This window comes from Arachis ipaensis, chromosome B9, assembly GCF_059453495.1.
Source record: "Arachis ipaensis isolate K30076 ecotype BB chromosome B9, ASM5945349v1, whole genome shotgun sequence".
In the NCBI taxonomy this organism is placed as follows: Eukaryota; Viridiplantae; Streptophyta; class Magnoliopsida; order Fabales; family Fabaceae; genus Arachis; species Arachis ipaensis.
This window is the reverse complement of record NC_142444.1, coordinates 140,231,774-140,303,862: the sequence shown is the minus strand read 5'-3', so window position 1 is coordinate 140,303,862 and position 72,089 is coordinate 140,231,774. Positions and strand designations below refer to the sequence as shown.

Sequence of the window (72,089 nt, the reverse complement as noted above, 5' to 3'; positions counted from 1 at the left end):
CTTCCGCTGCGTGTTATGAACACATGGTAATCCTACAATTGTTATTAGGGATCGGGTTCAAGAAGGCAATAGTGACAAGTTCTTATGCTTAATCAACAACAAAAATAAAGGTTAGGATAGTTAGGTATTGATTTGTGGCTGTGTTTGAAGATGTTTGAGGATGCTGATTTCTGTTAGTTATGCAATTTGATGATGACGAGGTATGCTTGAAAATTCTGTTGGAAGTTGATGAACTATTATGAATATGTATGTATAAATTTGTGAATTATTGATTTCAAGTTCTTGGGGATAGCGGATGTACTACTGATTCTAACAACTTTGCTTAATTAAATATAAGTTGGAATTGTGACTTTGGATGAGTCCTAAGCTTAGATACAAAATTTGGGGTGTAAGGTTGTTAAATTGTTTAACGTAGAATTTTTGCATGTTTGGCAGCAACTTGTAATAGATATGGGAACAATTTAGATCACCACTTTGGATGAAACTTTTTTTTTCATGAAACCTTGGTGTGTCTTGAATGTCACATAAAAATTTCAGAATTTATTGTTGATTAGGTTGAGAGAAATGAAGTTTTGAAAATTGTTGGATTCTACAAAAAGTTATGTTATCTTGTTGCAGAAGCATCAACTTTCAACCTACTTAACTTTTAATTATGATAAGTAATTAAGTTGGGACTAGTGAAAATTTAAAGTTTTGTACGTCTATTATACTTAGTTTAAATTTCAAATCTATTCCATGTTTAACAAAATAGTTAAACATGTGGAAAGGTAACTAGTTCACAGCCTTCTACAAACAACTTCTAAAATAGGGTCATATTTCCAGCTACATAACTTTTTGGTGTGATATGGTATTGAACTAAAATTTGATTTGTTTGAAAGCTAGGCGAGTCTTATTTAAGGTCACCAATTTTAAAGGACAATTGGGTATAAATGATTTTTTTACGAATTTACTAAAACTACTACTCTCTGTTGTTTTCTATATGTTCTCAAAGTAATGATAGAATTTTGAAATTTCTTATAAAATTCAATTCTTATTAGAATATCTCAAAATCATTTTTACATTAAAGCTTTGAATCTGCAAAATTACCTTATATAAGTAAAGATTTTGTACTTAAGCTTTTCACAACATATATGTACTTTAGAAGGTCAATAGTTGCTGAGTCAAAAATCTGTATATAGCAGTCACCATTATTTTTTTGAATACTCTTGGGTTCGAGAATTAAAACCATGCTTAAATGGCATTATCATAAACTTCAGCCCGTTGCGGATGCGTGAATATATAATTTGTGTGAATTTGAGTTCATTTGTTATATTAATTATTTAAATAGAAAACTGGTCGCCAAGGAGGTATTAGGCTAAAACAAATTAAGGAAATGAATAACAGTGTAAGTTGTTAGTGAAGTAATTATATTAAAGTACTGGAAGTAAAGATTAACCCCGTGAGGTTAAGGAAGCCTAAGATGCCTTATACCCTAGTAAAAAGAAACGTATTAACCGGACAGAGACCCCAGTTAGAAAAAACGTACTATTTGGACAGAGTTGCTAATTAGGGACACTCACTGGCAAGTGGTATCTGACTGATATGGGTTCACCCATATGGTATCCTGTTTCTCACTGAACGCACATATGCTATAACAATTATATGATGATGATTTTAGCTTGACTGACATGGGTAAGCCTGTGTGGCTTTAGTATCTGACTGACATGGGGACACCCATGTGATACTCGTGCTGACTGATTCAGTGAAAAAACCACATTCAGAATCTGTTCTGGGTAACGTCGGGCTGTAGATAGACAACCGATGCGTGAGTTCATGATCTGTGCTAAGAACAGGCATGCATCATGTTGTTTGCGCATGTGAATTTCTTGTGATTGTTTACTGCAATTTTCTAACTATCTATGACTAATTCTGTTTACCTACTATATATTTATATTCTGTTATTTCTATGTGGCGAGTTTTTATTTAACGAGAATTTAGAGACAAAGATCCTAGAATCCCTTTTTTTTCCTTCCATTTTACCATGCTAGAAACCTTAGGTTCTTACCCCCTTCTTCCCACATCCGCAGATGGAGACAGACTTGGCAGCTAATGACCTAAGTTCAGAGGTTCCCGAAGGAGTTACTGAGGAATCTTCAGAGGATCACTTTTGACTTGATGATAGGCACCTTTTATCTAAATCTATACGACCTTGTTCTTTAGAAATACATTTTCCTCTCTTTTGATAATGTTTTGAGGGATAGATTCTTTTAGTAAGTCGATTTGATTCTAGTTTAGGGACCCGTGTGAAGGTTAGGACTGTTTTCATATCTTGTTATGTATATATTAGATGTAAATACTCTCGACTTATGTATTTGACTTTATCCTTTTATGTCTATCTTGTGATATTACTATAACTTTTATTATGTGTTTGTGAAAAATCTAGTTCTATGCTTTATCTCATCGTAAATATTAAAGGTTTTATTAATCATGCTAATCCGACAAAGGATTTTAGTAATACCTGATAATGAAATTCTGAGTCTAGAGTCAATTAGGTCCGTACGACAAGTAACACCTAAATGTTTGACATTAGTCATTGTTGGAGATAAGTGTGTATGTCTAATAAAATATTATCATGAATTATTATTATTATTATTATTATTATTATTATTATTATTATTATAAGAATAAACTTTTATAATTTATGATAGTATCCTTAATTAAAATTAGAAACAAATAATTATGATAGGGATCGTAATAATGAGATATATGTTTTTTGAGAACTTTTAATTTAAATTGTTCTTAATCGTAGAATCACTAATATATATATATATATATAAAATAGTCTTCATTGGATGAAGATTAATAGATCTCATTTATTAAATTATATATATAAATGTTATATATAGAGATACGACCATTGAATTGACTCACTTTGAAAATTCTTAATTGTTATAGTTAGCGTATATTTGTCAATAGGATATTCTTATGATGAACATAATATTATAAGTTTTCTTTGACCTGTGACTATTATAGTAATTCACAATGTATTTATTATACTTTGATTCCAGACACTTAATACCCTACGGTGCTAGTTGAATGGACATTGTGTATAATTTAAATACTTGTAGAATTAATGATTAGTCAATCTGGAATCCATCAACTATAGTAATGAGTTTGAACTCTACGTTTATAATGAATGAAATAAACAATACCTTGACCAAAGGGTTTGAATGAATTAAGAAATGAGTTTCTTAAGTCATTCATAATTCATTATAATAATGGTAACAAGTTAGAGTTTGACAATCATACCGTATTCTAAAAGTTAGTAAGAGTTGAAAAGATGGAATGAGTTATATTTTTTGTTCATACTGGGTTCTTAGTAAAAATATTATTATTTCATACTATCGGGTCGTCAAGGAGTGTTGCTAGACGCCAACCTTGATTAGTAAATTTAGTATGACTAATTTACTACCTGCTTAGTATTGAATCTATGGGGTCACACACTAACGAGTGTTCTAATCCTTGGTAAATAATTATTTAATTATTATTTTGATTTGATTAAATAAATAATTATATTAATTCAAATAGAATATTATTATATTATTTGTTAGTACTATGAATATAATAATATGATAATTGAGAATATTAAATAATTAATTATTTATTCTATGATGAGTTTTAAATATGGATAAGATCCTAACTGATTCTGTTTCAAATTAAGTTGTAACTTGATTAATAAGATTTGATCCTAAAATCAGTTATTAATCTCATAATATATATAGATGTATGTGATAAAAGAAAAACACACAACTTTTTTCTTCTACCTCCACATACACAAATATAAGAAATTTCTCAGTTAAATCCATTGGTGAAGGAGTTGACAACAAGAATACATATAATATCTTCGTACCATTGAAGGAGACATTATTCACTAGGGTACTCGGGTATTGACATTTAACCTATTTTATTTCAGTCATGACGTATCAAAAGTTGGGTCGTTATTGTTACAATTTACAACTACCCTCACTAAAACCTAACCCTGACACACACACATCACACTCTCCAGCCTCTAAATTTTTCACACTCCTTACGCTCCTACCAGAGGCTCACCACTTTTTGCCGGCTCCCATCAGAGGCTCACCATTTTCTGCCGGCACGCGGATTCCATAATAGTCGCACCTCCATCCAGTCCACAACGCCGTCGTGCATTTTGTTCTGCGTCTCTCCTTTTCTAGTGCCGTCGTAGTCTCCATCTAACATCTTCGCCATCTCTCTAATTTCAGCCTTGTTATTTATGGCATTTTACCGTCTAGCATCTCTCACCTCAACGGCTCAACCAAAAAAATATCATTAATTAGTTTAGAATTTTCTTTAGTAATATTTTTTAATCACTATTACGGGGATTTTTTTTTACCATGTATTTACCAACCCTCTCGAATTATAACATTATGTTCAAAATAAAAATGTATGAACTGAAAACACTCCCGGGGAAAAAAGAAAAATGTATGCGAACATAAAAAACAAAAACTACATATATTAATAATTTTTAATTTGGAGAAATAGCAATCAAAATTATTAGACCATTGTTCTGATATGCTACGTGTACAAAAACATATCTATATAAAAATTATGTTAAAATATAAATAATATATTTATATTTATATATATAATATAATATGATTGATTTTTTATTTGTGGATATATAGTATTTTGAGTAGATAGCTATTTATGATATTTAAATATTTAATTATTAACAAAACTAATTATAAAAAAAATAAATTGACATTATATTCATATAAAATTAATACATTTGACAAAAATATTCAATCATTAAATTTAAAATTAACTCCGTTATAAATTTTGTAAAATTTCTAAAATCACTCATTTGAATTAACTCAAATATACACTTATAAAGCAACTCACCATTTCGCGTCAAACCAATGCCACAACTTTTCATATTCTCCTTTCTATCAAAAAAGTAAATATCTAACTTGATATCCATGAATTTGACTCCATTCTCTCTCGCATCAAAGGCAATAACAGATAGAACGAAGAAGTCCATTGGAATTGGAAGTAATGACTTTTTCTCGTATTCGCAATTAAATAAGACCGTAAAGCAAATAGAAAATAAAATATAAAATAAGATTGGAAAAGAAAAATAAAACTTAAATACTGATACATGAATAACTGCCAAACTTAAAACAATGCTCATAGAGGGACAACTTTCGACCCTAATGAAAGTAGGGTTTTTTTGGTTACAAATGGCGCGAAAAGGTGATAAATTTCCGCAGTAATGGAGACAGACCTCAAGAAACTGGTTGCAAATGGCGTCGGCCATGTCCTTGTCATGTTTCCTCTGCTGGCCTACAATAATAGTGAGATCGGTAATGATGAGGTTCACATTGGAGGTGAGTATGATAACAATAGCCCATACGTCCGAATAATTTCTTTGGTAGAAAAAGCCTTGAGGTAACCTTGATGCGGTTCGTGCGTGATACCATTCGCCATTTGTATTGTAGCTAACGCGTGCAGCAATAGAATTTTAGGTAGCGTTTGGTGGAGAGACAGAGATAGAAAGATTGAGACTGAGAGACTGAGACCGAGAGAAAGAGACTAAGAGACAGAAATTGAAATAAATTTTAGTATTCTGTTTGATACAAAGTGGGAGACAGAAATTAAAACAAGAATGAAACTCTAATTTAATTTGAACAAAGGGTAAAATTGAAATTAATTAATTGAAATGAGGGTATTTTAGGTATAAAATGTTATTAAAGTTTCAGTCTCCACTTTTTGGAGGTACTGAAATACTGAAATTTTGGGGACAGAGACAGAAATTTTAGTACTAGTCTCTGAACTAACATACATGATACTGAGTCTCAGTCTTTCAGTCCCTGTCTCAGTACCTCAAAACAAACGCTACTTTAGAGAACTTTTAACTTTGACAAAAGAGAACTGAAGTTATATCGAATTGAGAGAAGATGAGATGTAAATGTGATTGTGGCTTCTAAATAATTATTTATAGAATTTTAAGTCTTTGTCATTCAATACTCTATGTTGTTGCTGTGCGCGTCAAGTCAGCTTACCTTCGAATCTCCATAAACATTTTCTAAAATAAAAAAAAAAATGAATCCTAAAAAATGAAAATAGATTAATTTTTTTGTAGAGCTAAATTTTTTATTTTATTAAAAAAAAATTAGATGGGGTAATGTAGTGGCCAGTGGGTGAAGTTAGGTATTGAACGTGAGTAGTGAACTGGTGATAGAAGAATGAAATGAAAAAAAATAAAAGAAATGAAATAGAATAAAGATGATGATAAATGATAATAATAGATTAGTATTTTTTTAAAATTTAACTATTAATTGGATAAATAAATTATTGACTAAATCTTTGAATCACTTTATCAAATGAATTATATTTTTAAAATATTTTACCAAAAACAAATTTTTATAAAAATTTGTTTTGTCAAAACTCAAAACTTCAAATATTTTAGATGCTTTAATAACTATTTGGTATAGAATCTACATATGGTCATCTAGTGTACAAATCAAATTTTATACAAATTTATAAATATTTTTTTTTGGTTGCATCTTTTTTTTGACGCGTGTTGCGTTCTTTTGCATAATGGTGCAGGAGATTCAGATATCTGACTATAACCCAAACAGAAAAAAGTTATGAAAAATAGAGTATTCTCAGATTGAAGCTTTTTTTGGTTTTGCTTTATGATGTTTTAAAATTTTTTAAAAAAAATCTGATATTTTTTCTATTAATTACTTAAAATACTATTTTATATAAATTATGTGTCTTGTTAATTATATTTTATTTAAAATAATTAATTTATACAAAATATAACATTTTTAAATAAAAATATAAAAAAATTATATTATATCATATATTAATATGTGTATAACTAAATTCTTTAAGAAATATAAAAAAATAAAAAAAAAGTAATTTTACATTTTTCACTCAATTAAAAAGTTTATTTTTGTTATAATATTTATGACATAAAAAACAAACTTATTTTTTTGTCTCCCTTCTTTTAGAAAAATTAACTTTTATTTTTGTTATAATATTGATTTTTTTTTTATTGAGAAGTGTTAGGGGTTAGTAACTTTTATGTTTTATAATTATCAATTGACCATTAATAATATTTTTATGGCCAATGAATAATAACTCAAATGGCATAATCATCCCATACTCAATTAAAAAATTGGAATTCGAGTCTCATATTTTGGTTAAAAAAAAATATTTTTTGGTATAAAATTAAATATAATAATATAGAATCATTCAATTTTTTTATATAATTAAATATTAGCCGACTTTTAAAAAAATTGCCCCAAGAGTCCAAGACTTTCCCTTTCTGATTAACTGCTCATATATATATATATATACACTCCTCCCCCTGTTCCAAATCCTTACGCCCAGACCTTCTCTTTGTCTGCCCAGACGCCCTTCCGCCGCCGTTTGTTTGCCGTTCACGTTCGCCTCTTCGTTCAGCCGTCGTCTTCCTTCGCGTTCTTCGCCGTTCACGTTCGCTCGGCCTTCACCGTTCTCGTTCACTCGCCGTTCACCGTTCGAGTTCGCATTCGCGTTCGTCTGGAAGCCACGTTGCTCTGCTTCAAACTCTGCGACCAACCCGCGCGCTCCACCTAGCCGTCGAACTGCTCTCCTTTGTCGCCGCCGTGAGTTCCCTAAACCCGCCACCAATACTCTACTTCAAACTCTGCAACTTCTGATTTCTATTACAATAAGTAACTATTTGATTTGGTAGTGGTTTGGATTTTTTTTCCATAGATTATACAATTGTTATGTTCTCTTCTCTATCACATTGATATTAAGTTTTGAATTCTCTTATTTCGTTTTAATTTTACCGCACTCAACATGTTTGATGAAATGCTTTTACCATAATTCTGGTTGGTTTTATAATTTCTAGCTTTTAGAAACTTAGTAAGTTGATTGCATTTGAAATTAAGAATAATTGGATCTTAGTAATAAGGAAATTTTAGGTGCACAAATAGCATCTTTGCAGAAAACATATTAGCATGATGATTCACTTGCATTAGTGTTCTTCTGTTAAATTTTAACTGTTATTGTGAACTTGTTAATTTGCTAATTGTTCTTGTGTTGTTGTTCTGTTGTTCTTCTGTTATCTTTAATTTTTTTTTTGTTTTTGTTGTGATTTTCTGTTCTTGGTTTAAGCTGTTCTTTGGTTTGGGTATTCTTCACTTTCCTGTAAGCTTAGCTTTTAATTCTGAGCATACACGTATCAAATCATTGTTTTCAGCAATGGTGATTTTTAGATATTTTTCGGGTTGCTTCGTTTTTAAATGTTCCTGTTGTGTTTTTGCTGTGATTTAAATGTTCTTTTGATTTTTTTTCCTAATTCCCAATCAGTGCTTGGTTGATTGGTTTTGCTCCCTGATTGTATTTGATGATAAATTTTAAATTGATAACTCTATTACTGCTTTACTGTCTGTTTCTATAGTTAAATTTTATTAAAGTTTCTTGGATTTGCACTGCCTATGTTACTGATTCACTGTTCCTTCATTGCTTTTTTTTGTTGTTAATCATTGTCATGAGCTTTGTTAAAATTGGGTTGAAAACTGTTAATCTTTCTTCATTTTTCACTGTTCTAACTTCTATTCTTATTAAAAAATTTGCAATTGGTGATCTTTTGATTTATTATATGCTTTATGTTTTCATTGTTCTGTTCTTATGAAGAAAAAATGTGCGATTAGTGATTGTATGATTCATGTTTTGATTACCGGTCCGGTTTTCAGAACCTTAATAAATAGTTATTTAGAGGCCACAGTCCTGTTTACATCTCATCCAATCTCATCTTCTCTCAATTCAATATAACTCCAGTTCTCCTTCGTCAAGGTTAAAAGTTCTCTAAAATTCTATTGCGCACCCATCAGCTACAATACAAATGGCGAATGGTATCACGCACGAGCCTTCTCCTTCCATGCTCGTGTACCGGTTTAACGCCTTACTTCCAAAGCGCCAAGGCTACCTCAAGGCTTTCTCTACCGAAGAAATTGTTCGGACGTATGGGCTATTGTTGTCAGAACTCACCTCCACTGTGAATCCCATCATTACCGATCTCACTATCATTGCCGGCCAGCAGACGAAACACGCCAAGGGCATCGCCGATGCCATTTGCAACCGGATTCTTGAGGTCTGTCTCCATTGCTGCAGAAAGTTATCACCTTTTCGCGCTATTTGTAACAAAAAAAACTCTACTTTTATCCCTCTATGGGCGTTGTTTCAATTTTGGCAGTTACCCATATATCAGCATTTAAGTTTTATTTTTCTTTTCCAATCTTAATTTATATTTTATTTTTTATTTGCTTTACGGGCTTATTTGTCCCATTTGTCCTTACTTTCAATTCCAACGGGCTTTATCGTTCCATTTGTCCTTGCCTTTGATTATTTGCGTGGGTTTTCCGCGAGAGAGAATGGATTCTAAATCATTAATTATTATTATTATTATTCAACTAAGAACAGAGAATTTTAGGATAACATAACTTCCCGCATAACTAGCAATTGGCACATGAATCCCGTAGAAAGGACGAAACTGAGTTTAAGACCCAAGAATAAAACAATGCATTTCAGGTCTTGACTGAACTGGAACGAAATTCGAAGCATACATGTGAAGTTGGGGCACGCCCTAGCTTTATCTCATATATTGATCTCAGGGGCAGAGTAATTAAGAACATGTGTTAAGGTTTAAGGTTTATCTTGTTAAGGTTGATTTTCAAGGATCACTTTCCCTACCGCCACATAAAAAAAAAAGGCATGATGAGAATTGTCTGTAAAGAAATTGTAAAGAATGGCTTTTTAAATGTTACTTTTGCTCCTGAGTTCTGATTTAGCAAACAACGATGCTGATATTTTTGCAGTAGAAAATTAATAAAGCTAAGCTATAATATTATTTAAGTCTCAGTTGTTTATATGGTTCCTCAATGGTTTAAATCTATCCTCTGCCAGGTGCCTGCTGATAAAAAACTTCCTTCTCTCTATCTTCTGGACAGTATTGTGAAGAATTTTGGCCAGGAATATGTTAAACACTTCTCTTTACGTCTACCTCAAGTAGGTTAATTAGAGCATGCTTATTTCTACTTATATTTCATTTTTATTTTATTCTGTTATTGAAAGATTGAAACAATTCTATTGTGTGCCAAGGTTTACTGCGAAGCATACAGGCAGGTCCAGCCCAATCTGCATTCTGTTCTGCAACGTCTCTTTGGTACCTGGTCAAAGATCTTCCCTCCCTCTGTCCTAAGCAATATTGAAGCTCAATTGCAATCTTCACCAGCAGTTAATAATCAACAACCCTTTGCTAATCACCTTGGGGCATATGATTTTCGTAGACCGATTCTTGGGGCACATGTTATTAAACCACAATCCTTGCAGCAGATGGAACACTCTAGTTCAATTATGGATAATGTAAGCTTTTGTGTGAAATATGTGTTGTATGCAAAAATATCAGTGATTTTGTTGATACATTAAGGCTGTTTGTCATGATTGATGAAAATAAAATATATATTGTGTGTCTCAACCTGAATGATGTGGCCTCCAAATTTTTGATAGAAAGGTGTCTGTTTATACCTGTTAATAGAAAGAGAGATCCTGCAGACAGATAAGCTGCATTCTGACAGTGTGTTGGTTTTCATCCTCACAGGTTGGTGGTGATAGGTTGGACTCAACGGGAACTGTAGGTAATACAAGAGAAGGAGGGTTGGATGAATGGCAGCAAAAGAGATTTTCTAGTGATGGTTGGAACATATTTCAAACTTCTAAGACTTGTAATCTCAATGATGAACAACAACGTCAAAGTCCAAGAGCTCTTATTGAGGCATATGGTTGTGACAAAGGCCATGAAATTCCTAGTACTAAGCTTTTGTTGGTGGAGCAGCATCCTGGCAGAAATGGTTTAGGGAGCAAGTTTCCATTGGCATCATGGCAGGACACTGAAGAAGAGGAGTTTGATTGGAAAGATATGAATCCAGGATTAGTAGACTGTAGTAGAAACAGCAGTTCTATGCAATCAAGTGTTAGATTCTCCAGGAAAAGGAAGTTATCTAATGATCTATCTAATTCTTCACAGTACCCCTTCAATATGGGGGCTGCTCCCCCTGCTTTCAATGCTCATGCTACTCGTCCTTCCGGCTTGAATCCAGCATTTCCATTGCAAAAACGTCCTAGGAGTCTGTTTGAACCAATAAACGTTAATAATAACACCAATGTGGGTCATGGTCCAAATAGAACTCTGTTTATGCATGACCAGTTGCCTAATCAACCTGGACCAATTTCCTCTAACCTGCAAAATCATGGACAAGCACCTCAACTACAGTTTCTTCCACCTCAAGTTCCATCTTCAACACAAATTAGTCATGGGAGCTCTTTGCAAGGACATGGTGCCTCAATAAGTATGCCCATCTCAAATCCATTACCTGATATGCAGGGCCAAAGTTTGCATTTACATGGGGGAACCTTGCCACCTTTACGTCCAAGCCTCCCAACTGCTCCATCACAAATAATGTCTCATCCCCATGGCGATGATTCGGTGACAAGTCAACCACCACCTGCATATCTTGATTTGATTAGTTCACTAGTGAACCACGGTGTGATCTCGGTAACCAATCCACCCACCGGACTGGTAACTATACTTTCATTAGTTTCCCTCCCTTTTTAGTTTGTTGATTTGAGATAGTAATTTAAATGAACTCGTGTTTTAGGATTCCATTGGGACGGAGTTCGATCCAGATATCTTGAAGGTTCGTCATGAAGGTGTAATCAGTGCCTTATACGGTGATCTTCCTAGACAATGCACGAGCTGCGGTCTCCGATTCAAAAGGCAAGATGAACACAGTAGACATATGGATTGGCATGTGACTAGGAACCGAATGTCAAAAAGCCGGAAGCAGAAGGGGTCTCAAAAGTGGTTTGCAAGTGGGAGCCTGTGGCTAAGTGGTGCAGAGGCTTCGGGAAAGGAATCGATTCCGGGGTCGTTGGTTCCCGAGGAGACAGGGGAAATGAAAGACGACGAAGAGTTAGGCGTTCCTGCTGAAGAGGATCAGAGTAGATGTGCACTGTGTGGAGAGGGATTCGATGAGTTTTACAGCCACGAAATGGATGAGTGGATGTATAGAGGAGCCACATACCTTAAGGCACCCATGGGAACAACATTGGCCACCATGGACAGACATCAACTAGGGCCCATTGTTCATTCCAAATGCAGATCTGACTCTGACTCTACTATGCCTTCAACCAACAGGTATTTGCTTCTTATATACCATCTTAGTTACATTATATTAGCTTCCTACTACTATTATTTACTCTTCTTCCTTGTTTCGTTTGTGTATGCAGTGAAGCTACCAAGAGAGTAGTAAGAGAAAAAGAATGCGGGTCGACCAAACATCAGTTTTGTGCACCCTTAATTAGGACTTACTAATACTTTTTAGGGTATAGTTGCGCTAGTAGTGTTCCCAATTTCTTGCCGTCAAATACTGTTAGTTGCTGTTGCTAGTTCTCTATTATTGTTCCGGTGGGAGACCCCGCTGTAGATTTCATTTATCAGTAAAATCACATTCACATTACATTACTGTATCATTTAATTCATTGAATTTAATAAAACCCTGCGTTCCAACAATTTTTATTAGTTTCGCTACTCATTTCGTTCTCAATTTGTATTTTTCTAGTTATCTACGATCCCAGTTCATACAAAATCGTGATTTTGTTTAATAGGTATATATAAAAAATAAAAAATATAGAAAAAACATAGACATTCAATAAAGTAAAAGCATATTATGTGTTGCTATATAAGAAAATGTTTTGATTTAGTAGCTTAACCATTCAAAAGTCTTGTTCGTTTGATTGGATTAAAAAAATAAGGCTACTTAACTGTAATAGAAAATTATGAGTTATGGCTAAAGTCACAGTTTTTATTATGAACATGGAAGATAATAAGAAATTATGGCAGGCATTGGTTCTTTTTATTTGTTTCTATTTTTCATTTCATTAAAAGGGAAGGTAATCTCTGTGTATTTTGGATGGGGTAGCAAAGAAAGGGGATCCAACTTATTTGTTTCTATTTTTCATTTCGTTAAAAGGGAAGGTAATCTTTGTGTATTTTGGATGGGTAGCGAAAAAAGGGGATCCAACGAGTGATAATTTGGAAGAATTTTTTTTATAAAGAAAAGAAAAAAGAAAAAGATGTAACGTACGTGTATTTAACATTTAAGCAATGTTATAATTTATTAATTTTTCAGATATCCAAATATAGGTTATTATTATGAAATAAAAATAGGGAGTGAATTCGATTATTAAGTGTGTGTTTGGATTACGGGAGTTTACATAAAATTAATTTTGTAAACTTAGATTTTGATGAAAAGTAAGTTTGTGTTAAGGTGATTTATTTTTGGCAATCTTTATATCAAAATGAATTATAGTAAAATAAATGTTGTTTGAATTACACTACTCAAAATCATTTTTAGATAAAAAATTACTAAAATAGACATCAACTTAAATAATTTTTGTATATGAATAATATCTAATATATCAATTATTTTTTTTACGGGAATAATGTATACTTTATTGAGTATTGATTTATTGTCCAAGTTTTTTTTATAAACTTTGTAGTATGTAAAAATAGTGATCTTATTTTTTATTATTATTTAAAAATTATTTATAATTTTTATTATATAATTAACTTAATTAATAATTTTTATTATTATTTTTCTACTAAAAAATATTAATTTATATTATTTATATATTTTTTTAATACTAATAAATAAGTAGGTATTTGCATTATTATATTTATTATCCTAGATAATGAGTTAAGTTACTTATTTTATATGTTAAATAATATAAATAATATCTTGTATCTTAAATTCATTAATATTAAGAGAAAAAAATTATTCAATAAATAATATAAATAGTTTTACAAAAAATAAAAAACTATTTATCATATATAATAATATTGATATATGTAGTGTTATGTATATATTAAGATTATTTATTTTACTTATGTGAGTGATTATTGTTATTTTTACTTTTTTTTTCATTATATTAATAAATAATATTTAAAACCAAAAGAGAGAAAAAACTATTAATTTTTTTCTTAATTTAAATTAAAAATATCTTATAAATATATCTAACTTTACATATATTGAATGTTATAATATTTAATAATATAATATTTATTATAACAATAACTCAAAATACTAATCTAAGATATATTTGGGTTTTTTAAGATTTTGAAGCAAGTAAGATTAACCTAGACTCATTGTTAAGGTACCAAATTCGACTTAGGTTCATTACGTTAAGACCCAATACAAATAAAATACATGTATCTCATTTCAAATAGGCTCAGATTGAATTTTTGTTTCTAGTTAGGTATGGTAATAGATACTTAGGAGAATGTGACAGACCCCTTTTCCGTCCGTCAATCCCGTTTAAAAAAAAAAAAGTCCCGTCTCCTCTCCATCTTCGCAAGTCCCTGTTATATTATCCCTTTAGAAAACGTAAATTCTCTCGGATATCTACGAATATTCTTTAAATTTTTTTGAGAACAATTAACAAAAAAATACATAATGTAATAATCATAAAATAATCAATTCAATATAATTCAACATAATTCACAACATATTTATTATGAAAAATAATATTTTTAAAAAAATGTAAAAATATATTCCAACATAATAACATAACATAATTTTTGGGACAATACTGAATAACATAGTGATAAACTTGAGAGAAGAGAAAATGAGTGAGAGACAGAGAGAGAAAAAATTGAGCTTGATAATAAGTTGGGAAGAAAAAGAAAGAATTTGAATTGGAGATAGAAATTAGGGTTACTAAATTTAAGAAATGAATTTATGTATATCTAAATTAGAATAAATCAGTAATCTTATATTCGTGTAGATTTAATGAATCCCATGGAGTGAGTACCTATGTCCTCGTCTCCATCCATTTTATATGGACGGGTTGTAATGATTTCACGAATCATGGGTTCCCATCTAACCCCAAATCGCGAGTAATCCCGGCAAATATCCATTTCAATTGGTTTTTTCATCATCTCTATTGCTAGCATTTGTTGGTTCGTGACATGGAGCTATTCCAGTCACTTAGTAAATTCTCAGATAACCAAAATCTAGGTTATGTCATTCTCGTAAAGTCACATGTATCATTATTACAACAATATTAATCTAAAACAAATGGATAAACACTAAATAAGTCACATTTTTCATATATATAACAATAACTAATATCATATATTATAATTTGTAAAATCATAATACTTTGAGAAGTGACGTATAGATAACTTAAATGTTGATCATTCTAAAAAATTTTAAAAACAATAAAAAATTAAAAAATTGTATATTGATCTATAATATTTTTTTTAGAAATTTATCCATAATCTATGATTAATAACTTTGGACATATATGTTATTTATCTTATATATTTTTTATTTTATAGAGATTTGTAATTTTTTTATCGACGATGATAGTTGCTATAGAGAGACTTTTATCTTTAAATGAATTATAGAAAAATTAAAAACAAAATTGGTTGATATTTTTTTGACAATTCATTCAGTTTTTAGTTTAAATTAAAATTAAATTATATATTTAATTTATATTTGTTTGTTTATCCTAATGATTATATATAATAGATAATATATTTAAGCATGTTTTCAAAGAAACTATTTAATTGTATATAATTAAAAGATAACCATAAAATTGAGACTAAGATAAAGTGAAACACAATAAACATATGAGGAGTAAAAATAAAATAAATAATTAAATATAAGGTAAAAAAATAATTAAAAAATATAGAAGAAGACAAAAAAGATAATACATGTAGTTGATAAAAAATACACTATAAAAAAAATTTAGTATAATCAACAAATATAAAATATGAAAGACAAAAATTAAGTTATGTTTTTATTAAAATTTTTGAAGAAAAACATTATGAAAAAAAATCTATTAATCAAATTTTGTGAAAATATTATAGAAAATTTTAAATATTAGTAAATAAAATAATAACTTCTTTAAGAACTAATAATCAAAATACATAAAAGCACATTCTCATTCATATATATAGAAAATAATAAGAGAATAATTTAAACTAAATTTATTTATTTTATTTTATTTATTTTTTATTTAATATTTATTAAATAATTTAATATTTATATTGGTCAAATAAAATAATTAATATAATTAATTATAATTAATGAATTTATCCTAGTGATATAACTGAAATATATTAAAACATTAAGAGTAAAATTAAAACTAAATGTTAAGAATAAAATTAAAATAAAATAATATTTGCTATTTTATAAAAATTTTTGTAATAAAAATCTCATTTATACACCTTTAAAATACATCACTTATTCATTTTAATAGTTGAATACAATGATATTTTTTATTAAAAATAAAAATTATGGTAAATATCACATATATTTGTTATTAAATTATATATAAATATTTTTTGAAGTATATCATTTTTATTATATAAAAATAACTTAGATACCTTTAAATATGATTATGATAATTAACTAAATATTATATATTTTTTAATAATTTATATTTAATAATTTACTTCTAATAATATATTTAATAATGTAACACTTAGTTTGTTGTATTTGTAAAATTTTTAATTATAATAAAAATATAAGATATGATGCAGAAAAAAATTAAAGTGACATAATTTTTTTATTAAAAAATATTTTTTGTTCATTTTTTATACATCTATCTATTTTTTAAAGTCATAAATTTTAATTGATATAAACTAATGACAGTTAAGTATACCAAAAAATAGTAACAATCAATAAAAAAAAATAAAATTTAAGTAAAACAAACATGTTCTAAAAAAATTGAAATAAAATAAAAGTCTCTAATCATGATCATTAATCATAACCATAATCATATATATTTATTTTAAAATGTATACTTAAAAAATTCAGAGTATTAATATCATGTATCTTTTATTTTTTTAATTTTAGATTATCACAAAGATTAGTTATTCTCTAATAATAACAATCTTTTTAAAAATAAACATAATTCAATGATCCTAAAAATATATAATAATTTTTAAAATAATAAAATAATATACAATTACCTAAAATATAATATTTATGTGACAACTGAAATTTAATTGCTAATATAAAAGTTATATATAATATCTTATCATAATCAAATAAGTGTTTAATAAAAGAATTTAATATTTATATAATATAATAAATAAATTAAAATTTGAACTTAATCGTAGTAAGTTTTCAAGTTTAGATTTTCATAAATTAAATTTTATTCTATTTTGTCAAAGTAAATGATGTAATAAAAAATTTATAAGGACATTATTGATGTTCAAATAATAAAAATAAAATCATATTAATTATATTTATACAATAATCTAAAATTATAAGGTTAAATATTCATCATATATATATATATATATATAAAAGTAGAAAATAATCTATTCATAAATAAAAAAATTTATTATTAAAAGTTAAATATGCAGATAAAAAATCAAATTATAACAATTATCTCTAAAATTTATTACTTAAATAATAAAAGTCATGTATTTATAATTCTATATAAATTAAATTATATTAAATTGTAAAATATTTAAATATCTAATTAATTAATTAATTAATTAATTATAATTAATTTGATTTAATAATTTAAAAATAAATTAAATAACACTTAGAAGTATGTCAATTTAAATAATTTAGATTGAAAATAAAAAAAACTAAATTATATAATATAACATAATATTTCTATAAGTTTTTTATAGATTTAATACCAAGATATTTATCATTATCTGTGGAATAATCTAATCTCACAAGAAAATTTTTTAAACTTAAAACTTTGTTTTTGTGAAAAAAATCACAATATTTATTTTAAAAAAAAAGGCATAAAAAATTTACTCACTATTATAATTTAGGATAAAATATATTTTTTGTCTTTAAAATTTGTCAAAAGTTTCAAAATATCCTTAAGTTTTATTTTGTTTTAATTTTATCCAAAAAATTTTTAATTTGCATAAAATATACTCCCAACAACTAAATTTTAAAAAAATTAATTAATATCAATATAACAATAATGCATGAAAATTATGCTTGATTTGCTTGTGTTGAGGTTGTTTTTATGAAATTGTTGTTAAATTGATCTTAATTTTTTTTTAAAATTAGCCACCATGGGTATATTTGATGCAAATCAAAAAATTTTCAGAAAAAATTTAAAAAAATATAAAATTTAGGAATATTTTTAAAACTTTTGTCAAACTTTAGGAACAAAAAATATACTTTATCCTATACTTTAAATAAAATATAAAATAGATATTAAACTAATTTTTTTAATAATTACTTAGTCACAAATACCCATGAGGCAGATGGAGTTTAAAAGCATACAAAGCAAATATAACATTTACACTTCTTACACTTTAGTATTGAGAAAATTTTAACTATTTATTTTTTTTATTAGCTATCTTTTTATCCATTCTGCACTTCATCTACAAATATGCCAAGTGCCAAATACATGCTTAAGCATTTTAAAATTTCATATATTCTTGTCGATTACAATATTATTCTATGTCCTCCAACAAAAACATCCATAATTTTTTTTATAAAAATTACTGAATAGAAGAACCGTTGATATAAAAAAAAAGATTTTTTTTAGCATATATGACCTTTTATGAAGACAAAATAAAAATGAAAGGTATGGAATAATATTATGTATATTTAAGTTAATTTTAATTTTTTTAATAATCAGATTTATTACGATATAACCAATAAATAATGATAGTTGATACGGATTTAATATGTTTCGAGTATAATATACGTTTTACTATGTTTTATGAAACAATATTAATTTTAATTTATATATTTTTTATTATTGGGTATTAAAAATAAATAATATTTGTATTATTAATATTTTTTTATCTTTCCTCAATTTCAACCATGATTAGGCCCAAAAACTCATCCACCTCGTTAAAAACAAATGTAATATAATTTTTGAAAAAATATAATCTCATAGTGTTATACATTGGCATAATTATAAGAAAATTAACTTTAGCGAGTTAATGATATGGTGTTTGGTCATCATAGAAGTATTTTTACACAGATTTATCAATAAATTATATATGACTTTTGATGAGAATAATATATTCAACATGGATGTTATTTGTTAGGTAAAAGATAACAGATTGACAAAGAAAATTCATTTTAATTGGTGTATATCATTTTAACAAATATTCTTCTATCTAATACTATAAAAATATACATTGATAACAGTAGAATGCTTAAATTGGGATATTTTTGGATTATAGTATTCGTCAAACAACACCATCAATAAAACATTCATCCATGTTTTTTTTATTTTGAGTAGATTTATGCATAAAAGAAATTACACATAAAAAAAAAAAGAGTTAAAATAGTAAGAGTGATAATCATTTTGTTTGGCCATCTATATATAAAAGACTAGAAAATTATGATTATCTAACAAAATTAATTTGTATTTATTGCATTCAATTTGAATAAATAAAAAATCATCTTATTTTATCCTTAATTCACATGATTTGAATTTGACTCAATACATATAATTTGATTTGATTTAATTATTAGTTAAAAATATCTCAGTTGTCTATTTTATTCATAAATCTATTATTTTAATGACTAATAAATTAGTCAAATCAATTAATTAATATACATAATTAGTATAATTAATTTTGTTTAAAAAATTAAAAGAAATAAATTAAATAATACTATCAGAACATTAAAAGAAATAAATTAAAAAATATTACGAAAACAAATTGATATAAATGATAATAAATCATGTGATATTTGAATATATAATTAAATCAATTAATTGATATAATTAATTGATTATAATAAATTGTATTTAACGAACTAAAAGAAATAAATCAAAAAATACTTTTAGAAGCATGTTACGTCAGTTCTATCATTAAGTGTAAAAATATTTATATAGATAAAATAAATATCTATTGAACTAGTGTAAAAATAATCCTAAGAAAAAAATAATAGTAAAAATTAGTTTTCAATGACTTTAAAAAAAAAAATTTAAGTATTAAAATTTTTTTTTTACTTATTTTAAAAATAAAATATTGTTGGTTTTAAAAAAAAAAATATTTTTTAATAAATATACTTTTAGAAAAATATATTTAAACATATTTAAAATTGAATAAATTCACTCAAAAAAGTAAAAAACCATTCCAAAGAAACACGAAGTAATTTGACATGTGTTGAAGAGTTTCATGTAATACAAAATTTTGATGGTAAAAATAAGAGCAAGGTGACTGACCCAAGTTCTTAGATCTAAGCTCCACACTATTCAAACCCCTTTCTCCTTCATTTCTCTTCCCATTTTGGATCTGAACTTGTTCTTCTTCCCTCTTCTCTCCACGCATGCATTAGCCCTAACCTCATCTCAGGTAACTAACTCCTACTCTCCCTTCCCCTCAACTCTTCAATTCTTCAATTTCCACTTTCACTACATACTTCGCTCGATCGATCCATCGCTTCGATTTCATTTGACGGTGTTTCCTCGCAGAGGAGATCGCTAGTTTCCATTGGAGAAGATGCTGACTAAGTTCGAGACGAAGAGTAACAGAGTGAAGGGCCTCAGCTTCCACCCCAAGAGGCCATGGATCCTCGCCAGTCTTCACAGTGGAGTTATCCAGCTATGGGATTACCGCATGGGAACCCTAATTGACAAGTTCGACGAGCACGATGGTCCTGTTCGAGGGGTTCATTTCCACTACTCTCAGCCTCTATTCGTTTCCGGAGGTTGCTCATAACCCTTGATTCATTACGATTTCCTTGTTCTAGATTACTTTCCATGCTCTGTTTTTTCTGCTTTTTCATCTGCATCTGTGTTCCATTGAGTTTTTGTGGATCTGTGATTGTTTAATGCCATATTGTTTGTTCTTTTGTCCTACCGTAGATCCATTTAAATGGGTCGGGAGAGTAAGAGAGGGAGGGTTGTGAAAAAGATTGGCTTTTGATAGAATACTAGTTTCATCCTTTTTTTTTTAATACTGTTTGATGGTTGTTGTGTTTTGTGTGTCGAGGCATGAAGAGGAAGAAGTTTATGTAGTCTATCTCTTTGGATCTGATACTTGGTAATATACTAATATGTTGCACCAATACAAATATGATTATTAAATGATATAAGTTTGTTTAAGTGTAGAACACAAATACAGAGATATAAATTAAATATGTATGTATACATTTCTAAACAACAAAAAATTCAAATAGAGTACAAAAATATTTAAAGATGAAACTTCGTTAGGTATACAAGAGAAAAGGTATCGTCACAATGTTGATGTGTTTTTTGCTTTCAACTATAGAATGTGCTATGATAGTATAGATCGTATCTTGTTCTAATCATTGGGGTTTTCGTGTGATTCTATTTCCGACAGTCTTCTTTCTGTTTTTTTTTTTTTTTTTAATTTCCCCATTGGGCAGGTGATGATTACAAGATTAAGGTTTGGAATTACAAGCTGCATAGGTGTTTGTTCACTCTTCTAGGACACCTTGATTATATTCGTACGGTGCAATTTCATCATGAGAACCCATGGATTGTGAGTGCGAGTGATGATCAGACCATTCGCGTTTGGAACTGGCAGTCACGTACCTGTATATCTGTTTTAACTGGCCATAATCATTATGTTATGTGTGCCTTGTTCCATCCAAAGGAGGACCTTGTTGTGTCGGCCTCTCTGGATCAGACTGTTCGTGTTTGGGATATTTCTTCTCTCAAGAGAAAAAATGCGTCTCCTGCTGATGACCTACTGCGGCTGAGTCAGATGAACACAGATCTTTTTGGCGGTATTGATGCAGTTGTTAAGTATGTGTTGGAAGGTCATGACCGGGGAGTCAATTGGGCTTCATTTCATCCTACACTGCCTCTTATTGTTTCGGGAGCAGATGATCGGCAAGTAAAGCTTTGGAGGATGAATGGTAAAATATGAAACCACTTGGTCTTAGTTACACTGAGGATATCCCTGTCTTTCCATATCTTATTTTAAATATTGAGCTGATCTGAATTCCTTATAATATCATTGCTTTTCTAATAATTGTGCAGAGGAACATAGATATATTTATTTTGAGCTAAATTTTATGTCTAGCCTCGGTTGATGGATGCTTGAAATATTGTAGACTATGCTGTATAGGGAAAAAGAAACTTGATACCATTTAAATTTATGCTACTTATAAAATATTTCTCTCTTTTCAGACACAAAGGCATGGGAAGTGGACACTTTGAGAGGACACATGAATAATGTTTCATGTGTAATGTTCCATGCAAAACAGGATATTATAGTCTCAAATTCTGAAGATAAAAGTATTCGTATATGGGATGCAACAAAGCGAACGGGAGTTCAAACATTCCGCCGAGAGCATGACCGGTTTTGGATTCTGGCAGCCCATCCTGAAATGAACCTGTTGGCAGCTGGTCATGACAGTGGCATGATTGTTTTCAAGCTGGAGAGAGAAAGGCCAGCATTTGTAGTCAGTGGGGATACGTTGTTCTACACAAAAGAACGGTTCTTGTGTTCTTATGAATTCTCCACTCAAAGAGACACACAAATCCTTCCATTTCGAAGACCAGGCTCCCTAAGCTTGAATCAAAGTCCTAAGACTCTTTCCTACAGCCCAACTGACAATGCATTTCTTCTGTGTTCAGATGTGGATGGTGGATCTTATGAGTTATATTGCATAACAAAGGACAGCTATGGTAGGGGTGATTTGCAGGATGCTAAAAAAGGTCATGGAGGATCAGCAGTCTTTGTGTCCCGGAATCGGTTTGCCGTGCTTGAGAAGAGCAACAATCAAGTCCTTATAAAAAATTCAAAGAATGAGACTGTTAAAAAAAGTGCCCTTCCAATTGCCACTGATGCAATATTCTATGCAGGAACTGGGAACGTACTGTGTAGATCAGAGGATAGGGTTGTAATATTTGATCTTCAGCAGAGGATTGTTCTTGGTGAACTTCAGACCCCATTCATCAAATATGTTGTCTGGTCCAATGACATGGAACATGTTGCTTTGCTCAGCAAACATGCCATTATAATTGCCAGCAAGAAACTTGTGCACCAATGTACACTCCACGAGACAATCCGTGTAAAAAGTGGAGCCTGGGATGATAATGGAGTTTTCATTTATACAACACTGAACCACATTAAATACTGTCTTCCCAATGGAGATAGTGGGATAATAAAAACACTGGACATTCCGATTTATATCACAAAGGTTTCTGGAAACACAATCTTTTGCTTGGATCGTGATGGAAAAAGCAGAGCAATAATTATTGATGCAACCGAGTATATTTTTAAGCTTTCCCTCTTGAAGAAGAGATATGATCATGTCATGAACATGATAAGGAACTCACAGCTCTGTGGACAAGCCGTGATTGCTTATCTCCAACAGAAGGGCTTTCCCGAGGTTGCACTCCATTTTGTGAAAGATGAGAGGATTCGTTTCAATTTGGCTTTAGAGAGTGGGAACATTCAAACTGCAGTTGCATCAGCTACAGCAATTGATGAGAAAGATCACTGGTATCGTTTGGGGGTTGAGGCTCTTCGCCAAGGCAATGCTGGCATAGTAGAGTATGCTTACCAGAGGACAAAAAATTTTGAGCGATTATCTTTCTTGTATCTTGTCACTGGTAACTTGGAGAAACTCTCAAAGATGTTGAAAATAGCTGAAGTTAAGAATGATGTGATGGGCCAGTTTCACAATGCTTTATATTTGGGTGATGTTCGAGAACGTGTTAAGATCTTGGAGAATGTAAGCCATTTGCCCCTTGCTTACATCACTGCATCAGTCCATGGCCTGCATGATGTTGCTGAGCGGCTTGCGGCTGAACTGGGAGATGATGTTCCATCTTTGCCGGAGGGAAAAGTTCCATCTCTCTTGATGCCGCCATCACCTGTCATGTGTGGAAGTGATTGGCCCCTCCTTAGGGTCATGCGAGGCATGTTTGATGGTGCATTTGACAATGCAGGTAGGGGAGTTGCTGATGAAGAAGAGTATGAAGCTGCTGATGCAGATTGGGGCGAGGAGCTTGACATTGTTGATGTGGATGGCGTACAGAATGGAGATGTTGCTGCTATCCTGGAGGATGGAGAAGTAGCTGAAGAAAATGATGAAGAAGGTGGATGGGAGATGGAAGATTTAGGTCTGGGCCCTGAAGAGGACACCCCAAGAGCTGCTAATAGCGCTTCTTCCGTTTTTGTGACTCCGACACCTGGTATGCCAGTAAGCCAGATATGGATTCAGAAATCATCTCTTGCTGCTGATCACGCAGCTGCTGGAAATTTTGAGACTGCAATGAGGTTATTGAACCGGCAGCTTGGAATAAGAAATTTTACCCCCTTGAGATCTATGTTTATTGATCTCCATAGTGGCAGTCATTCGTATCTGCGTGCATTTTCTTCTGCTCCAGTCATATCACTTGCTATTGAAAGAGGCTGGACCGAGTCAGCCAGTGCTAATGTGAGGGGCCCACCAGCACTTCCTTTCAAATTCTCTCAACTTGATGAAAAGCTTAGAGCTGGTTATAAGTTAACTACTGCTGGAAAATTCACCGAGGCTCTTCGGACATTTGTTAATATTCTTCATACAATTCCTTTAGTGGTCGTTGAGTCAAGGAGGGAAGTGGATGAGGTGAAGGAACTGATTATCATAGTCAAAGAATATGTTTTGGGTCTGCAGATGGAACTGAAGAGAAGGGAAATCAGGGACAATCCCGCAAGACAGCAGGAACTTGCAGCTTATTTCACTCACTGCAACCTTCAGACACCTCACTTGAGGTTAGCCTTGCAGAATGCCATGACCGTCTGTGTCAAGGCAAAGAACCTTGCAACAGCTTATAACTTTGCCAGGAGGCTACTTGAAACAAATCCCACTGTTGAAAGCCAAACAAAGGCAGCAAGGCAAGTGATTGCAGTTGCAGAAAGAAGTATGACTGATACAACAGAGTTGAACTATGATTTCAGAAACCCATTCGTAATTTGCGGTGCAACCTATGTGCCAATCTATCGCGGACAGAAGGATGTCTCTTGCCCATATTGTACTTCCCGATTTGTGCCAAGCCAGAAGGGGGAGCTGTGTACTGTTTGTGATCTTGCGGTGGTAGGGGAAGATGCTTCTGGACTGCTTTGTTCGCCTTCCCAGATACGTTGATTTGAGCTGTATGACCAGGAACATTTTTCTCAAATCTCGTTTCAGGTAAATTTACAGCACTAGATAGGTCCTCTTTAATAGATCTATATTTCTCATGGCACTGTTGTAGAAGCTAGAAATTGTCAGGAGGAAGTAATTCACTTTTTTGCATTCCCTTGTGCTTAGTTTAGTTGCCAGTTATTTTCATTGTAATAAATACATTTCGTATCCTGAGGGGTGGTTTTAAGTTTTTTCATACACAAAGTGAAAGGTTGTACTTAGATTAAGATTTGCAATTTGTAGTTCTATCTAGTAAGGTGGTACATATTAATTTGCGCTTTGGGGTTCACTAAGAAAAAAGAAATGTTGTTACCACTTCGTTTGAGCTTTTGTTTGATTGTGTATTGACTTGTGGCTCTGCATATTTTCTTGTGTTGCAGTTAATTCTTTGTGGATTTTGTCAACTAATGTCCTTGTTATTTTTTTTTTCCCTTTCAATAAATAAGTTTTGACAGTAAGCACCCTAACAAGTACGGCGTTTGTCCTAATCCTGTTCTTTAACGTCGTGTGTTTTGACCTATGATGCATGTAGGGGTGGCAATATGTATCCTAACCGCGGGTACCCAATCCGATCCCACCCGTTCGGGTAAGGTTGCCAACTCGATCCGCAACGGGTAGGGTAGAGTGCGGGTAGGATTCTCGTGCGGGTCGGGTAGGGTGCGAGTTGAGCTCAACCCAACCCGACCAACTCGCACTCTATATATGTTTATATTATATACTTATATAAAAATATGTTTTAAGTGAATGTTGAATCAAAGACCTCTTACTAAATGCGAAAGATCCTTAGTCACTAAAAGAAAATCATTAATTGATAATTTAATATTTTTTTTTACATAAAAATCAGTTCTATTTTAAATTATCATCAAGTTATATAATAATGTTGTATATTTTTTGTAATCCGCGGGTAGAATCGGGTACCCGCGGGTTAAGAGCGGATAGGGTTAGGGTTGGGATATTCTCAACCCGCGAGTAGGGTTAGGGGTGGATCCAAATCCTATCCTATCCTATCCTACCCATTGCCACCCTTAGATGCATGGACAGGGATATGCGAACATGTGAATTTAAATTATAATTTAAATTATAAGACACATGAGAACATGTGAATTTAAATTATAATTTAAATTATAAGACACATGAGTACGGTATATATATATAAAATATTTTTTTAGATAAATTGTAATAATATTTTAATATTCTATTGATATTAAAATATAAATTAAATTTTTAATTATTTTTAATATTTTTTAATTATATAAAATATTTAAATATTTTTTGTTTTAATAATATATATTATTTTTAAATTTATTTTATGAATACATATTAAGAATAAGGTTAGATATGTTGACATGTGATGATATTTAGATATGTTCAAATATGTTTGGAGAATAATTTTTACTTTTTTATCAAGACATAGTTTAGACACAGAAGATACGCGTGTCGGACGAGTGTCGATGAATGTTGTGTTTAAAATGTATTCGTGCACACGAATACGATAAATCTGAGAAGGATCCGAACTTCATAGGGACGAGTATTTCTAACTTAATTGTTCTGTTACGGCTTCCTTTGAAATTGTTCTATAGTTCAAATGTAAAGTTAATATATATATATATATATATATACCATTTTAATTTTGAAGTGAACCATTTTAATTTTGAAGTTATGCACGAAACCTCAATTAGGTAATGATTTATTCGATTCTTCTTGGGCTTTCTATTAACAGAAGATGGTCTTAGTCTCTCTCATGTATGATTCAACACATTAACTAACTTGGGTTGGTCGAACGGTCAGCTCACTCGTCTGTTTAAGCAAGTGTCGAAGGTTCGAATTCAGCTTTGTGCATGCAGCAATTCATTGGCCAGCAGCTGGTCTGGAATTTAAAGTCCACAAACTAACCGGCAAGTGCACCGAGTCGTACTAAATAGTACCTCAAGTGAATGAGGGTCGGTCCCACGAGGATTGATGGACTAAGCAACAATGATTGCGTAATTTACTTAGTTAGACAAAAAAAATGGTGTTATAAGAGTTCAAAAGCATTAACAGTAAATTCAGAATATCAGAAAGCAAACAGTAAATTGGTGTGAATAATATGGGCGAAAATAGTTAAGGTTTCAGAGATATTTATCTTTCGGATTAACTTTTCTTACCAACTATTTTAATCATGCAAGATTCAATTCATGTCAAACTATATGTGACTAAACCCTAATTCCTTAGACCTTTTTAATCTCCTCTATCTTTCCTCAACTGCTAATTCCTTGGTCGCTTGATTTCAATTAGAGGGTTAAGTTGAATTCTAGTTTATATGCCACAGAAATCCTAATTATCCAAATATAAGATGATTATATGTCACGTATCCCGTTAAGTTCGGATAATTAGAAATTTAGGAGAAATTGTTTTCAAGCTGTTGTTCAAGTAAAGAGTTTTTTCAAGTTTTACAAGAACTCAATTAGAACAAGTGTCATACTTCCGTTCCACCCAGATTCATAAGATAAAGAACGAAAACAATTCTTGAAATTGAAATCAATACATGAATTAAAATAGAACAGTAATAGTATTAATCTATAGAATAAACAGAACTCCTAACCTTAACAGTGGAGGTTTAATTGCTCGTGGTTTAGAGAGAAAACTAGGGTTCTAAAAAACTGTAAAGTGCGGAATGAGGTATAAGAGAAGAGAGGAGCTCGAAGGGCTGATTCTTTTTCTTTTTATATCTAATCCTACTTAATGTAAAATATATTTTTTAAAATTAAATAATATCTTTTCCTAATTATAATTAGAATAAATGTTTGAGCTCTTCGTGTAGGCCATGATGAATGAGTGGGGACCATTGCCTTTCATAGGAGTGGCGCCTAACTTGAGATGATAGAGTTGGACTTGGAGGAGGCAGCTAGGATTGGGCGTGCATTGCTTGACCTGGCGCCTAACTTGGGAGGGTGTAGTGCCTAACTTGAGGCTGGCCGAACCCAATTGAATGCTTATGATTGTCCTGGCGCCACCTTGGCAGTGTGCAAGTGAGGCCTTTCTCTTGTTCGCCACCTATACAGCATGCACTTAACGTGTAGAGTTTGTCTTGGTGCCTAACTTGGAGAATCCCAAGTTAGGCGCCACTCTTGCCGAATTGCTGGAGAAGAAGTGTAGACTATTATACATCGTTGGAAAGCTCTGGAAGTTACTTTTTCAATGCCACTGAAATCACGTTAATTGGACTTCTGTAGATCGAGTTATTTGTGTTAGAGTGTATGGAGGTCAGGGTTGACAACATCATTCGTTTCCTTCTCTTTTTCTACAGAAATTTCATCAAATCCATCCGAATGCTTCCTAAAATAAACAAAATTGTACATGAATCAAAGTAGCATCCATAGTGGCTAAAAGATATTTAAATCTTGATTAAAATCAACAATTTGAATGCAAATTCACTAGAAAAAGATAGGAAAGATGCTCACGCATCAGTGGCAGACCCTTAAATGGAGCTCAGATCCACGACGGATTAGTCTTTAACTTGTCGGGTTGAGGGATACCGTGGAAAACAAAAAAAAAAAAAACATCGATCATGAAATCTCATGTGTTTTCTCCTTCATCTTAGTTCAACAATTTTGTAGCAACAACAAAATTCTCTACACATCTCAAATTTTTTTTTGTGACTAAGGACAAAAGTAACACACATAAAACAAACTAAGAGAAAAGGGACATATTCTTTGCTACTTAACCAAATCTTGCTGGGACAACAACCACTCCGTATAAAAAATATTGGAACGCACGGCAGTTTTCGCTAAGTAATCCACTGCCGCGTTCACAATTCATTGGATTAGAGCCAAATCCACAGTGCAGGACTTGTTACACAGTTTTTGGATCTTGACGGTGAGATTAAGATGAACACCCAAAGAGCTCTGAACAATAGCATGATACACATTGATGCAATCTGTCTCACAAATGACCTCTTTAAACCCACAATTCTAAGCCAAACAGAGACCACACAATATGGCAAAAAGCTTACTTCTAACAACATTGACCTCAGGAAAAATACCTGAATCATCCTTAATCCAATTATCCAAGTGATCCCTAAGAATGCACCCAAAACCAGCCACATCCCGAGAAACCAAAATACGAGCATCACAATTCAACTTAATCACCGAATTAGGAGGAATCCAAGAAAAGGAAGGAGAATTTGGGTTTGCGTTCCCTACAAAAACAAACATGATACCAAAATCTTTAGCTACATTTTTAATTAGAAGAATTACCTTAAAAGTACTCCAGGCATTATCATCCTTGAAAATATCATTGTTACGATCACATCAAATCCACCAAATTGCCACGAAGAACAAGCACTCGCTAGCATGAAAGTTACGCTTGACCCAACTATGGAAATTCCTGCCAATATCATCTATGTTTCGTCCAATCCCCAAGATATGCCAAACATCTTGGGCTTTAATGCAATCTCTGAAGTAATGCAATACATCTTCTTTCACCAGGTTGCATCGAGGGCAGATCGCAGAGACACTAAGCCTTTGCAGCAACAGAATCGACTGGTTGGCACGACATTTTGAATCTCGAGCCACAGGAGTAGCTTAATCTTTTTCGGAATTTGCATCCATTAAAGCCAGAGTAAATTAATAGCAGGATCCCAAAAAGTCTCATGACTCAGCAACCAATCATATCCGCACCTAACCGAACAAACCTTAGAGTTAGAACTACTCCACAACCAATCAAGATCAAGATCACCATACAAACCTGGTCGAATAGAAGTCAACCTGATTTTAAAGTCATTAGCAATGGAAGTGAACAACACTCTCCAATTCCAGTGATCGTGGGACCAAACATCCTCTACCCTCAAAGCTGTGTTCGTGATATGAACAAAAGGAACAAAAGCAGCAAGACAACAATCCGAGTGCCACTTTTCAAACTAAAAAGATTGAGAAAGGCTACTGGTATTCCAAGAAAACCCCTTGATGAATCCATATTTGATGATATATTTTGGCTATAATTGGATGGATTTCATCACATAAACTCACACTTATTCACCAAAATAGCATACTTTTGTGTTTGATCCCTAAATTGAGCCTAAATGTGAAAACATGCGTTTTTTTGCTTAAATTGAGCAATTTAATCTCACTTTTATTCCATTCGATGTCGTGATATGTTTGTTGAGTGATTTCAGGTCCTAGAGGCAAGAATGATTTGGTAGAAGTGGAAGAAAGCATGCAGAAAGGGAGAACATATGAAGAAAACAAAGAAGAAAAGCATTTCAGCCTGTGCCCACACACAGGGGTCAAAATCAGGACCTGTGCGTCCGCACACCTTCTGTGCCCACGCACAGGGGTCAAAGTTAGGACCTGTGCCCCACACAGGCTGTACCCATACTCAGGGCAGAATGGAAATCAGGACCTGTGCATCCGCACAGGAGGAAAATCAGCAAGTGTGCTTATGCACAGACCTGTGCATCCGCATAGGTACCAGCGCGTGCCTCCATTAAAATTGCATGTGGACTCGCGTTTTAGGGGCTTTTTGGCCCATTTTTGAAGGCTTTGAAGCATATTTGAAGGGGGAAGCAACCATATATCATACCATACACTACCATAGAAGAGTTTTTAGGAGTAGTTTTAAGGTAGTTAGCTTAGGTTTTCTCTCAATTTCATTAGGGTTTTAATTAGGTTTTCAATGTAGAATTTTATAGTTCAAGTTTTGCTTTTGGATTTTGCTATCTCAATGTAAGTATTTCTTTAATTTCCTCTTTTATTATACTCCTTGTTCTACACTTGCTCCTATTTCGATTCCTCTTGTCTATAGATGCATAGTTTTGCAATTTTGAGTTTTGGTTTATGAATTTGATGTTTGATGCTTATTTTATGTTTGTTGAGTTGCTTTTGTTGCTTGTTATCATTTATGCTTCATAGCTTTCATGATTTTTCCAATTTTGCCATATTTTATGTTTATGCCCTCTATGTGTTTGATGAAATGCCAATTTTGATTATGGGGTAGATTTCCATCCCTTGGCTTGGGGAATTGAGTTTATGGATTACTAGAGCCCTAATGTCCAATATTTAGTGATAATTCTTGGGTTGTTGGTTGTTATTATTTCCACTAACACTAGCTTTTCACTAAGCTAATTAGTAAGTTAGCTAGGAATTGTGGATTAATAATAATCATGCTCACTTAACTTATCCTTCGATGTTAAGGGTTGACTTGGTGAGATTAATCTATCATAATTATCGTAGTTGTGGTTATGGCAAGAAAGGGATTCCATGACTCATCCCAAGTCAAGGTTTCATTTATGTTTTAAACCACTTTTTCAATCAATTTTGAATCTTACTTGTTTATATTCCATACATAGTTCTTTTATTCATTTATTAGTTTATTAATTGCAATTTTGGCTTGTTCCTTTATCTCTTTATTTTGTTTGCTTTCATCATTGAAAACACCCCTTGTTTTCCACAACTAAAATTGTGTGCACTCTTTGGCATTAGTTCCTAGGGAGAACGACCCGAGAGTCTAAATACTATCGGTTAATTTGATTTGAAGTGTGACGATCTTTAGAATAATAATTTGATGGATGATCAATTGTTGGGTTTGGACTATACTTGTAACGGACAAATTCTATTTTTAGTGTGAAAATCCAAACCTATACTTTTGGTCATTACCAAATTTTTGGCGCCGTTGCCGGGGAGTTGTCATGGTGCTTGTTATTGGCTATTGTAAATATGTTAATATGTAAATAGTTGGTTTTGATTGATTGCTTGTTTTTGCTAAGTCTTAGGAGTTTATTTTATTGTTCTTATTACCTTTGGTTTTTATTTTCTTTTTATCCTATGAATTCTCACCCATGGCATTGTGAGTTTTGTTGTTATTGTGTTGTAGGAATTGGGAATTTCAAATGCTTGTTACCTAGATGGAATGAAAGGAATTCACAACAAGATTTGGGTACATAAGCTTTGGAATCTCAAAAGCCTTGGAGAAAACAAGCTTGGGTGGGATTTCAAGGAGGTTTGATGAGAGCTCTCCATAAGTCCAACTTAAGGACACTAAACCAAAGTGCTAGGTGGGAGACACCCCACCATGGTAACATTGTTCTTACCCTTTTTCTTGTATATAATTTTGGTTTATTGCATTTTTGCTTATTTTGGTTTGCTTAGGATTAGTTTAATTTTGAGTTTAGTAGGTAAATTTGCATGTGGGTCATGAAATTTTGGATGTTTGAATGTTTTTAGGGTTGAGCTTTTATTGAACTAAGGCTTGGTACCTTAGAATTTTGGAGAAAAATTTTTGCGAAACAGGGCATCTGTGCGTGCGCACCATTCTGTGCGAACGCACAAAACTGCATTTTTTGCCACCTGTGCGGCCGCACAAGCTTGTGCGTTCGCACACTCCTTGACATGCCCTCTGGTCGCAGCACCAGCACAGCCCGTGCGTGCGCGCTGCCCTATTTTTCTTGACCTGTGCGTGCGCACCAAGCTGTGCATTCGCACGCGTCTCCCTTCTTACGTTATCTGTGCGGGCGCACAGACGTGTGTGTCCGCACACAATTTGATAGCCTCTCTGGTGGGAGCGAGGGAACGGCCTGTGCGCATGAACCCTTGCCCTCTTTTGCTTCTATACGCGCGCACAGACCCGTGTGCGCGCGCACATATGATCCTTCATGCCAAAAAAAAGAGTCTTCTGTGCGTGCGCACGATCTTGTGCGTGCGCACGATCTTGTGCGCACGCACACTTCTTCATCCCTCTTCTGCCAGGAGCGCTCGCATAGAGTGTGCGAGCGCACACCTTCCTTTTCCCTCATAGTGTGCATACGCACACGTGTCTGTGCGTACGCACACCCCCTGTTTTCTCACTATTATGCTTCCTTTCCCTTCTTCTTCCTCTACACTTCTTCTCTTCTTTTCTCATCCATCCCTCTCTTCTCTTTCTTTTACCTTATTTTCTACTTGTTTTACTTCGTTTTCATTGCATCTAATTTTTGTTTTAGTAATTATATTTATTTTGCTTTAAGTTGTTTGTTAGGTAAATAAACTGCAAGTGTTTGCTTGTTGATTGATTGGGTTGTTTGTTGATTGAATTTCATCAATGCACTTATACTTTGCCTTCAATTCCTATCACCTAATTGAATTTACACATTTACATTTTGTTGCATATTAGGTGAAACTTTTATGAGTGTACATGGAATTTAGTGAATTGAATTGAGTTGCTTGTTCACCATGGATTTTAAGTCACTATAATCACATCACAAGGTCCTTTTTTCTTGTTAATGTCTTGCATTTGTTTGAGTTGACTTAACTTGATTCTATCAAGTTGGTCACCTTTCTGTAACAAACACCTTAACTATGTGATTATTTGATTATGCCTAAGGATGAATAAGTAGTTCTTCTTCATCATTGAATTGGTTATTGTTTGTTGTGCTATTATATCAAATTTTACTCTTTCACTTACACAACTTCAATATCCAATAATTTCTACATTCAATTCACTTTTGTTGTAGTTGCCTAAGTTTGTATGTGCTTAAATGTTGCTCATCCATTAGTTGCATCTTAGGCCATTTAATTGAGGAACTCATTCTTACTTTTTGATTGTGTGGATACCATTTTAACCGGCCGTATGTGTATTCTATCCTCATGCACACTTGGAATACACACACGGCTAATCATTTTCATCGTACCACACAACTACGCAAAATTTCTCAATTAGATGTGTGTTTACTCTCTCCTTTACCTTTTGTGTTACTTGCCCTATGATTCTAATTATAATTTATTCATTCTTTTGAGGATGAGACATAAAGACAAGGAGCCAGGAGAGGAGGAGGATACCGAAGAGGGAGATGCCGAGCATGCATTGGACTTGGCAATTTCCTCACAACCCAAGCCCCTGCATCCGCCAACTGATGGTGAAGCTCTTGAGAGACATTCTCCCCGGATTTTGTTCGTGCACGGAGGACCGTGCAACGCTTAAGTGTGGGGAGGATTCGTCATTTTGGGGCGTAAACTTTCTTTTCCGAACACTTTGCACTTTATTTTTGTTTCTTTTTACTTGTAGATATTTAGAGTGCTCTTAACTGTTGCATTGCATTCTCTTTTAGTATATATATATATATATATATATCTTAGCTTAGACTATTGCATTTTGCATTTCTAGTTGGTATATATTTTATATGTTGCATTTTTGCATATTTCACTTAGTATATATTTTATAGATAGAAGTTGTGATTGGATGATGTGAATAGTATAGCACCTAGTTCAATTTTGTCCTAATTGTTCATGTTAGTTTTTGCATTGTTTAAAATTAGGAATAGAACTAGGAAAATTTTTGAAAATTGTATCCATCACGTCATACATACATATAGAAAATAATTTTGGTGAAAAACAACAAAAATTTTTCAAGAATTTTATTTTTAGGGCATTCTATAGAATTGATTTGGAAAATTATTTTTAAACTTGCTTGAATGATATTTTATGTAGCATAGAAGCGGAAAGAACAAAATACCTTGTGAGTTTTTGAGCTTTAATGAGTGGTTACACATTACAACCACAATTTTTGTTCATTGTGTGCTACATCTCTTCTATGATTGTGATCTTGGTTTTGCTTGATTCTTTATTTTCGATGTTTGATGTCTTGAATGCATTTAGCATGATTGAGGCCATTTTTGAATTAAACTCACTCACCCATATGGACTTACCATTCCATCTACCTTTGTTAAACCCCTTTTGAGCCTTTTTAATCCCTTTGTTCTAATTGTTAGCACATCACAACCTTAAACGAAAAAACCATGAATAACCTTGAATTACTTCTTTGATTAGCTTAGGTTGAGGAGTGTGTGTCATTTAAGTGTGGGAGAAAATTTTGGGAAGCATTGGTAGAGAAAAATTTTGTTTTGGGTAATTATTGAAAATTTGGAAAAAATGGGTGCACATTCATGTGTCAATTTGCTTTAACCATATGCATTTGTCATAGACAAAAAAAAGAAATAGAAAAAAAATGAAATGAAAAAAAATAATAAAAGGGGACAAAGGTTACCCGAAAGAAAAGAAAAAATGAATAAGGAATGCATATGTATTTTGAATAGAAACTAAGGCATGAATGTGTGTGAAAAGAAGTAATGCGTGGTTAGAATGCATTTTTTGTGGGTTGATTGATATAGGTTAAATTGGGTACTTGAGCTAATCAAAGATTCAATCCTTTAGTCTACTTAGTCATATACTCATCCTACCCTTACCCCAACCCCATTACAACCCTCTAAAGACCTCATGATACTTGCATATATGCATAAAATACTTGTTGATTGTTAGATGAAAAGCAAATCCTTGAAAGCATGATTAGAGGAGACTTGAGTGATTAAACCCTAAACACCGAGCGTTGAGAGTGTATACATACCTAGTGAGGGTTCAATCACTCAATTCTATGTTTCCACCCTTCTTATCATGCATTCTTGCAAGTTGCTTCTTTTTGATGACTGAATCAATTCTTTAGATTTAGATTGCATTGAGCTACTTCTCTGCTTAGCCCTATACGTCTATACTCTTACTTGAAAATTTGATTGTTTGTTTTCACCAAATCAATAGGACATATAGATACATATATATAGATAGTATATAGCATAGTTGCATGCATGAACGTAGTTGCATTGAATAAGTTGCTTGCCCTTTTATCCTTCTTCTTTGTATGTGTTTAGCATGGGGACATGCTATTGTTTAAGTGTGGGGGTATTGATGATATATTTTGGCTATAATTGGATGGATTTCATCACATAAACTCACACTTATTCACCAAAATAGCATACTTTTGTGTTTGATCCCTAAATTGAGCATAAATGTGAAAACATGCGTTTTTGTGCTTAAATTGAGCAATTTAATCTCACTTTTATTCCATTCGATGCTGTGATATGTTTGTTGAGTGATTTCAGGTTCTAGAGGCAAGAATGGTTTGGTAGAAGTGGAAGAAAGCATGCAAAAAGGGAGAAAACATGAAGAAAACAAAGGAGAAAAGCATTTCAGCCTGTGTCCACGCACACCTTCTGTGCCCACGCACAGGGGTCAAAGTCAGGACCTGTGCCCACGCACAGGCTGTGCCCATGCTTAGGGCAGAATGGAAATCAGGATCTGTGCGCCCGCACAGGTCTGTGTCCACGCACAGGAGGAAAATCAGCAAGTATATGTGCCCATGCACAGACCTGTGCGTCCGCACAGGTACCAGCGCGTGCCTCCATTAAAATTGCACGTGGACTCGCGTTTTGGGGGATTTTTGGCCCATTTTTGAAGGCTTTGAAGCATATTTGAAGGGGGAAGCAACCATATATCATACCATACACTACCATACTTCATAGAAGAGTTTTTAGGAGTAGTTTTAGGGTAGTTAGCTTAGGTTTTCTCTCAATTTCATTAGGGTTTTAATTAGGTTTTCAATGTAGAATTTTATAGTTCAAGTTTTGCTTTTGGATTTTGCTTTCTCAATGTAAGTATTTCTTTAATTTCCTCTTTTATTATACTCCTTTTTCTACACTTGCTCCTATTTCGATTCCTCTTGTCTATAGATGCATAGTTTTGTAATTTTGAGTTTTGGTTTATGAATTTGATGTTTGATGCTTATTTTATGTTTGTTGAGTTACTTTTGTTGCTTGTTATTATTTATGCTTCATAGCTTTCATGATTTTCCCAATTTTGCCATATTTTATGTTTATGCCCTTTATGTGTTTGATGAAATGCCAATTTTGATTATGGGGTAGATTTCCACCCCTTGGCTTGGGGAATTGAGTTTATGGATTACTAGAGCCATAATGTCCAACATTTAGTGATAATTCTTGGGTTGTTGGTTGTTATTGTTTCCACTAATGCTAGCTTTTTTCTAAGCTAATTAGTAAGTTAGCTAGGAATTATGGAGTAATAATAATCATGCTCACTTAACTTATCCTTCGATGTTAAGGATTGACTTGGTGAGATTAATCCATCATAATTATCATAGTTGTGGTTATGGCAAGAAATGGTTTCCATGACTCAGTCTACCAGCTCTGTTAAGAAGCCTACCTTTTCAGTTTGCAAATCTAGACTTAATACGGGATAAAGTTTCTGCAAAAAAAGGCTCTAGACGAACGTGGGTGTCCAATGTTAACACCCAAATATTTTTTCAAATCGTTCGTCAACCGAATCTGAGAAACTCTCTCAGCACCTCCTTTCGACTATTGGATACATTCTTAGAGAAAAGAACTTTTGACTTCTCAAGATTAACCTTTATACCCAAAATTTTGCAAAAAAGATCCATAGTTCTCATGACATTCTGAACTTGAGACCTGGTCGCCTTACAAAATAGGAGCAAGTCATCAGCGAACATAAGGTGTGACAACCACGGCCCACCTCGAGAGACAGGCACAGCCTCCCAGTTTTCAGAACTGACTTGGGCTTTAATGAAGCCTTTCCATGCAAGACGAAGAGATAGGGCGACAAAGGGTCTCCTTGTCTACGCCCCCTCCGAGGTTGGAAACCTTCCAATTTTGCACCATTCCACAAGATAGACAGGTTGGATGCTTGTATGCAATTCATAATCAGATTCATAGTGCACTGGGGGAAGCCAAAAATACCCAAAGACTCCGCAAGAAAAGTTCAATCCACTCTGTCATATATCTTTTCCAAATCAATTTTGAAAACAATGGCTCTTTTTTTCGACTTAGTCTTCTTGAGAAAATGTAGCATCTCCTGAGCAACAATAATGTTATCCGGAGCACCCTACCATTAATAAAGCCCCCTTGAGTAGGGCTTACTATCTCATTAAGAAAGGGTCGCAACCTCTTAACCAAGACGTTCGTGATGATCTTATAGATGACGTTACAGAGGCTAATAGGCCGAAAATCCTTAAAAGCACCAGGGGTTTCACACTTGGGAATAAGAACTATAAGAGTTTCAACTAAGAACGGACTCAAGGGGCCACCAAGAAAGGCTTGTTGCACAACTTGCTAGACATCCCGACCAACGACCTCCCAATACCCTTTGAAGAAAAACGCTTGAAAACCATCAGAACCAGGAGCTTTAAAAGGACTCAAGATATTAACTGCTTGCTTAACTTCCAAGAAGGACACCGACTGAGTAAGAAAACACAAGCATCCAGCTAAGCTTAGGAGACGGAACCACTCCCAAACACGAAAGATCAACTTGCTTAGTAGAACAAAAAAGCTTTTTGTAGAATTTCAGAGTCTCAAATTTCAAAACATCTTGATCCATAGCCCAAGAACCATCACTAATAAGAAGACCATGGATATTATTGGCTTTCCTCGGTAGATAGTCTGTAAGTGAAAGGATTTAGTGCTACGATCCTCATATCGCACCCACTACTCCCTGGACTTCTGGAACTAGAATAATTCTTCCTGAGCCAAAATAGTATTTAGCGCCGCCCTTAAATCCTCCTCCTTCTCCCTCAGTTCAACATCATCACTAAATTCCGACCGTTTTTGAACAATCTCTAATTGAATTTCAAGATTTTTTTTGTTGGCAAAAATATTTTTAAAAACTTTAGAATTGAACTCTAACGAAGCACTTTGAATCGAGTTAAAACTCCTCTGAATACACCTTGCAGCAGAAATTATGTCCCATGTTTTCTTGATTAATGGTTTATACTCTGGATGAGATGCCCAGGCTGTCTGAAATCTGAAAGGTCTGGCGCCCCTCTTCACTGGGGCTCCGAGGCACCGAACTAAGAGAATGCAATGACCGAGTGAAGGCAACACAGAACCTCAGCATAAGTCTCCGGAAAAAGCAACCTCCAATCACCATTGTTACACACTCTATCAAGCCTTTTAGCAATCTCCCTAAATCCCTTAGTTCTCAAAAACCAAGTAAACATCCGTCCAGAAGTAGCTAAATAAAAAGATAGCAAAAATCTAGAGAATCTAACAAAGAGGCACTGCGAGAAGGATAAAAATTACCACCCTGACCTCATCCGAGCACACAATCTCATTAAAATCCCCTAGCACAAGCTAAGGATCTAACACTGTAGAGAAGATATCTCTAAGATGATACCACAGCAAATTACGATTAGAATATTGGGGACTCCCATAAATAGCACTACAAACATAAAACTTATTAGCTCTGCCAATACGAACATGTAAGCATTGCTCAGAAATCCAGAGAACCGAGCAAGCAAGGAAGAATCTGAAGTTAAAAATCAGATACCATCCCTGTGACCTACAGCTTCCAAGATATCCATAGAAAAATAACTCAAATTGCTCCAAAAATCTTTCATAGAATTAAAGATAACGTGTGTTTCAATAAAAATATAAAAGGACGGTTAAAATTTCCTAACCAAGTCTTTATAATGAATTTAAGACATTCTCTTAAAAGTTCTCCTCACGTTCCAACTAATGATATTTAAAGATGCACAATCCATAAAAATCATTTGAAAAAAAGTTAAAACTTTACCACAAAAGAGTTACACAGTCGGACCTTTGTCTCCAAGCTTTTGGGTATCACCACCACCACAACGATGTTTGACTGCGCCTCATCCACCTTGCTTCCTAAGAAACACTTCAATTGGAGATCTTTGCAAAGACCTTGGTCGTTGTCGCTTGTGGAGGTCCCTGTTCGCACATGATTCAAAGAAGACCTCGCATTGGCGCTACCCTTCTTAGCACCAGCGTTGATTCTTACACTGGGCCTTAAAGGAGTAAAAGAAAACTTATCTCTAAACTCAAGTAAAAGAAGACTTGGTTTTGCTCAAGCAGCGCTCATAGTCTTAGTGTCATTTTATAATGGATCTCTTGTGAAAGATTGGACCAACTTGTCTTTTCCTTTCCTATTCACTTGGATCCTCCCCTCATCACTTGTAGGCTGTATGACTCAAAGATTGTTTTGAATTACATAAAGTTTTTCGCATGGAATCCGGTCCTTCCATAACCAGCACCTCCTTTTCGGAAACAGAACCAAATTCAAAAGTGGGAGCTTTTACATTTTCCAAATTCTTATTTGATATCTTATAGTGTGCTCCAAATAAATATTAGCGGAAGACGAATACGGAATATATCCTAAGATTTTAACAAAACATTAATTATTGTATTATTAATATTGACCCTAAATATTTCGTAATCAATTATCAGGATCACTTTTAGCGAGAAATAATTCATTATTTCTAGACATACCAACAAAAGTTGAGAAAGTTGCATAATTACATAACCAGGTTTTTGGAAAATTTCAATTTATTTAAATTTCTCGTTTTTTTTTTATATCTCCATAAATACCTATACAGCTATACTCACATATTCTTCGGTGTCATTATTCATATTGGCACTGTACTTATAGGTCTTAAATTTTAAGTAATGCAGTAATGCTACACTAACAACTCGTTAGTGTCTACAACTAAAAAAAGCACTATTTCTTCTACTTCAATACACTTCTTCTGAAGAAATACACCTCTGTTTTTTTTTATCTATTTATTTATTTAAGTTTTCAAGTAGTTGTTTAATTGTATTATTGCTTTGTTGGCAAAGCATTATTGTAGATTTGTTTGAAAAGATTTAGATTACCAACCAATTTTTAACTAACCATATGAGTAACAGCTTTATTTTAATTTCACTCTCTTTCTCTCTTCTTTTTTTAAACAAAAAGAAAAGAGCATATTTGATTAGTTTGTTCTCTTATTTTTCTTATGTTAACTACGAATTAACTGCAAAACTATTGATTATTTAGGGTAACTGAATTTTACTATGTCCTCACATTTAGAGTATATTTGATAATTTGTATAGAGAATGAAAGTGAAAGTAAAATTTATTATGAATGATTTGTGATTAATTTTTTGTTTACACGTAGCATGATTAGTACTAAATTCATAACCAAAGTTGATGACATTTAGGATTTTAGGTGGTGAAAGAAGCATTGCTGAAACCTGAAAACAATAAAGAAAAAAGTGGGTACATGATAGTGCAAGTTAGTTCTACAAATTTTGAAAATTTTGTGCGTGTTCTGAGAGTAAATGAATAGTTTTACTCTTATTATTTATTGTGTTAGTTTGATAATAGTTTTGATTTTGTTAATATAAATTAATTAATAAGAGTAAGTAATGATTTGTTCTCAGAGCACCCAAGAATATAACTAAGGAATTTTTTAGATGGTACATGACCTAGTATTTTATCGTAGTAATAATTTTTTTTAATCAAAACTGATAGAAACAAGAGACTGAGAGAATAATATGAAAAGTGTATTATTGAGTTGTCGGTGAGGTATAATATACAAGGGGTATTTATAGGTGCTAAATGAATCAAAATAATAAAGACATAGAATCCTACAATTAATGTACAGATATGCTATATAAATATAGACGATGCTAATTGATCTAAATTGATTCTAACTAATGATTCTCTAACATCCCCCCTCAAACTCAAGTGGGAGCTAAGGATACCAACTTGAGTTTGGATAACAAAATTCGAAAGCGAGTCGGGTGATGAGCTTTCGTGAAGATATCAGCAGTCTGATCCAGTGTCCCAATAGCAATGAGACGAACAGCATCAATAAGGATTCGTTGTCGAACAAAATGACAATCAATCTCAATGTGTTTGGTGCGTTCATGAAACACATCATTATGGGCAATCTGAATAGCACTGCGGTTATCACAAAAAACATCAATAGGGGAAGACTGAGGAGCACCCAGATCTTCGAGAAGCCAACGAACCGAGATAACCTCAGCAGTGGTGTCAGCAAGAGCACGGTACTCAGCTTCTGTGCTTGAGCGAGCAGTGAACGTTTGCTTCTTAGCACGCCAAGAGATGAGAGCGTCGCCAAGAAACAAACAATAACCAGTAGTAGAACGACGATCAGTGGGATCACCAGCCCAATCAGCATCAGAGTATGCCTGAAGGGTCAAAGAGGAATGGGCAGAAAAATAAAGGCCATGAAAAAGAGTGCCTTTGACATACCGAAGAATGCGAAGAACTGCCGCATAGTGAGTAGTACGAGGAGCAGACAAGAACTGGCTGAGAACATGAACTGGATAGGCAATGTCTGGTCTGGTGACAGTCAAGTAGACGAGACCGCCAACTAACTGGCGATAAAGTGTCGGATTATCCAAAACAGTGCCATCCATAGGGGTAAATCGAACATTAGGCTCAAGAGGAGTAGACTCAGTGCGACTATCTGTAATCCCAGCGCGAGCAAGGAGATCTAAAGCATACTTAGCCTGAGAGAGATAAATGCCATCATCTGTGGAGATGACCTCGAGGCCAAGAAAATAGCTGAGAGAACCAAGATCCTTCATCTCAAAGGTATGGTGAAGTGAGGTCTTGAGATCAGAGATACCATCAACATCATCTCCAGTAATGATCATGTCATCAACATACAAAAGTAGAAGAACAACTCCACGGTCGCTTTTACGAATGAAAAGCGCATTCTCATGAGGACTAGAAGTAAAACCAAGACTGCATATGGTAGTGCTGAACTTGTCAAACCATTCACGAGGAGCTTGCTTAAGTCCATAAAGTGCCTTGCGAAGGAGACAAACCTTACTGGAAGGACAAGGAAATCCTGGAGGTGGTTTCATATAGACTCTCTGTTTCAAATCCCCATTAAGAAATGCATTCTTCACATCCATCTGACTAAGAGACCATCTTTTAACCGCAGCAATGGCAAGGAGAGCCCTAACAGACGTAAGGCGAGCAACAGGAGCAAAAGTCTCTTCATAATCAATACCATACTCTTGCGTACAACCTTGAGCAACCAATCGTGCCTTATAACGGTCAATAGAGCCATCAGAGCGAGTCTTGATCTTGTATACCCATCTACTGCCCACAACTTCCTGATCAGAAGGAGGATCAACCAAATCCCAAGTGTGTGCTTTTTCAAGTGCCTGTATTTCTTCCTGCATTGCTTGTTGCCAATTTGGATTTGTGGAGGCTTCTCTGAATGACTTAGGTTCATGTTGATGAAGAATAGTAGAAAAGCAATGATAATCAAGGAGATGAGGAGGGGGATTCCTTACCCTAGAAGAACGAGTGGGAGGAGGAGGCATGACGCTAGGAGCGGGATCGCCGTCCGGACTGGAATCATCGGGAGATGGAGAAGGTGGAGGATCAGGAGCCTCGAGGGGTGGACTGGGGGTAGGCCCTGTAGTATCATCACTGGGAAAGAGATCAACATTTGGGTTAGTAAAAAACGGTGATGGAGTAGAAGGAATGGACTCAAATGAGGAAAAACTAGAGAACATGTGATGCTCCTAGAAGACAACATGACGAGATATACGAATACGGCGAGAGATAGGATCCCAACAACGATAACCCTTATGTTCAGAAGCATACCCAAGAAAACAACACATGCGAGCCCGAGGTTCAAGCTTATTATGTTCATGAGGCTGAAGAAGGACAAAACAGACACAACCAAAAACCCGGAGAGAACTGTAATCGGGAGAAGTACGATAAAGACGCTCAAAGGGAGTAGTGTTACCAAGAACAGAAGAAGGGAGTCTATTGATAGCATGAACAGCAGTGAGGACACCTTCACCCCAAGCACGCTCAGGACAGGAAGAGGAAATAAGCATCGCACGGACAGAGTCAAGAATATGACGGTGTTTACGCTCAGCTCTGCCATTTTGTTGAGAGGTACCAGGACAAGAAAACTCGGACAAAGTACCCTGTTCAGTGAGAAAATTTAAAAGTTTGGAGTCACGATATTCCATAGCATTATCACGTCTGAAAATTTTAATGACCTTTGAAAACTGTGTTCGAACCATAGTGGCAAAATTAATATAAATCTGAGGTAACTCACAACGATTAGTCATCAAATAGACCCAAGTAAAACGGGAATAATCATCAATAAAGAGGACAAAATATCGAGCCCCTCCCATAGAAGCGGTGGGAGCGGGTCCCCAAACATCAGAATGAATAAGATCAAAAGGAGAGCATGCAATAGAGGAATTATTATTAAATGATAAGGCAGGTTGTTTTGCAGTGCGACAAGAAATGCAATCTAAAGACTCATTTTGAACTTGACCTAAAACACCCGTAGATATAAGAGGACGTAATTTGCCTAAGGAGCTATGGGCAAGACGACGGTGCCACAAGTGAAGAGTAGATGGAGAGGAAGCAGCACAGAGATTTGTAGAGGGAACATGAAGGTTCTCGAGCTCAAATAAGCGTCCAACCTTACATCCAGTCCCGATGATCTTTCCCGTCCGACGATCCTGCACACGACATCCAGAATTTGAAAAAATGACATCAAAACCAAGTTCAACAAGCTGACCGACAGAGATAAGATTAAAATTCAATTTTGGAATAAGATAAGCATCAGAAAGATGAATATTGGACTGTGAAATAACCCCGTGATGTGTTGCATGCAAGAGGGAACCATTAGCAGTGTTAACAGAAGGTGCATTTGTAGTGGGAGACAACGACGAAAAAAGATGACGCAAAGGAGACATATGATTGAAACAACCAGAATCAAAATACCATTTTGAATTACCTGGAGGGGTGGAAAGAGTAGCGGGGGTATTACCAGAAAAAGAGAGAAGTTGCCGAAGAAGGGTTTCAACATCTGATGGAGAGACAGAAGGTGTGTTGAGAGATGTGGAAGAGGTGGACTCAGTAGCAGCAGCAGCAGTAGAGGCAGGCACATGCGAAGAGTTGTTGGGACGAGGGTGATACTTGTTCTGATCTGAGCGTGGTGGTCGAGTAGGACAGGTAGCAATCAAGTGACCCGAGAGCTTACAATAATGGCAGAACAGTTTCGGGCAGTTGGAGCCAATGTGGCCTTTTTGTTTGCACTTACGACATTCAATAGAAGGACAGTCGGAGAAGGAATGCCCAGGCCGATTATAATTGCGACAGATTTTTCCCTTTCTGTCGGTGGCAGCAAAGACAGTTTCACTTTTAGAACGAAGCAATCCCAAGCGCGTTTCTTCAGACTTAAGACGAGGAAGAGCATCTTCAAGACTAGGCAAGGGATTCTGATGAAGAAGAGAAGCCCTGACCGGCTCATAGTCATCAGTAAGTGCCATCAGAAATTGGATGAGACGTGTCCGGTTCCGATAATCCTCATATGCCTTAGCATCAGTGGGATCTTTAAGAACAGGCTCACAGGAGGTCAACTGATCCCAAATAATCTCCATCTGAGCAAGAAAATCAAAAACTGCTTGGCCGCGTTCTTGCTTAAGGCTATGAAGTTCCTTAAGCAGTTGGTACTGATGAGAGAGATCAGAGATAGTGTAACGTTTCGCCAAATGATCCCATACCTCTTTAGCAGTTTCAAAACGCCCAAACTGTAAATGAATGCCAGGAGTAGAAGTGTTGCAGAACCAGGTGATAATTTGATGATTTTTACTATCCCAATCTTTCAATTTCTCTGCATAGTCCTTCTCCTTCTCAGCATCCTCCTTGGATTTGGAGGCACCATCTTTGGATACAGTTGGCTTAACAGGACAAGCAATATCACCAGTCACATATCGCCATAATTTTCTCCCTTTAAGAAATCCTCGCATGGCTTCAACCCAATGTGCATAGTTGGAGCCATTAAGAATAACAGGGATAGGCTGAAAGACATCCGGTTTTTCATAGTAATAGAAGAAATAGCAAAAGGAAGAAGAAAACTGCAAATTCGGGGCAGAAAACGAGAAAACAGAGCGTGGAATCGGAAAGAGCTCACCAAAAAACCTTAGGGAGGGTCCACTTGGTGGCCACGTCAGCGCCACGTCAGTGCCACGTCAGCGCCACGTCAGCGGTGCGTCAGTGCCACGTCGGCGAGTGACGACACGTGGCAGAACGTGATACGCGGAAGGAAAGCACGCTGGCGACAGGTGGCACGCGGGTCGAAGGGCGGGTCGGGTCGGGTCGTCGCGGGTCAGGGTTGCCCAACCAGCTTGCGCGTGACACGTGGACGCTCCAGGAACGTCCGATCTGCACGAAGATCCAACGGCTGCTGAAGCTTCTGGAGGAGAAAAGAATGTGGTGGACAGCAACGTTCTGGAGGCGCGTGGAGGCGCGTGCGGCGGTCTCTGGAGGCGATCTTGGCGGCGTTGGAAAGCTGACGGAGAGAAGAACACGATGATGCCGGAGGTGACGAACCAAAGCGTTGGAAACAACTCGAAAATTGCGAGCAAAGTGGCACGGGTGGAAGCTGGAGGGAAATCAACCTGGTCGTGGCAGCGTCTTTCAGCGGCGCGTGGAGGCGCGTCCGGAGGCGGATGGCAACGGTTCTGGTTGCGTTGGAATCACGGCGACGAGACGAACAAGATGGTTATGGGGGTGACGAACCAAAGCGTCAAAAAGAGAACGAAAAAGGAGGCCAAAGAACACTGCCGACAAGGACAAACAAAGGGGCTATGAACTAATATTCATCGGAAAAAAAAAAACCTGGCTCTGATACCATGATAGAAATAAGAGACTGAGAGAATAATATGAAAAGTGTATTATTGAGTTGTCGGTGAGGTATAATATACAAGGGGTATTTATAGGTGCTAAATGAATCAAAGTAATAAAGACATAGAATCCTACAATTAATGTACAGATATGCTATATAAATATAGACGATGCTAATTGATCTAAATTGATTCTAACTAATGATTCTCTAACAAAAACACTATCACATTTTGGGTATATCTTTAATGAATTTTGCAACTAGACATACATAACGATGAAAAAATATGTAAATAAAAAATGACGTTGACAAATACAAGAAAACAGAAGTATACAAATCTATGTGGCATCTATTGTGTCACGGTGAAGTGCTTAATATCAAGATAACAAATAAGGCACACTGAACAGGATTATGTTATCACATGGGGGCTGGGGCACTCATTGATGATTCAGTTTCGAATATGTCGTTCAAGATAACTTTATTTACCATGATGTTAGAGAATCATTACTTAGAATCAATTTAGATCAATTAGTATCGTCTATATTTATATAGCATATCTGTACATTAATTGTAGGATTCTATGTCTTTATTACTTTGATTCATTTAGCACCTATAAATACCCCTTGTATATTATACCTCACCGACAACTCAATAATACATTTTTCATATTATTCTCTCAGTCTCTTGTTTCTATCACATGAATTGTGATTTGTGCAACTTCAATAATATTAGTATATTACCTAGTATGATATGTGTGTTTGGATTAAAATTTATAAACTGAAATTTGTATTAAATTGATTTTTAAAGTTGATTTTAATAAAAAATAAATTTTATAAATGTGATTTATGTTTGATAATTTTAATATAAAAATGAATATGATAATAAATATTGTTTGAATTATATTATTTAAAATAATCAATGTTATATGGTCAGTAAATATTATCATCTTTTGTCAGTACTTGGTCAGTAATAATTTGCATCTATATTTACAGAAATTTTATACACAAAAAGCATATAATTTACACCTATATTTACCAGAATTTTGCTTATATGAATCAATACAATTTGCATCTTCATTTTTCAGAGTTTGCACACATGAATTAATAAAATTTATTTGTTAAAGACAATTTAGTATTTGTACTAGATAAATGATGGACAAAATTACTAAAAATTGTTAGTCCCAAAAGTTTCTCATTTAAAATTACTTTTACATAAAAAATTATTAAAAAGAACATAAATTTGAATAACTTCTTTATATTATCTTATCATTTTATTTTGGGTTAAGTACGATTTTGGTCCTTAAGGTATATATCGAAAAATTTTTTTTGTTCCCAACCTTTTTTTGCATTTAAAATCGTCTCTAAAATTCTACATAGTTTTAAAATCATTTTTCGGACAATTATACCCCCTGTGGTCGTTGGTGTTTGTTACTGATTTTTTAACAAATAATAATAATAATAATAATAATAATAATAATAATAATAATAATAATAATAATAATAATAATAATAATAAACAAACAAATAAATAGATAAATGAGCGTCGTGTGAAGAAGATAATATCATCGTCCTCCTCTTCGAATGCTCAGAGGGGAGAAGAAGTTCTAAGGTTCAATAGCACTGCGTCCATGGCGTCACAGTTCAATATCTTCGCGATTTGTTCTTCTGCGCATAGTAAAGTGTTGCTACGCGAATATGGAGAAAGGCCAGTTTTGCGAACTTCCGCAATGTAGGAGAACCCAGACCAAAAATTTTGGAGTTACATCTACTATGAGGTATGTTATTATTATTTTATGTGAATTAGAGTTTGGGGATGTGGATTTTTCCTCTTATGGTAATGGGTTGTTACAGGTTCAGGATGGATGTGATTTTTTTCGTTGGACAGACCCGAAATCTGAAGGAGCACAGCAGGATATTGAAATTGCAAGGACTAGGAGAAAAATTATAAGTTTGAAAGCAAGATTGAAGGATGTTGAATGTAAGCTTTAGGGTTGTCACTACTTTAGGGATGGTTGGGTGGATTAGTTTTATATTTTTGTTGCTGCAGAATCTATATAAGTTAAAGCAACCATATGGAATGCACCTAAATTTCTGATTATTAGTTAGTCTATTTTGAGGAGATTGTTGTGTTGGATTGGTAAGATTTTAGGTAAATTTGGGATGTTACAATAGTTTAATGATGTATTGTTTGTGTCCCTATTTGAAGTTATGAATGAAATTGATGTTAACATTTCCAAGCTTGACTGTTGAATCAGAATTTCAATATAACAATATAGCAATAAGTAATGAAGTATTGGCCAATTTCAATTCAATTAAAGACAACTTCAAGTTTCACAATTCAACACATAGCTTAAAGAAATCTAAACCCAAATCACATACAGTAACCAAATCTTAGAGCTATGGTCCATGCCACTTAAACAACATACATAATTCAACAGTACTATGGTCCATGCCACTTAAACAAAATAGACAATTCAACACAACCAGAGATAATTAAAGACACTTAAACACCTAAATCCAAAAAACAGTAACCTAAATCTTGCACAAAATACTGTTTTCTATTGAGTAACCCAATGGTAAGCAAAATAACATTACAAGCAAATTCTAGAGTTGTCTCAAAGTTCTAGGAGGTAATTTTGTCATTTTCTTGAACTTTTGTGGAGAAACATAGGATGCAACTAATTGCATGAGAACATAGAAATCAACTCATTTGTCACTTCCTGCAAGAACACTTAGAGGCAGCAAGATCCACAACAAATTTTTGTATTTCACACCTGACCTCATACTTGTTTACAGCTGACTAGTATAGCCTCCACTCCCTAGCTAACCTTGCCCTTTTCTCCCGCTTCTTCCTAATGATAGGCATTATATTTCCCTGATAATGCTAGATTCTATCCCTATTGGCAGCCCATCTAGTCATGAGATACACCCTAATATCCTCTAACATGGTTTCAATAGGATTCTCTCTAGCCTCTACTATCACAGCATTAAAACTTTCACTCATGTTATTCACAAGGATGTCACATTTTGAATAAGATTTAAATCTAGATCGTGACCAAAATTTGGGTGGAATGCGTTTAGATGTCGAAATGCTCCCTCGTTCATAGCTCTCAGTGATTTCATTTCGTTCTCCCACCCCTTCCAATGTGTTGTCTTTGTACATTTTCACATTCTATTCTTCAGCTTCAAACCAGAGAACTTCTTCCTGAAATTTCTATACAAATGTCTCACGTAGAATTTGTTGTCGACCCCTGGTATGACCTCTTCAAACGCTGGTAACAAACCCTATCAAACATATAAAATATATATATATATATATATATATATATATATATATATATATATATATATATATAAGCATTTGTTAGCACAATAAGCATAGCATCATAATTAGAAGCCTTTGACCCTGTTATTAAAAATGCTTTTCCATTACCTTCTGCTAATCAGACATGAAGGTACATTTTGCAATTTTCTTAGGTCTCAAATTGTCGGCTAGATGGCGCAAAAACCAAACCCAAGAATTCTTTGTCTCAACTTCAACCACTGCATAAGTAATTGGAAGCATCTGGTCATTCGGGTCTCTTCCGATTGCAGTCAGTAACTGTCCACCTTGAGGAGTCTTCAAGAAGCATCCATCCAAACCCCACAAATGGTCTACAATGTTGAAAACTTTTTTTGCATGCATCAAAGCATACATACATTCTCTGGAATATACAACAATTCATCAAGCTTGAGTTCTGGACCTCCTGAGCAAAATCCGGGGACCTTACCACTTTCAAGTAAACCGATGATCCTAGATTTGCTCGTAGAAGTTCGACACAGTAGTTGTTAATCCTCTTATACTGCTCCCTAAATGCACCTTGAATCTGGCTTAATGCCTCTTGCTTGGTTTTTGTTGCCATTGATTTAGTTACGGTTAGATTCCACTTTTTGTGTACCTTTGCCACCAATTCTTTTATCTTTGATCATAGGATTAGACTCCACCTTCTTCTTAAATTGGTTCCCTAGTCATTTGGAATGCATTATGCCAACCTTGTGTGTTTGCATGCAAGTATGTTGTAAATTCTTTCTTCTTAGTTGCCATGTTGACTCCTTCCTAGAAAGGACACTCTTTCTGATAAATAGCCCTCACCCTTTCTAAATCACACTTCTTGAACTTGATGTTTCTTGCTGTCTGAACTGCATAAGCTGTCACAGTATCCTTCAATTCCTGCTTAAACATAAAGTGTCCCCACTTTCCACTTGTAGTTAGTCATGTCTTTTTGAGGTTTATGGATTGGAAACTGAAGAACTGAAGATTGATGGTTTAGAAATTATAGTAAACTCTCGTTGCAAGTATAGTTACTAAACCAAGCAATCAACCTTTCTTACAAACGTTTTGGTTGTCACAAGTAACAAACCCCTTTAAAATTGATAACCGAAGTATTCAAACCTCGGGTCGTCTTCTCAAGGAACTGCAGGGAAGTATGTTCTTATTATTGGTTATGAAGATTGTAAATCGGGGCTTTGAAGATGAGGAACAAGTGAATTGAATTGCAATTAAAATAAGTAAAAGACTGTAAAATAAATAAATAACTGTAAAATAAACTTTTGGCAAGGTATGAGAAATTGGAAGTCCTATCCTAGTTATCCTTATCAATGATGATGAAAATTGAACCTTAGTTCCACTTAGTTAACCTTTGCTAGAGCAAGGGAAAGTCAAGTGACTAATTAGTTAGATCCTCAAATCCTAGTTAATCCCTAAGGAAAGATTGGGATTATTGAAGTTCAATTCAATTAGCAAAGATAACAATTATCAATCATGTTGAGTTTGATAACTCCTGAGTTACTGATTTCTTAACCAAGACCAAAAAAGAAAAGTAAATCTACTGGAATAAAAATGTCTTCAGATTGGAAGCAACATTAATATAAATAAAAGAAACAATTGTAAACCGAAATACCTCAAATAACATTAATTCAAAAAAGTAATCTGTAACGTAGAAGAATTCATAAATTAAATTGAAAAGATAAATAAAAAGGAATGTTAAACATGATAAAAAGAGATAATCCTGAAAGCGAATAAAATCCTAAATCTAAATCCTAAAAGAGAGAGGAGAGAACCTCTCCCTCAAAACTACATCTAAATCATGAATAATAACTAATTGGAGACTCTCTTTTGAATGGATGCATTTCCCCACTTCATAATCTCTGATCTGTGCCTTCTGGACTTGGATTTGGGCCAAAAGGGCTTCAGAAATCGCTGGGAGCATTTTCTGTAATTTCTGGTACGTGGCCTCTGTCACGCGTCCGCGTGGGTCACGCGGTCGCGTCGTTTGGAGTTTTCCTTGTCATGCGATCGCGTCAGTCATGCGTTTGCGTCATATGCGTTTCGCTCAAGGTGCGCGATCGCGTCAAGCACGCGGTCGCGTCGCTATTAATTCGCGCTGGCATGCGGCCGCGTCGTCCATGTGATCGCGTCGTTGCCAGTTTCTTCAAAAACTCCATTTTGTGCTTTCCTTCCATTTTTGTATGTTTCCTTTTCATCATTTAAGTCATTCTTGCCTTAGAAGATCTGAAACTACTCAACACACGAATCACGGCATCGAATGGAAGTAAAGGGTAATTAAAATAATTACTTTTAAAGCATAGGAAACATGTTTTTCACATACATCACATAATAAGGAAGGGAAAGTAAAATCATGCAATTAACATGAATAAGTGAGTGAAGGATTAAATAAATCACTTAAATTAGGCACAAAATATATCATAAAATATGGGTTTATCAGAAACCTTTGACCCTGACAATCTTATCCACCATCATCATCCTCCTCCTCAGGATCATCAGCCTCCACCTCATATCCACCAACCATATGGTCTACCTCTAGTTCATCACTGTCTGCACTTTCTTCATTACTTAACCCACTTGTTACAACATCCTTGTCCTTGGTAACAGTAGACACCTTTGGCACAGAATTCATTTCTCCGAATCGACTATCATATTCATACTCTTTTTCACTGTCAGTGAAGTGGATGTCATGTGCACTGTCCCCTTCTTCATTGGATGGCACATATTCCATATCATCACTGTCTTCATCACTATCGCCTTCACTCTGTCCTTCATCAACTGTCACAGCCTCAGTCACAGTTTCATCGTCAACTGCGACAACCTTAGTCACAGTCTCATCATCTTGCTAATTCACACTCATTTGTTGCTCTCTTTCATAAAGCGCCATCTCAAAAGCAGCACCATTATCCTCCTCACCTTCAACACCCTCATTAACTCCCCCAACATCGACATAACTAACTTCAGGGAACCCCTCCTTATCCCTAATTTCATGGACCACAAACAAATCCACTAAGTGCTTCATCTGAGCTATTCTGCACATCCCAATTGCATCTAAGTCACCTTTCAACATTTTCTCACAATTCTCCACTATGGGATCTTTATACCATAATGCTGATATGTTAGACTCCAAGTAACCAAACTGTCTTAACTCTTCATAGACCTCAAACGCAGACCACTGATCACCATCAATTTCTTCAATAATTATAGTTTGCCCCTTCAGATACTTAAATACCCTATTATCATAACCAAATGAACCCCATGATGCACCCTCATGTTAAAGTACCCCATCTTCTACTCTGACAACACCCTATTATTCAACGCAATACATTACTAAAACAAACAAAAAAGAAAAGAAATGCATCATCATCAAACCTTAGTTTTATACACAGTCAATCAGCCCTACACTGAACCCTAAAACCACTCAGATGCATCAATAGTATAACCATGCTCAAACCACCCAAATGTAAGAAATAGTTGAGGTAAAGAGGCAACACATGGAAACTAAACATATATCAACAACGACTCTCTACAACGATGAAGATAAGTGACTTCTGTGACACCACACCCTGGGTGGAGCTCCCAACAACGAAATCTCTTCAACAACCAGCGTGGCTCGTCTTCGCAGAAATGCGTTCTTAGGGTATCACACAAACATGACAAAGAATCAGTGTGTTCTCAAACGTTATAAGTTAATTGAGGAAGAAGAAATGATTTTACGGGAATGAAAGAAAGGAAACGACACCATAAGGAGTAAAATCGTCTTTAAAAAATATATTTCCTCGCTAAGGACAATTTTAAGACTACGTGAAACCTTAAGGACGATTTTATATACAAAATAGGCTGGAAACGAAAAAAATTTTCGGCTCATATCTTAGGGACCAAAATCGTACTTAACCCTTTATTTTAGACATTTAAATAAATAATTTTATTAATCAATTTTATAAAAAAATTAATATTTAATTATTAAACTAAAAATAATATATAAAAAATAACAAAATATGTTGTATATCAAAAATAAAAAATAATATACAAATAAATTTTATCAAAAATAAAAAATAATATACAAATAAACCAATAGTTTAACAGGTTAACATAAATGAGTATTAAATTAAATTATAAAACTCTAATAAAGTATATAAAAGATATTATAATACATTATACAAAATCAGTACATAAAGACACTATTTTTATTAAAAAATATATAAATTTTAGTTATATTCAAACATGTTATTTTTCTAAGCATGTTCAATTCTTTTCAATACTTTTTGCTAGTATTCTTTTTATACTATTTTTTTTGGTCTAGTACTCTTTATACTCTTTTAGTGCACTATAATTTTCCACTATTATTATTGCTTATGATTAAATTTTTAGTTAATTTGCTCTACTAAATGAGATCAATAATCTATATTATAAAATAATAATAATAATAGTAAATATAATACACAAAAATTACAATTATAGAATTATACGATATCAAATAAAATTAAAAAAAAGATAAATAATAAAAAAAAAGTTTATACGACATTCCATAAACAAAATAATATGTACGGAGTAGGACTGGTAAAAAGGAAATAAATTTTTCTAATTCATGATTCAACGCTAATAAGTGAATTTACAAAAAAATAAAGTAGCCAAATAAAAAGTTTCAAACGTATTTTTCATATTTCAAACGCTAAATCATAGGCACCCTATGTCATGAGTTAAACGTTTAGAGCAATCAGCAACTTTAAAATGCTACTTCAAGTTTTAGTACTTTAAATGGTTCAATATCGTAAATAAAATCTTTAAATACTTCTTGCTAAATCTTTTTTTCCTCCCATCATTGTGTAATAGTAAAACTGATTGGCTTACAGTTTGAGAGCAATTGAGAAGAGAAAACAACTGAGTTTGACACAAGGCCAATATGTAGTACCTACTTACAATTTACAATTACTGGAGCCATAATAATAATAATAACAATCACCAGTTCCCTTATATATTATTATTTCTTTTCTCTTTTCTGTTTTTTACCGGTAGGAGTAGGAGTGGGATTCTATGTCTATGTATGCGAGATGAATTTATTCAAAAATAAAATAAAACAAGAAAGATTTAGAAAGAATAACTATTTTATTTACGCAAGAATGATGAATCAACAGAGCCATTTGCTATTCCAATTATACAATTCAAGGAGTTCCACATATAATCAGAAAAACAAAGGCAACCCTACTCAACACTATAAATAAGAACCCCGGGAAAGAACTGAGACTCAAAACACCCTCAGATCGTTTTTACAACGCCTTTTCTTTTTTTCTCTGTCTTTTTTAAACTTTTTTCCCAATGCCCTTTTAACTTCCTTTTTTTACAGTATGGAATATGCTCGGACCACCTCAACAATCGGTGCTCGGCATAAAGGACACTTACCTCCGCCGCGAACTAACTCATTGGCACATTTTGAGCAAGTGCACATGTGCCCGCATCTGCAACAAATTTCAATATGGAGAAACAAACAAATCAATAGACGAAACCACTATCTGGAAAACAAATTGTTAAGAACCGAGTAAATATGGGAAATTCTTTGCTGAAGAGTAGGATTGGATAGAGTGAAGATTTTTACTAGTTTTAGTATAAACATGATCAATTTTTATTGGTGGATTTTTTCTATTCTAAAAAAGACAATCTTTCACTCTTTACCAAAACTTCACCTTAGCATTACCCAGTAAATATACCTATACAGAAGTGAATCGATATGGTTATCGCAACAAACGCAGCAAGTTCCCTTTTTCACATGCCCCCACTTGGACCCATCATCAGATGTCTCAGCAACCATGCCTACGTTGAGTTAATAAATTACATGAATGAAGAGAAAAGTAAAGAGACATTTATCTAACAATCAAATGAGTTCCACCAACAAAGCTTCACTATCCTTAATGAATTCCTTCAAGGCAATGAGGGAAAACTAAAATATACTATAATTAGGAAAAGAGCGCACACCATTTTCACCAGCTGAGCGGTTCAGAGCTGCAGAAACTTCCTGTCTGACAGAGCGCTGCAACTCGAGCTGCATATCCATGCACGCTTCCAACATCCTCTGCATGTGATTCATGCCTTGCTGAAGTCTTGCCATATCTGATCTTAGATCATTCATTATCTCCCATTCCTGTTCCCAATCAGATGAGAGATTATTTGGGATTTGACAAATAAAAAGATAATTCAAAATTTGGCATGAAACATCACAAATCAGTGGATTACTTGCCATGGTAAATGGTATTATATAAATGAGGGTGATGGGAAGGGATGCGTAAATATATGGGCAACAATATTTTTGGTTAAAAATTCAGAATTTTTATAATAGAAAAAACCACCAAAATATGTGTACACAAGTCTTTAGAAGAAGCTCACGATTTCAGAACGATGCATGCTATGGCGAGACCATCCAGTTTGATGCAGATCCTGGTGCCACAGTGGTTGTGGTGGAGGTACTGGAGGTGATGGCATCACCAGTGTAGGTCTGTTGATACCTTCATGCCGACCCTCATTGCGTTCATCCCCTTGCTGATCAGTGTCCTGCTCGGTTGAGGCAGGAGTTGGTATGGGCAAGTTCCTATGCAAATCCCAGTCAACTGGTGCACGACCTTGCCTTTCCACATATGACTGAATTAATTGGTCAAGACTTTCACGGAAGCCACTGCGAAGAAGATTAGAAACACTTCTCCTGAAACACAAATATACAAACCCATAACTATACTCTTGAAGAGTAGAAGAAATAGAAGTGCCAATACATGAAGTATCAGAACATAATCAGTATACTTTTCAACATATAAAATGGTTCATTTGTTTTAGATTTTGGAAAGGATTAAGCACGCGCTAGCACATATAAATGATACACCGTTAGAGAGCTCCTTCTGTGAGGAAGAAAACTGAAAAGGGGAGCATTACCTGCTTAGCAGCTCTCTAAGCTCCATACTGTACACATTATCATCATCGGGTGGATGAAATCTATTGAATCTTCTAATAGGAACACCACGGCGATTCCTTGGAGCTACAGAAGGTCCTTCAGACCAATTACCAACAGTTTCCCTTGTACTATCCTCATGCCAAACTCTCTGTGCTTCTTGTGGATGTGTGTCTTCCCCAGCTAAATTTCTGGGAGTTTCTTGTGGCCAATCATAGGTTCTCTGCTGCCAGTTTCCTTCCGCATCTTCAGTAATCTGTTCCTGCCGAGTTCCTCCTTGATTACCACCACCTTGCCAACTAATACTCTCATTCGTGCTACCCTCCACAGTTCCTGTTTGACTAGGCAACTGACGGACATCAGATTCCAAGTTCCTAATCTGCTCTTGTTCGTAATTTTCTTGTTGGGCATCCAACAGGTTGTTTCCTTGGCTCCCATCACTTTCACTAATGTTACTATTTGATGCAGTATCAGAATTGGTACTTGCTTGACTACGAACAATATTCTCTAATCTTGAACGAAACCCCTCCCTAAATTACAACTAGATAAGTTAGTACATGACAATCACTAGCAACAAACATTCGAACTTGTAGTCAACAATCATCACCATATTGTATTCTGTATAAATAAATAATACCGAACATAAGAACATATATCCTAGAGATATATGATAGTTCATGGTTGTGGAGGAAAAAATTGGGCAAAAAAATGTTTTTTTCCCCGGTGGTTGGGGGTAGTACAGCAGAAAGAATGAGCCAAGCTCACACTAGACAACCTTGTGCGTTGAACTTCACAACGCAAATTTAAAGAATACACTACATACTGATGGAAAAAAAATTATAATCAACATCTTACCACAATTACTAGTATGGGAATAGTAATTCAATGTCAGAAGGAAAAATATCCAATTCTTTGTGTGATATATATATATATATATATAGAGAGAGAGAGAGAGAGAGAAGTAGTAAATTAAAAAAAAAAAAAAGAACTGAATGACCTTTCCTATAATAACATTGATAAACAAAAAGCTAAAGCGGCAAAAATATTGCCCATAAACAGTGGGTATACAAAAATATAATGAATGAAAATCAACCATTGTGCATAACAGTTATTTATTTTGCAAATCATAAGAAATACAACTAAAAGAAAACTCAACAATTAGCATAGAAATTAACAAGCCTTGAGCCCTTGGCAGACACAGATACATCTAGATCACCTTTTGAATTTTTGTCTTATTTCTAAAGCAGAAGCTCCAAGATGAGTAATAGGCAGAATAGGCCACCCACCACACTGGTTTAAAAAGATTATCAAGTTGTTTGATTTCCATACCTTATACCAGAGACTGTATGTCGTTGTCTCAACTGCACTAATTCACTTGCAGCCGTAGACGGAGGTCTCTCATCTTCAACAGTTCTTTCATTTCGGAGGAATCTACCTCTGAGCAAAGACTGAAAAACACCAACTCGTATAAATAGTCAATTTACAACAGGAAGTATACAAAGAATTGAAATGCAACAGTCCAGATCAGATGTACCACACAACAGAGACAAATGTATGTATATTATTATTCATATTAACACAAACACAACATAAAATGAGTTTTATAGAGTTAAAATCCACACAATAATATAAGTTTTTATCTCCTTGAATTAAATCACAGTTCTTGTATGACTAACTTACATAATCAACTCAAGATTAATTGAGGACACCATGACTAAAAGAACCATGAATTGCAAAGGAATTCTGACAGGGTACGCAACAGACCTGAATGCGGTTGCGGTGAGCAAAATCAGATACAGCTCGGTGCTCCAACAATCCCTGCAGCTCTCTTTGCCTTTCCCTCTCTATCCTCACAAGCAAATCAACTAGAGCTTGTCTTCCACGCAGCCTCAACATGTCCCGCCGAACATGCTCTGGCTGGCCTTCATCATGATCAGCAACCACATCGCGTGCTCGATCGACTTGAGCATCCCTCCGGCTCCCACGTGAGCCTCTCTGTTGGCTAGTCATTTGCACCCATTCCCTGACAATTCTTACCCTCTCACGCTCTGTTTCTCCAAGCCATTCTGCTCTACCATTATTGTTTCTCTGATTCACATTCGATGAATGATCACCAATACCGCTTTCCATCCATCCTCGAACAATCTGTCTAACTCTCTCCCTCTCGACTTCGCCAAGATCAGGAGATTGCTCCCTGCTAGACACAAGATGGTCCCCACGTGCATTCCGCGATTCAATCCGATCATGCGACCAAGTACCAAAATCATTTTCGCTTTCACTCGCATCCCCCAAACTGCCTTGATTCTCACTGCCTCGACTATCAGACATGGTACTGGACCCATTGGTATTAGACTCAGAACCCCTCTGTTGCCTCAACCTTTCCCTCATCCTGTCACGAGCCCTGTTCAACAAATGCTCATCCTCCAATTCGCGCCACATCTGCAGAATAGCAGATGCCTGAGTGCTCGGTCTCTCCACGGCACCCTCCTGTCCAGAAGTTGGGGACTGTGATCCCCTCAAGAAAGAGGAGTCCAACATAGACACCGTGTGCAACCCAGCCAGCGCCATCAACTCAGACTCACGATTCCTCCTCTCAATAGTAGTTATCATCTCCTGCGCCTGCCGAGCAGCCCACCTACTCAAAATTCGCGAGTGGCGCCTCTGTGCAGCCGAGGACTCCGCCAAATCATCCCCTTCGAGATCAGACCTACGCCTCCTCCGAGCTAGCTGATCACCCTCATCTTCCTCATCCCCCTGAGCCTGGGAGGAACTACAGGAGGCAAATGACATACAATCATCCAACTGCCCACGCATAAAGTCCTCCAGTCCACGCTCGAACTCAGCATGAGAATCGGCAGACTCAGGCTTCTGCTGTAGTGGCTGAACATCTGTCATCCTCACAGAACCTCTGTAACTTCCTAACCACTGCTACACACTACTATATATAGAACCAAACCCCAGCCTCTATCCCTCTCAAGTATCAACCCCACCAAGCATAAATGAACACAAACAACTATTTCCTGAAAGCCTGTAAGAAATACAACCCAGTTGCTAAACCACCATCTCAATCTCCCGGAAACCAAAAAGAAAAACAAAAAAGAAAAAGAAAAACGGTGACCCCAATCTGAGAGTCACACCCATGGGTGGAAAATGGGGGGAACACAGAAAAGGGACTTCCCTAATCAAACCGAAATTCAAAGCCCCACACATGCCACCTGATAAACGATACGAGTCATAATCAAAACACACAAATAACAATAAACACAAAACCAGAAAAATAGCACAAAAAAAAAAACTCAAACTTTACGGCAATCAAACCGCGAATTGAATTATGAAAACAAAATTGGGATCAATGAGAAGGGGCAATTAGGGTACAGAATGGAAAAGCAGTAGAAGCAGAAGAAGGTATATGAATGAGGGGAGGGTAGGTGTTACCTGGGAGGGTGTTGCGCGATTGTGTGATCAAAAGAGGGGAAAAAAGAAACCCTAGAATTGCGTGAGAATGGAAAAGAAATTAGAGAAAATAAGATTGAAATAGAGAAATTGATGGAAGAAGATGATTAGATGAGTGAATGAATGAAAACGCAGAAAAGGAAAAAGAGAGAGAGATGAAAGGAGAGTATGATGTGAGAATTTATAAATTATTACAGAGGAGAGAGAAAATCACAAAATAGAGATAGAGAGAGAAAGTTAGGGGCAGAAGAGAGAGAAATAGAGACAGTAACCTCACCCTGTGGTGTATGTGTGTCCTTCATTCTTAAACACCAAATTTCTTTTTTATTTTATTTTCTCTTTCTAATCATTTATTAGTAAAGTTTTATTAACCTAAACTTGGACATAATTAACCCCTTCAGAAATCTGTAATTTTAATCAATATGTTTTACTAATGTATTTTATTACCAAATAACTGTTTTGCAAGAAGTTGTGTTCTCATCTTAACAAACATAACATTTTTAACTAATTTGACTAGGTGGAATAGTTATTTTATTTATTTATTTATTTAAGTAAGTATAAAAAAATTGAATCTTATTTATATATATAGTAATTTAATAATCAGTGATAAATCATAAAATTTAGTTCAAATTTGCAGTGGATAATCCTTGACATTTTAGTTGAAAAATATCCTAAAAATTAAAGAGTAAAAGTATATTTTTTTTAATTTATTAAAAATTTTAAAAATATCAATAAATTTTATTTTATTTTAATTTATCCTAAAATTTTTTTATTTGCATTAAATATAATAACTATATTTTGTTTGTTTGTGTTAAAATTTGTTCTTGTAAAATTATTCTTGAATTGATCTTAAGTTTTTTTAAAAATTAGTCGTAAATATATTTGATACAAATTGAAAATTTTTGGGATAAAATTAAAATAAAATAAGAATTAAAAATATTTTTAGCAAATTTCAATAATAAAGAGTATATTTTTAGACTATTTATAGTAAGTTCGATAGGCTTAACTTTTTATTTTATTTTTTAAAAAATATTTTAATAAAAAATATCATTTTTAGTTCAAAATTTTAAATAAACAGTATTTTTGGTTGATGGATCGAATTTTTGAGTCAAATAAAAAAATATTTACTAAAATAATTATTTTTAAATATAAAAGAATTTACTAATAATCCATTTAACCTATATTTTTTAGAATTAATTAACTCAATCCGTTTAACCCAAAATTTAAACCAACATAATTTTAAAAGCAAAATCAATCAAATTATCCTGATAACTTGACCTATCTTAATGGTCCTATTAATAAGAGTTTGACTACTCCTATTCTTTTCTAAAGTAATAATTTTTTAAGTTATTAACTTTGATGATCAATAATCATTGTTTCAAGTTAGTTAATTTAAGATTAAATATTTACTCATATTTCCAAATTTGCACTTAAATGCAAGAGCTTATTACATTGTGAAGATTTGAATAAATTACATACATTATCCTCCCCCCTAGCTAGAAGAGGCTAATCTTATATTCATAGGTATATTTAGTAGGATTAATTTGGTGGGTGCAATACTTTTTAAGGTCACTAGTAAGTAGCAACGTGTCTTCTTTTTTTCTGATAAAATTCAAGGTGTGTATTGTGTAATAGCAATAAATATGGAATAATTGAGATAGTAATCATTTGATTCTTCTATTATTAAGTTAAGGATTAAAAGAAGTAGGAAGTATCTTATTATATCACATCTTAGATACAACAAAAGAAGAAAAGCTCATAAACCGTGACGTTATGTTAAATTTTAGTTGCTAATATTCTTTGACAATTTACACACAAAAATTTAACCAAAAAATTCATGGTGAATGTAAACTCACATTCTCTAAAATTTATCAAAATTGCACACACTATTCATTTATTTGATAAGTAAACACTCATCTCTTCTGCGTTAGCAAATTTAAAATTAAAAATTTTATTTTAATATTTATCATAAAATTACATAACTTAAAAATTTAAATTAATAAAATGAGAAACATTAAATACAATTATGTATAAATCTTTTTTTTATTTTTAGTTTATCTTACCTTTAGTTTCTTTCTTTTGAAGTAGTAATAATAATAATTCAAACTCTATATTGGTTAATCATAGTTAGAAATTTTGATATACAAAATTATTTATTCAAAAAATTTAAGTTAATAACAAAAATATGTATAAATAATTCTATCTATATCGTGTTAAAGTAAACAACAGATTCTTATAGATAATTCGATAGAATTTTCATAAATAAAGAAGCAGGTGTTGCGGAAATACAAAGCAGGACGGTTTTGAGTTACCAAGAATGGACTTCTGATGATCCTTGAGGGTGTTGACGGCAATACTTGAAAGGCCAAGGGAATTGATTTATCTTCTTTAGGCAACTTCTTTTATTTTTGTTAATTTGCTCCACTCTATTGTGTAGAGCTTCCTTTGTTTCAAAAAAAAAACATATTCTTATAGATGCATATGTTGTTATTTCTATATTAAATTTTTTTAATTCTATGTTATTTGCTTCAGTTTAAATGACGAAAATGTATGTCATTCATGATAATGTTAAGAAAATAATTTTTGTGATTGTTCTTCTATCATTATGAATTTTTTTTTATAGATAAAGAATTTATAGAAGTTAAAACGGAGGCTTTTTAATTTAAATAAATTAATAGAAGAACCAAATTACTCGATTTTCCTACATGAATTTTAAAAACGTGATTCTTCTAAATCATATAATATACAAATCGTTCTAGGCTTTTGTGTTTTAAATAATATATGAATCATGTTAATCTAGGACGATTTATGCATAAAATGCAATACTCAAAAACACATAAATCATACCAAACTTTTATGTTTTACAAAATGTATATAAATCGTCTTAGGCGACTATGAATTACATTTTTTTATCCTAAAGCTCATTTCCCTATCACGATTTATATATTACTATGATAAGGCATATTAGGCTGGCACGATTTACATTCAAAAACACAAAGCTCATGACTATGGAGTAATTTATGTGCTAAAAAAGGTTATAAATAAAGGAGAATCATGAATATCGATCTATAGTGAAGTTGAGAGTTTTAGAAAAATGGCTGAAAATATATTTTTGTAGTTCATTACCAGAGAAAAATTGATGAAAAAGTAAGGGTGTAACGTTCAGCAGTAAAAAGTAGGTCAGAGTATTAGTAAATCTTTCAACGAATTTAGAGGATTTACGAAATAATATATTATAGAAGTAAATAAAATTACAATAAAAAATAAATAAAATTCATATGAATAAAATTAAATAAAAATAAAAAATTTTATACACAATATAAATATAACATAAATATAGTACAATAAAATATAAACAAAAAAAAATATCATAAAAATTAATAAAAATAAAAATTTATATAAAAATATTTATCATATAAATAAAAAAATACAATAAAAATAAATAAAAAATTATATGAACAAAATCAAATAAAATAAAAAAATTTCATAAAAAATATACATATAAAAAAATAATATAATAAATAATTAAAAAAATATGTACTCTAAAAATATAAGATCAGAATATTAAAAAAATAATATAAAAAATATAAGATCATTGTATTTTTATGTATATGATAAATATTTTTTATATTATTTTTTAGTGTGTTGATCTTATATTTTAGAGTACATATTACTTCTTAGTTTATATGAGTTTTTTTATCATTTATTAAACTATTTTTTATATGTATATTTTTTTATCAATTATATTTTTATTTGATTTTATTCATATGATTTTTATTTATTTTTATGATATTTTTATTTTTTTATTTATATACATTTTTTTTATCTTTTATTGTACTATATTTATATTGTATATAAAATCTTTTATTTTTTATTTTGTTTTATTCATATGAATTTTATTTACTTCTATAATATACTATTTCGTAAATTCTCTAAACTCGTTGAAGGATTTATGAACACTCTGACTTAATTTTTACTACTGAACACCTTATTTTTTCATCAATTTTTCTCCGTAATGAACTACAAAAACACATTCTCAGCCATCTTCCTAAAACACTCAACTTAACTATGGATCGATATTCATGGTTCTCCTTTATTTGTAACCTCTTTTGGCACATAAATTATTCCACAGTCATGATTCATGAGTTTTGTGTTTTTAAATGTAAATCGTCCTAACCTAATGTGTCTTACCATAGTAATACATAAATCGTGCTTAGGTCTTGAGGGGTGACTAGTTACACATAAATCGTGCTAGCTAGGACAATGAATTTTAGCATAAAAAAATGTAACTCATGGTGGCCTAGAATAATTTATATACATTTTGTAAAGTATAAAGACTTAGGACGATTTATGTGTTTTTGAGCATTGCATTTTATGCATAAATCGTCCCAAAGTAACATAATTCATATATTATTTAAAACACAAAAGCTTATGACGATTTATATATTATATGATTTAGAATAATCATATTTTTAAAATCTATTTAGGAGAATCGAGTAATTTGGTTCTTCTCTTAATTTATTTAAATAAAAAAGCCTAAAAATGACTTATGCAACTTTTATAATTTTTAACAAATCTCAAAAGATACGAGTATAATTTACCATAAATTTAACATATGACTTCAATTAGAACATTAATTATTTTTAGCTAATATGAGTTAATTTTTTAATTTTAAATCTTGAATCTTATACTTAAATTCTAAAACTAGTGCTAATTATGAAATGAACAAGCTAAGCTAATAAGATATAGAAACGGAAGTTTTATTGGATTTCAGTAAGTCAAATTATTCTTTAGTCCTGGTATTTTTTTTTTAATTTGTAATTATGTTTCTGTATTTTAAAAATTTTTAATTAAATTTTTATATCAGTTTTAAATTTGTAATTAATTTTTTTTCAATAGTAAACATTGTAAAAATATTTTTATCCCGCTTATATACCACTAGTGACTAATAAATATGCCTTAATATATTCAATTAAATTAAACATTTTTTTAATGGTAATGATGTAATTATAAATAAATTCAATTAAAAATTTGTAAAGAATAAAAATTTAATTATAAATTTAATAAAATTACATAGAATAATAGAATAATTTAATCATTTTAATAATAGCTTCATAAAGACTGATAACACACCTAAACATTTATTTATTTATTTATTTTAAAGGCAAGGTTTTCTACGTATATAATATATATAAACATATATACTCAAGCTAACTCGTGGTGGATAAATTTCTTAAAATATATTTGTTAATCATTGAAAACATTCTTTTGTTTGAACAATTAAAAAGCATTGGTCACACCTAACAAGATTTAGATGAGTTGATATGCCTATAAATTAATCATTAGTCAACATATATATATATATATATATATATATATATATATATATAAAGATATGAATATAATGTTCTGCTTAAAATGGTGGAACGGCGCATGCAATTTATTTTATTGGATCAAAATTAAAGATTATAATGGGTGTGATATGAAAATTAACCCTAGACCTAATTTTAGGTGAGAAGCACATTTTCAAAATAATCATAATTCCAGAATTCTCAAGCATATGATTAGAAATAACACACATCTCTTGGATATTTCATTTCTTGCTTAGTTTTCTAATTCAAATCAAATAGGCATCATTTTTTCATTATACTTGAGGAATTCCTGAGCTATGAAAACTTATTATATAGGACAAAAAATGTTCAAAAAGCCAAGACTTTGAATCATTATCAAACGATCTCAAAGAAGAATAATTCTTTATTCCAAGATATTTTACTCGAATTTAAATTAAACTAATTAATTTGATTATTTGGTATTTGATAGATATATAATTATTCATGTATTTTTTGTATCAGTTTAATTTATTTAAAAAAATCATTTAATGATATAGTATATCAAAATTTTTATAACCAAAAAGTCTAAATTTTGATTATTATTAAAAAAAAACAACACAAAGGAAATAAAAAGAAAAAAAAAAACATATACAAACTTTACGCAAATTTCAAAAGAGGCCTTTACGTGAGAAAATTTTATTTGCTTAAGGTTTCACGACAATATTATTATCATTACTAATACCTTATTAAGCATGAATAAGTCGTATTTTTAAATATAGATATATACATTTTATGTTGTACAAGAGTAAGTAGGAAATCAGTTATACCCAGTAATTAAGAATTGTGTGAAAATATTTTTATAATCTGAAAATACTAAATTTATGTTTTTACTATAATAATCTTAGAATTGTTTAATTTTTGCATCGGAGAAGGTTGTCACTTGTCAGTCAACTTTAGTTATTAAACCAATTTTAATTGGTTTAATAGTTAGTTTACTTAAATAAGTATTGAAAATTTAAATCCTGCCTTATGTTATGTATGTATGTATGCTATTTATTCGTAAGTAATAAATTTTTAAATAGAACTTTAATTTATAGCGGATTAATTTTTATCTTATCGAATTGAGAGATACTGTAAATAAATTAAAAAAATTGATTATTATTTTTCATGGCGTTCTTATGCGTTCAAGAAGCAAAAATCAAATTTTGGTTGTTTTGAGGTCATTTTCTGACATTTAAAGCACAAAATATTAAAATTCGTAAACATCGATCCTCCCCTGCTTTTGACTTACACATTATGTTATGTTATGCATTTTAATCGTTTTATTGTTTTTCATCTTTCCTTTTCGTTTTCTTAATTATACCGTTAAATATTCTCTGTTTGCTTTTAATTTGTTGGTAGCAAGATTTTAGGAAAAAATTATTTCAATACCTTTAATTTGTACATATATTATAATCTTTTCATGGATCGCTCTTTTTCTTTTTTCTTTTTATTTTTTTGCCTTCATGATTACAAAAATTTACTGGAGAAAAATGAATTGTATATTGAAAACAATAATTAGGTGCCTCTGATGACAAGTTGGTTTGTTGTTATTTTATATATATATAAAACACTTGTTGCTGCACTGAGAATTTTTCTTTAATATTAATATCATTGTCACTGTTTTCAATTCGTACGTGGTGTAACGTTATTGATTACTGAACACACTTAATTAGCATAGTGAAGAAATGGTTAACCTATAAATGCATGCCACAACTATATGTTTTAATATGAATGGTCATTGTCATGGAATATTGTAATTCAAAAGAAAATAATTTTATTTTGCAAAAATAAATAAAAAACGCTCTCACATTATTAAGAAATAAGAAATTTTGCAGCATGCGTCATCTTTTGGTTTTTCTTTTATTATAAAATTAAAAAAATTTAATTTCTAGAACAAATTAAAACTTTTTTATTTTTCAGGATCCGTATTTTTTTATAATTTTTTTGATGTTCGTTCAACTCTCTCTAAAAAACTTCAGCAAATACTCCAAAGTTCATCCAAATCTTCCGTGAATTACTTGAAATCGTACAAAAATTCGCCTAAGTCTTAGGCGAACTTTATACCATTCTCAATATTACACAGGATTACAATGAACTTGTCCCCAACTCTTTATAAATATCATCGAGTGAGAAGCTTATTCAATAAAAAAAATACATTCATCTCTCATTCTACTCTTTTTTTCTTTTGATTTTTATGCTTTAAAATGTCTGACATACCATTGTTATCTATTCATTATGATGGTGAAATAATATATGATTAAAATACATCTATTGCATTTAATTCTGCTCAATCGACTTTTATATACAAGCCAACTGAAGTGAGATGTCTAACAACGTTGAAGAATGGAAGTAGATGATACTATTATAGTACAAGTCATTGGTCAACAATACACAAAGAGAGTGAAAAGAACTATTATAGATATCCGATGGAAGTAGATGATACTTTATTTTTACAAAAGGTATAATCTTATTATTCATGCGTGTATTTAGGTATTTTTATTATTTTATATTTCATAGATGACATTTTTATTATTATTTTATTATGTTACTATCAATTCTAATAAGGTTTTGCGTGATCTAGGTATCAGATATGTGATGATGAGGGCATACATCTAATAAGGAGTTGACATAATCATTGGGCAAATGTCCATCTCTTGGTGTTATTTGTTTTTCTGGTCGACCTGTGCGGAGAGAATTCTTTGGATATTGGTGATGATACCTCCTCAAGTAGGACAGCCAGAGCAAATGTTAGAAAATTGATGGTTGACCTAAGTATGTCACCTAAGGATAGTCAAGAGAGCTCAAATATCGAGAATTCTAATTATGGGATTCTAATGATGGTTGACCTAAGTATGCCAGAGACTCAATGACAAATTCCTATCAAGTTAACCCCGTATCTAATAGTGAAGATGTAGAGGCTGAAACCATGGATATTCCGAATGAGGAGGAGGTAGAGATTAACTACTTCACAGACTCACAACTCGCATCAACACAGCCTGCTATTTTCCGACATACGATCATTTTGCTCACTTTTTCACATTGAATCTCGAGACAATGAATCAAGATTATTTGTTTGGTCAAAAAGACTTTGAGGATCATCTTACCAATGAGTTTGAGATTGGGCAACATTTTAAAAACAAGGAGGAAGTTATTATGGTAGTTAAGATATATTGCATTAGGAAGAAGGTCGTAGAGTATAAGATATTAGAGAGTGACCAATTGAAGTATGATGTATAGTGCACTCATTTCGGTTTAGGTTGTCAATAGAGCATACACATTTCTTATCGCTGAAAGCAGAAAAAATAGGAGGTGAGGACATACAATAGTCTTCATTCTTAGGGGTGGCAACATGCATCTTATCCGTGGGTATCCAACCCGATCGGGTAGGATTGCCAACCTGATTCGTTGCGGTAGAGTTGAATACGGAGCGGGTTTGAGTCCGAGTCGAGTAGGGTACGAGTTAAGTCGTCTCACTTAGTGCAAAAGGTATTTACTATTGAGTCAAGATCATCAATTGATAATTTAACATTTTTGTTTATATAAAAACCAATTCTATTTTAGTATATATAAATATAACATATCACAACCCTACACTCATATCACATATTTACAATCCCTCAAACTTCTCAATAACCCTAATATCTAATTCTCTTATCTCAAATCTCAATCTCTCTGCAACTCTATGTCTGCCCCCACTCCCCTTATCAGCGCTGCTTGCTAATATCTTTGACATCCATATCCAACCCTTCAAAGAATTACGAGAGATATATTTGCTATCTCTGTGTCTATTATTGCTTCTGAGTCTTCTATTAACACAAGTGGTCGAGTAATTACTGCTTATCGTGATAATCTTCATGAAGATACCATGAAAGTTTTTATGTGTAATCAAAACTGGTTGTGAGCAACATATCGAGAAAGAAATTATTTATGATTCGAATTTTCTATTTGTTTATGTTAATGCTAAATTTTTATATAGATTGATTAATAAATAATATATTTGATTTTTAGGTAAAAAATCTTATTATCAAACTACAAATGATGATAATAATAATGTTGTATCTGAAGTCATAGATTAGTGATGATGTTATTATAGCAAATGGAATGCTCATGGACTTACAATGATTTTATTTGTGTTTATGTTATTAATTTAAGCAAAAACTTTCATGTAGAATTGAACATTTGATAGTTATGTTGTTTATGGGATAATTCTATTGTTTGTATTAAATTTTTAATTTTCATGTTCATTAGGTTATATAATAATATTGCATATTTGTGAAAATTTGCAGATAGGGTTAGGATTGAGTTGCTCTCATTCCGCGAGTAAGGTTAGGATTGGGTCTAAACCCTACCCGCCTACCCTACCTATTGCCACCCTTAATCATTCTTGCATGTAAACATCAATAGGCCAAGACCATGAAAGATTGGACTCAAAGATGATAACTCAACACATATTCACAATGATCAAAGCATATCTAATAATTGACATGAGAGTTTTGCTAGGATCTGTTAAGAATCACTTGGTTACAAAATGTCATACAAAAAGGTTTGGCAAAATAGAGAGTCATTGTTGGGATATATGGAGATTAGAAGGAATCATACAACAAGCTTCCTAGGTAGTTATTCACAATGCAGATGTACTTACCCAGTAAGATTCATTACGTTTTCTTTAGTTGCGTATGCTTAATTAAATATTGATATGTTCTAACAACTATGATAATTTAAGTCATTGGGTGCAACTTGTAATACAGTCTTAGCGTGGTGATGTTGACATTGCCATGTTTCATTGGGAGTTCTGGACATTTTCTCCTTATGTGGAGACTTTCAAGCATTACAAACCACTTATATCTATTGATGACACTACTTGTATAACAAATATGGAGGCATTCTATTTATGGCTATCGTCCAAGATGACAATTCAAATATATTGCCTATTGCATTTTTCGTGGTCGAAAGAGACACAAAGAAGGCTTGATCAAATTTCTGTCTTATCTCAGGTAGCATGTCACACCTCAGCCAAGTCTATTGGTGATTTTGGACTGGCACAAGTTGATTGATGCTGGATTGAACACTGATGGAAGTGGTTGAAAACCGCCACGTGCCTTCCAAGCCTTTTGTACAAGACATAATGCGATGAGAGGTTGACATACAATATCTCAAAACCGTGAGAGGTTGACAATCCACTTGTTCTGTACCTGTTTGTCATTGGGCCAGGTACAACTCCTAGCAGCTGATGACAAAAGTCCTCAATAGAATATCCCTCGTAGAACTGCTCTCATCTACCGATGCAGCCACGTACATGATCTCCATTAATATTAAACCCCAACTGATATGTCACGTCTAGCAGGGTAATGATCATCTCTCCACAGGACAGGTAAAAAGTATGGGACTCAGAGCACCATCTTTTGATCAAAGCAAAAATTAATGCCAGTCATAGTAATTCATCACATTTGAGGTGTGTCCTAATGTCCTCGCTCGACTACGCCCGTAAATTCTTTCTCATCCATAATACCCGAATACCTTAACATAAAAGTGATACTTATATAAAATTGAGGCTCCAACTAATAATACAAATTTTAAACACATAAAAGACATAAGTTAGATGTTATACCAGTTGCTAAAATCTATACACGGTGTCTTCATCGTCTAACAAGTTTTGTGTCATCAAACTACACTAAAATAAAATAAACTAAAATTAAATTAAATAAATATAATAAAATAATTTAAAATGAACTAATTTTTTATTAATCATAACAACAATTAAAGTACAATAATTTAACAAATTAACCTAACATAAACTTTAACACAATAAGATAAAGCTATCATAACATATTAAACATAAATTAAAAACATTATATAAAATAATTATAACAAAGAAACAGAGAGAGGAGGGAGAGATAAAGAGAGAGAAGGGAAGAAGAAAGAAGTAGGAAAAAAATGCGACAACCACACCACTTCTACAACACCATTACCAATACTGCTATCAACACAAGACATATACACTGACGCGGGAGCAAGTAGTGTTAGTAGGTTAATTGTATTAGTTAATTGTAATAAGGGAATACAAGCCCCATATTGTTTAGAATAGTGAACTTTGTGTTATGTATTAGTCCCACATCGTTTAAGTTATGAAGGCTTTTTCTTCTCCCACTAGTATAAATAACTCAAGTACCTTTTATTTATGAAATAGAGTTGAAGTTGATTTGAGTATGAAATAAGATGTGTGCTTATTCTCCTCTAGACTCTTTGAGAGTAAGAGGCGCATCCTTGCCTTAGCCAACTAAGGTGGGTTTATGGTTATTTTCACCATAGTGGGGTTGCTAACCTCACCAAGATTAGTAACCCAAGTGACGTCCCAGTGTCATACACATAGAAAAAGAAAGAGAGAAAAAAAAAAGTAGAATGGGAAAAGAATAAAGAAGGCAAAACACGTCGCCGACAAAAGAGAGAGTCGCTGCGCCACCAACTCTGGAAGTGAAACCAAAGAAAGACGAGCGAG

At 33.2% G+C, this 72,089-nt stretch overlaps 3 protein-coding genes across 7 annotated transcripts; 2 read left to right on the top strand and 1 right to left on the bottom strand.

Annotated features, from left to right (window-relative positions):
- The first annotated feature begins 7,375 nt into the window (after positions 1-7,375).
- Positions 7,376-12,631, top strand: LOC107616011 (polyadenylation and cleavage factor homolog 4-like). 4 transcript variants are annotated; one of them, XM_088500640.1, is made up of 8 exons: positions 7,376-7,658; positions 8,895-9,154; positions 9,967-10,068; positions 10,162-10,425; positions 10,661-11,385; positions 11,452-11,638; positions 11,718-12,256; positions 12,349-12,631. In XM_088500640.1, exons 2-8 carry the CDS (start codon positions 8,906-8,908, stop codon positions 12,431-12,433), a joined length of 2,151 nt encoding a protein of 716 aa, XP_088356766.1. In that variant the 5' UTR covers positions 7,376-7,658; positions 8,895-8,905; the 3' UTR covers positions 12,434-12,631. The 4 variants fall into 4 exon arrangements, with proteins under 4 accessions (XP_088356766.1, XP_088356767.1, XP_020965995.2 ...); XM_088500641.1 differs by having other exon boundaries at positions 7,392-7,658; positions 10,661-11,638; XM_021110336.2 differs by having other exon boundaries at positions 7,394-7,658; positions 8,857-9,154; positions 10,661-11,638.
- A 7,589-nt stretch (positions 12,632-20,220) lies between these two features.
- On the top strand, positions 20,221-25,541 carry LOC107617543 (coatomer subunit alpha-1). Its single transcript, XM_016319319.3, has 4 exons — positions 20,221-20,431; positions 20,551-20,786; positions 21,468-21,962; positions 22,237-25,541. The coding sequence occupies exons 2-4, from the start codon at positions 20,579-20,581 to the stop codon at positions 25,185-25,187; spliced, it is 3,654 nt and encodes a 1,217-aa protein (XP_016174805.1). The 5' UTR covers positions 20,221-20,431; positions 20,551-20,578; the 3' UTR covers positions 25,188-25,541.
- A 29,383-nt stretch (positions 25,542-54,924) lies between these two features.
- On the bottom strand, positions 54,925-60,523 carry LOC107617373 (RING/U-box superfamily protein). Of its 2 annotated transcripts, XM_088498261.1 has the most exons (8): positions 60,204-60,501; positions 58,533-59,983; positions 58,098-58,216; positions 56,753-57,298; positions 56,216-56,528; positions 55,808-55,973; positions 55,543-55,645; positions 54,925-55,293 (listed from the first exon to the last, which is right to left on the bottom strand). In XM_088498261.1, the coding sequence occupies exons 2-8, from the start codon at positions 59,661-59,663 to the stop codon at positions 55,176-55,178; spliced, it is 2,496 nt and encodes an 831-aa protein (XP_088354387.1). In that variant the 5' UTR covers positions 59,664-59,983; positions 60,204-60,501; the 3' UTR covers positions 54,925-55,175. The 2 variants fall into 2 exon arrangements, with proteins under 2 accessions (XP_088354387.1, XP_088354386.1); XM_088498260.1 differs by having other exon boundaries at positions 58,533-60,523.
- Positions 60,524-72,089: the final 11,566 nt, after the last annotated feature.

Coding starts and splice junctions, on each gene's coding strand:
- LOC107617543 (XM_016319319.3), top strand. CDS start 20,579: ATGCTGACTAAGTTCGAGACGAAGAGTAACAGAGTGAAGGGCCTCAGC. Junction 20,787..21,467: donor GCCTCTATTCGTTTCCGGAG/GTTGCTCATAAC, acceptor CCCATTGGGCAG/GTGATGATTACAAGATTAAG. Junction 21,963..22,236: donor AAAGCTTTGGAGGATGAATG/GTAAAATATGAA, acceptor CTCTCTTTTCAG/ACACAAAGGCATGGGAAGTG.
- LOC107616011 (XM_088500641.1), top strand. CDS start 8,906: ATGGCGAATGGTATCACGCACGAGCCTTCTCCTTCCATGCTCGTGTAC. Junction 9,155..9,966: donor TTTGCAACCGGATTCTTGAG/GTCTGTCTCCAT, acceptor ATCCTCTGCCAG/GTGCCTGCTGATAAAAAACT. Junction 10,069..10,161: donor TCTCTTTACGTCTACCTCAA/GTAGGTTAATTA, acceptor TTGTGTGCCAAG/GTTTACTGCGAAGCATACAG.
- LOC107617373 (XM_088498260.1), bottom strand. CDS start 59,663: ATGACAGATGTTCAGCCACTACAGCAGAAGCCTGAGTCTGCCGATTCT. Junction 58,217..58,532: donor CTCACCGCAACCGCATTCAG/GTCTGTTGCGTA, acceptor GGTGTTTTTCAG/TCTTTGCTCAGAGGTAGATT. Junction 55,974..56,215: donor GCATGCATCGTTCTGAAATC/GTGAGCTTCTTC, acceptor GATTGGGAACAG/GAATGGGAGATAATGAATGA.